The sequence below is a fragment of the Schistocerca gregaria genome, chromosome 2 (assembly GCF_023897955.1).
Source record: "Schistocerca gregaria isolate iqSchGreg1 chromosome 2, iqSchGreg1.2, whole genome shotgun sequence".
Taxonomy (NCBI): domain Eukaryota; kingdom Metazoa; phylum Arthropoda; class Insecta; order Orthoptera; family Acrididae; genus Schistocerca; species Schistocerca gregaria.
The window spans coordinates 177554843-177626931 of NC_064921.1; the positions used below are offsets into that span (position 1 = coordinate 177554843).

The 72089-nt window shown below is 40.6% G+C and overlaps 1 protein-coding gene across 1 annotated transcript; it reads right to left on the reverse strand.

Moving 5' to 3' along the window:
- Positions 1-1483: 1483 nt before the first annotated feature.
- LOC126336635 (N6-adenosine-methyltransferase non-catalytic subunit) lies at positions 1484-58602 on the reverse strand. Its single transcript, XM_050000529.1, has 7 exons — positions 58354-58602; positions 57768-57944; positions 50410-50553; positions 30641-30814; positions 16518-16727; positions 7015-7187; positions 1484-2248 (listed from the first exon to the last, which is right to left on the reverse strand). Exons 1-7 carry the CDS (start codon positions 58417-58419, stop codon positions 1990-1992), a joined length of 1203 nt encoding a protein of 400 aa, XP_049856486.1. The 5' UTR covers positions 58420-58602; the 3' UTR covers positions 1484-1989.
- Positions 58603-72089: the final 13487 nt, after the last annotated feature.

Consider the following 72089-nt stretch of genomic DNA (forward strand, 5'->3'; position numbering starts at 1 on the left):
CTCACACTGATTTGTACTTACATCTTCAAGTTGCCATCACCCATCCAAGACCACAAGTGTACTTAAAACCCTTGTGCACAGGGCACATACAGTGTCAAATGCTGAGAATTTGCCTAAGGAACTTGCACCTTTGAGGATGGTGTTCAGAGACAATGGATACTCGACCCGGGAAATTAACTGGGCCTTCTCAACAAGAGCCAGGAACCGGGAAGTGGATAAAGAGGAGAGCGCACCAGCCAAGTCCCTAGCTTTTCTTCCCTTCATTGGAAATATCTCCTTCAAGATAGGGAGGATTCTTAATAATTTTCACGTGAAAGTGGTTTTTTGGCCGCCTTTTAAGATTTCCAATTTGCTGGGATCGGTGAAGGATGATTTGTTACTGCAGAAGGCAGGAACTTACAAAATACCATGTCAATGTGGTATGGCCTATATAGGACAGACAATGCATACAGTGGAGGAGTGTTGTACAGAACATCAACATTGCACTCGCCTACTGCAACCCAGTAAGTCTGCAGTTGCGGAACATCATATTTCTAACAGACATTCAATGGAGTACGACGAAATTTCAATTTTGGCTACAGCAACAACTTTCGGGGACTCCATTATCAAGGAATCCGTGGAAATATGCATTATGGGAAATCTAATGAACCGTGACAGTGGTTACCAATTGAATAAAGCATGGAATCCCATCATCTCCGAAATTTGCTCGAGGCGAAGACGCCAGAAGACTTCGATAGCTGCGGCCAGTGACAACACCGATGGCACCTGAGTATTGCAATTCCACCAGTGACAGCACTGCCGCTGGGCAGTGTGGCCCTTCTGTCTCCGCAACTGCAATGCATGCACGGCAGTACTATCAGCACGGCAGTACTATCAGCACACTATATAAGACAGAGCGGAGAACGTCTTCGTCAGTCCTCGTTCGGCTCACCTGAAGATGGCTGGCAGTTGTCCAGCAGAAATATTGTGCAATGACCAGCTGCAAGCCCAAAATCTTTTTGAACAAACTTGGTGAGTTTACTGCTCTATTCATGCATCAGTCTAATTTGCATATGTAATACTTTGTAAAACACAGAGCTTTGGAAATAAATGAATCATTTATAGTAGTCCTGTGTGTAGTAATACACTGTATGTGTGCAATGGAAGATATTTATGCTATTTCTATTCTAAGGACTTATGAATTAAGAGACCCTGTTTTGGTTGTCTGAACAGACTGGTAGCACAGTATAGCATCCAGCTGTTCCAGCATTTCCCTGTTCTTTAACTGTTTCCCACAGAGAAAACTGTGGTGATTAAAGCACAGGATTTTTGGATGATTTTTTTCAGTAGTTTGACCCTTACTGAAACAGTTCTCAAAATGTTATTCAGTATCACTACAAATTTACAGAACTCAACCATTTACCACCCCGTAAACCATTATTCTCCATTACTCTTCAACATCTCACAGACACACAAAACACTGATGATAAAATTACCGTCATAGTCTTAATACCAAACAAGAAGTTTAATTACTTATCCTGTCTCTCATGTCACATTCAATGCTAGTTATATTTCAGACAAGAAGTTATACACCAGTTTTATAACACATCATCTTTCATAGAAAGTTAATCATAAAATAATTTACAGTAAAGTCTTTAGGAAGATCATTATAAAATGATGTACTAAAGCAGAAACTGACAAAATTATTAAATTTGTCAAATATCTGCAACACATGAAATCCATGTTAAAATCTCACTTGTATTTACTACAAGTCATGTGGGCAGTTAAATCTTGGTTTAGGACATATACACATTAATAAAGTATTATACATTGCAAATTAATAATTAAAAATTTAGAATCATGTTTGCTTGCTTACTACATGTATAGTCAACACACATCACACATTCTTCTAAGTCACAGTTTTCATTATTTCCTGGTACGTTTCATTTCTGATCTCTGTGTGGCACACACATTGTTATTATATGAGAGAAAGTATAAACACAAATATTATTATCTACCCCTGCCTCGACCCCGTGAGAAACCACCCCTAGATGGCCCTCCTCTGCCTCGTCCACCAGATGATCCTTTGCCTTTTGGTGGAGGGGATTTTGGTCTCAGTGCTTCTATTCTTTCTGTACAGCCTGTTGTTGTCTGTCCATTGGCAAAATAACTAGCATATAACTCAGCATTAAAATTACTGTTAGTCAATTCAGGCCCTATTGTAAGCCAACCTGGTCTGATTGTACTATCTCGTCCAAAGACATGCAACCTGGAACACAAACACAAAAAAGAAGTACATCAGTGATAGCAGTTGATTTAATGTAGTGCAGTCCTATCAACAGTCTAGATGAAACATTAATTTAAGGGAAAATAAAACAATTAAAATACTGTAATTTACCATAAATAAAATAAAATGTGTCTTGCTTTATGATATTTTTACATATGGTTGCTCAGGTGTTCAAAGCTTTGTCACAAGATACCACTTATATCACACTCAGCAAAGATTACTTATAATTTGGGTCATAAGACCTTATCTTCACTTACTAGTCAGCATTTTTATTCTTTCTTTCTTTGTCCATGTACTTAAGTAGTATATTTAAACCTGATACCTAACTTGGTGGTTTTTGCCACTTACTCTTCCAAAATCTTTTCATGAATTTCCTATGTTCTTTCTTACCATTTCTTGCTAGCCTTCTTTTTAAGTTTCTTCATAGTCTTTGCTTCATTACTAGTGTTCCAGAGGCTAGATCATTTATTATAATTTCTTCTGTGATGTCCATGTCTTATAAATCTTCCATAGAGTGTTCTAATCAGCCGATTTTGACTTCTTTTGAATCAAAAATACTGAGTTGTATTTTGATGAAGCTACTGTTGATCATAATACAAAAACAGTCATACACACTGAAGCGAATAAAGTCATAAGATAGTGATATGCATGTATACAGATGGAGTAGTATCATGTACACAAGGTATAACAGGGCAGTGCATTCGCAAAGTTGTCATTTGTAATCAGGTCATTCATGTGAAAAGCTGTCTGGCGTGATTATGGCCCGTGATGAGCATAAGAGACTTTGAATATGGAATGGTAGTTGGTGCTAGATGCATGGAACATTCAGTTTCAGAAATTATTAGGGAATTCAGTATTCCGAGGTCTATAGCGTCAAGAGTGTGCCAAGAATACCAAATTTTGGACATTACCTCTCACCATGGACAACACAGCGGCCAACAGCCTTCACTTAAGGAATGAGAGCAGCAGCATTTGAGTAGAGTTGTCAGTGCTAACAGACAAGCAATTCTCGGTGAAGTAGGAAAAGTTCTGCACAAATCAATGTGAGTCGTGTGACGACTGTATCTGTTAGGACAATGTGGCAAACTTTGGTGTTAATGGGTTACAGTGGCAGATGACCAATACAAGTGCCTTTGCTAATAGCATGATATCACCTGGGCTTGCGACCATATCAGTTGCACCCTATACTACTGGGAAACTCTGACCTGGTCAAGTGAGACCCATTTCAGTTGGTAACAGCCCAGTTTAGGGTCTGAGTGTGGCACTGACCCTATGAAGCTATGGACCCACATTGCCAAGGCACTAAGCACACTGGTGCATGATGGTGTGATCCGTGTTTACAGGGAATGGACTGAGTGCTCTATTCTGACTGAACCCATCATTTATTGTAAATGGAAATGTTCAGCTGCTTGGAAACCATTTGCAGCCGTTCATGGATTTCATGTACCCAAACAATGATGGAATTTGTATGAACAATGTGCCATGTCACTAGACCACAACTGTTTGTGACTGGCTTGAAGGCCACCCATATTGTCAAATGTGAATCCCATCAAACATTTATGGGACATAATCTAGAGGTCACTCATGCACAAAATGCTGCGTGGCATAGAATGACCTTCAACAATGCTCTCTGATGCATAAAGTGCTTCTGATAAAAGAACTTTCTTTTTTGTAGTAATTCAACATTGCAAGATAATACTTTTTCGTTTGGTTCCATGTGATACTAAATGCCTTCTAAAGTTTGATGGCTCCTTCTGAGTTTGCGTTACTGTCCAACTACAAAGGCATTTGGATTTCTCCAAAGTGTTTGCAGGAAGATACCTGTCAGATCATCCCATATTTCATGTTTAATGGCACTGCCTTGCTGTTTTCATGAAGATTTTCTATATAATGGGTTTTCTTGTAAGGTATCTGGAAGACTGCCTTCGTCGCAATCCAGTGTAGTTTTTCCATGGCATATTTAGTTTCTAGCCTGGTCAGAACAAAAACCACCAAGGAAGTGAACACTGACCATGAAATCCTGTGTTCTGTGACATTTAGTTTCTTCTTTGGTCTTAGTGATAATTGATAAACCCTCATCAAAACTTAACCACTTAACATTCATTTTGCATCCTGAATTTCTGATGTTTATACCTACAATATCTTTTCCCCAATCTCTTGCAATTTTGTCTAGAACCAAAGTAAAGAGCAGGTGGGAGACACTGTCTCCCTTTTGAATGCTTCTATTATGTAAAAAGGCTCAGAGATTTCACCAAAAACATATAGGTATAACACTACATTTGTAAGACTGGAGTAAATTAGTTTTCTGGTCGTCCTATCCGCTCTAAGTCTTTCTGGAATGTGAAGAACAGTCTCTCAGTCGATAGAATGCAGGACATTTGGAAGAGGACACACAAAAACATCACTTTCTTTAAACACAAATTTTAATTTAACTACACTGTTAGTCCTGAGTTTAAAAGAAAAAGTTGGCATACACTGCTTAAAGACTCATGACATTCATAGCTTTGATTAATGACTATTATATAATTGAGGGGCCTAGTGCCAGAAAGAGTAATGGCATGCATGGCTAAATTTGAGAAAACATGGATTTACTAGACATTAAGTTTCACTACTAGTTGATTAACCAAAAAAATTTTTATTCCCACTCAATTTTTTGATGTTAATGTGTCTGCCATATAAGCTAACTAGCCACAAAAAACTGAAAACCAATTCTTCACTATTTACATCATCTACCATACATTGTTTTGGATAATTACATTCTTTTACATTTGTCCAGCTAGACATGGTATTTTTGTAGAATGATACTAGGTGTTTTTACCGATGCAGTTATTTGCATTTCTGTCTCTTCTCTTTGTCAGACTGAATGACAGCACACACAATCTGCACAATCAACTGGCACAATATAACTATGTGAAACAACTGATCTGGTATCTGTGCGCATTGTTTCAACAAAACGATTTATGAATAGCAGCAGCACCTGTCAAGTGTCAACCAGGAGAAATGCACATATGTTTTGGAGCACTATGGTCCCAGGATATCACTGAAATTCATATCTTCATGTTCATAGTATGGGTGTTTTTGATCTTCACTTTTATTACAACAGCTTCACATTCTGCCCCTAAGCAGCATATACAACTCTGTAAACTCAAAAAGATACATGCCACCATAAACAGGAATGCTTCCCACCACCTTATCAGCCCCTTTCACTGTTACAGGCACATTGTAACATGCCCTAGTTCTCTCATATAGCACCAAGAAATGCTACACAGAGTAAAATCTGTGATATAGGATAAAGGATATATGTAACAGTGAGTTTCTATTGGACTGTGTACTTTTAAGTAGGAACCTCAAATAACACTGACAAGTCAGTCAAGTTAGGCACAAAAACAGATTTTTTTCCCTTGCATAAACTAGAACTTCTCCCAAAGCCAGAATCTGACTTTTATAATGACCGAGAGGACACACTGTAGTTGGTGGCTGGTCTTGCCCCCTTTTCAGGCTTTCATTGCAATTCCATGGACAAATGCTAATTGCTGGTTTCCCTCACAAATGTGCAACACACATATTCTATAATAAATGCCCAGTAGCTATGAGCAGAATGGCTACATTGCTTTGTATCGAAACATGCACTGAGATACAGCTCTCTTAGATATGGTACACCACAATCAACCACTACTGACAAATCATTAATCATTTTACTTTCAAAACTACATTACTTTTCTTTTTTCATTGTTATACAATGCTCTTTTTCTTTCATTATTTACGGTACAAGATATGAACTGTAAATGAAGCAACAATGAATTTTTATTTTTCCACCTCTCCAGCCTATGTATGTAAGCACATAAATGCATGCACGAATCACTTGGTGCCTGTCTTCCTAACACCCCCCCCCCCCTCCCCGCCCCCGTCTATCTATCTATCTATCTAATAATCATGTGCGTGTTGAGCAGTTCCCTTTACTTCACTGTAAATGAAGGAAAAAGGACGTTGGTACTGGACACAATAAGGACTCAGCTGAAGCCTTGAAATGGAATCATGCACAGATCTGACATAATTGACTTAGACAGAGCACAAAAAATCTAAATGTGAAAAGCCAGATAGTGATAAGGGCCCACTCCAACCACATTTATAAAGTAACAAAAACTTAGAAATGGACTGAGTTTGTTATAATTTGTTGACAACATTGATTATTTTAGTAATAACCAATTATCCTATGTATTGGAGGTACAACATGTTCTTAAAGCAGCATGCTGCATACATGGTCTGCTTTCTATTAGCCATTTATGAAATTACAGGATGAATCAACTTGTCAGATGAAGCTAAAAGCTGCCACATATTTCACTACCTGTTGAATACACATAATCAAGTGTAACAGATGACTAGATGTATGTCAAGTCCTCAAATAACATCTCTTAAAGAGAAACGTAATAAAAAAAACAAGCTATTATTAAAATAACTATTTCCAATTGATCATTTATGAAAGAGAGAGAGAGAGAGAGAGAGAGAGAGAGAGAGAGAGAGAGAGAAACACTTCAAAAATCTTTTATGGACTCTTTCTTATGAAAGAAATTTTAAAATCTGTCATTGGAGGAAGGTTAATTAAATGGGATATATCATAGTGAAGCCAGTAATAATCACTGTCAACATACATAATACCACTATGAAATAAAATTATGCACAAGCTAGTCTTACCTTCAACTAAATTTAATTTCTCCAAATAAGTGGGACATAAAACAGAAATCACATACCTTCTACTTCCCAAACAGAAGTGTTCAATAATATGGAATATTTCAACAGGTTTTTCCAAGGACCCATATTCTGGCTCCTCAGAGATGATTAGATCAATATCCACATTTGCATGAATAAAATCTCCATCGGTGGATCGCCGAACAGTTCCTTTGATTCCCATCAGACAGTGCTCCTGTTAATGAAATTTACTGAAATGAATAACTTACAAAGAGAGAAAAATGTGTTGTGTCACTGTTCTATTGCAATTTGATATCCTCTCCACAGAATGCCATCTGAGAAGGCCATCAGTCGTGAGTCAAGTCTTTTGATCAAAATTTCCACCATCAATAACTTGGTACTCCTTAGTTTTTGCTCTAGTCCCATGTGTCACCCAATCGGTCCACTACTGTGGCCCCCTAGGTACTGCACTGAGGTTGACCCCTCACTCATGATCAAGTGCAAGGTCATTCCAAGGTGTAACAGGCAGGTGAAGACTTTCAAAGAGTCCACTGCCCAGGTCTCCCTGGTTTGTCTGATGGACATATTCAGGTGCTATCAGTGGCTGACAAAGATCCTGAGCCTGATGCAGTTACTTACCCTATCCCAGAGGAAGCTTCTTGGGCCACAAGGTCTGGGCATTCACAGAAAGTTGGATCACTGGTAGTTGGGAGCTCCAAAGTTAGATGCGTAATTGAGCCCCTTAGAGATATAGCTGCCAAGGAGGGAAAGAAACACAGTGCGCACTCTATGTGCGTACCAGGAGGAGTCATTCCAGATGTGAAATGGGTTCTTCCAGATGATATAAAAAGCACATTGTGCAACCCACAGCAGGTGGGGACCCTGTTGGTACCAATGATGTATGTCACTTTGGATCAGAAGAGATTCTCTCTGGTTTCAGGTAGCTTGCTGAAGTGGAAGATTGCCAGTCTTGCCTACAAGATGAAGGTGAAGCTCACTACCTGTAGTGCCACTGGCTTTGGTACAGTGCTGAGTGGAGGGCTTGAATCAGAGGCTCAGATAACTCTGAAAGCACATATGCTGCCGATTCCCCAGCTTGCGCCACAGGATGGTGAGTTTCCAGGTTTCACTTAATATGTCAAGGGGGTCCACTACACACAGAAATTGGCTACACAGTTAGCTGAGGCTGTGTGTAGGGGACTGAGGAAGTTTTAGATTAGAGGTTTTCAGGAAACTACAGAAAGGGCATCAGTCTAAAAGGGCACAGGGCAAACATGGCGAAGGTAGATCTAGGTATCTTAGTCATAAACTGTCATATCTGTGCTGGGAATGAACCAGAGCTTCATGTGCTAATACAAAGCACCAAAGCTCAAATCGTTATATGTACTATAAGCTGGCAAAAGCCAGAGGTAAGTTCAGCTAAAAATTTTACAGAGGAGCTAGTGGTGTTCAGAAAAGATAGATTAAATATGTTGATGGTATGTGTTTCTTGCTGTTTGAAGTAGTTTATCCTGTAGTGAAACTAAAGTAGATAGTTCCTGTGAATTAGTAAAGGTAGATGTTATACTTGACAACAACTAGAATAAAGTAATAACTGGTTCAATTTACTGCCCCCCCCCCCTTTCTGACTTAGATGATATGGTTGCTGAACACTTCAAAGTAAACTTGAATCTCACTTCAAAGAGGTAGCACACGTAGTCAACTGTAGTTGGTGGTGACTTCAATCTACCCTCAATATGTTGGCGAAAATACAGTTTTAAAGTCAATTTGTTAAAAATCACACAGAATGCTTTTCCTGTAAATTATTTTGAGCAATTAATCCAGAAGCCCACTCAAAGAATAAATGATTGTAAAAAAAAAAAAAAAAAAAATACTTGACTTCTTAGCAGAAAATAATCCTGAGAAAATAGGGAGAATCATGACAGATATAGGGATTAATGACCACAGGGTTGTTTTAACGAGACTGAATACCATAACATCTAAACCCACTAAAAATAAGTGCAAAATATGTCTATTTAAAGAATCAGATAAAAATTCAATTGACGCCTTTCTAAGAGACAGTCTCCAATTCTTTCAACATGACTATGTACGCGTAGACCAGATGTGGTTTGAATTCAAAGAAACCGTACCAACAGCAACTGAGAAATATATAACACACAATTTAATATGACATGGTACTGATCCCCCATGGTACACAAAGCAAAACACTGTTGCAGAAGCAACAAAAGAAACATGCCAAATTTTAATGAGCAGAAAATCCCTAAGATTGCTGAAGTTTTACAGAAGCACAAAATTTAGTGCAGACTTCAATGTAAAATACTTTGAATAGTTCCCACAATGAAACTCTGTGTCAAAATCTGGCTGAAAACCCTGAGAGATTCTGGCCTTATGTAAAGTACACCAGCAGCAAGACACAACAGAAACCTTCACTGTACAATAACAATGATGTTACTGATGACAGTGCCACTAAGGCACTTACCAAATACGGTTTTTCAAAATTCCTTCCCCAAAGAAGATGAAGTAAATATTCCAGAATTCGAATCAAGAACAACTGCCAAGATAAGTAACTTAGAAGTAGATATCCTTAGTGTAGTGAAGCAGCTTAAATCACTTAATAAAGGCAAGGCCTCCAGTCCAGACTAAACACCAAACAGATTCCTTTCAGAGTACGCTGATACAACAGCTCCATTCATGCAACCGTACACAACTGCTCACTCGTTGAAAGATCTATACCTAAAGACTGAGATGAGGCACAAGTCACACTAATACCTAAGAAAGGAATTACGAGTAATCCACTGAATTACAGATCCATATCACAAACATCGATTTGTAGTAGGATTTCGATACATATACTGTTTTAAAACATTATGAACTTCCTGAAAGAAAATGATTTTTGTTGTGTCTTGCCGCTGGTGTACTTTACATAAGGCCAGAATCTCTCTGGGCTTTCAGTCAGATTTTGACACAGAATTTCATTGTGGGAACTATTCAAAGTATCTTACATTAAAGTCTGCACTAATTTGAAATAGCCAACGTGGATTCAGAAAATATCATTCTCATGAAACACAACTACTTCTTTATTCTCATGAACTAATGGTTGCTGTCAACAGGAGATGTCAAACTGATGCCATATTTTTAGATTTCCAGAAGGCTTTTAATACCATTCCTTGCAAGCAAGTTCTAATCAAATTGCATGCCTCTAGAGTATCACCTCAATTGTTTGGATTCATGATTTCCTTTCAGAAAAGTCATAGTTCATAATAACTGACGAAAGTCATTAAGTAAAACAGAAGTAGCATTTGTCATTCCCCAAGGAACTGTTATAGGCCACTGGTGTTCCTGATCTACGTAAATGATTTAGGAGACAATCTGAGCAGCCTTCTTAGATTGTTTGGAAATGATGCCATCATTTACCATCCAGTAAAGTCCCTAGACAATCAAACCCAATTACAAAATGATTTAGACATGATATCTATATGGTGCAAAAGATGGTAATTGACTTAAATAATGAAAAGTGTGAAGCTATCTACACGAGTTCAAAAGGAATCCACTAAATTTTGGTTTCACGATAAATCGCTCAAGTCTAAAGGGCGTAAATTTCATTAAATACTTAGCAATTACAATCACAAATAACTTAAATTGGAATGATCACACAGATAATATTGTGGGGAAAGCAAACAAAAGACTGTAGTTTATTGGTAGAACACTTAGACAACACAACAGATCTACTATAGAGAATGCTTACACTACACTTGACCACCCTCTTCTGCAGTACTACTGTGCAGTGTGGGATCCCCATTAGAGTGAATTAATGGAAGACATCAAAAAAAGTTTAAAGAAGGGAAGCTTGTTTTGTATAGTCGCAAAATAGGGCAGAGAGTGCCATGGATATGATACGGAAAATTGGGGTGGCAATCTTTAATACAAAGGCGTTTTTCATTGTGGCAGGATATCACGAAATTTCAATCATAAATTTTTCCTCAGTATGTGGAAATATTTTGTTGGCACCCACCTATATAGGAAGATACATCTCTGTCAGCCTGTTTGAAGTTGGTACAGCAATAGGTTTTCTTCAGAGACATAAGACACTTTGGGAAACTGACTTGGACTTTTTGTATTTCCAGACAGCTGGCAAATGGTGGTATATCATCTGCAAAACAATGCCACATTTTCGTATAACATTAACCTAATTTCAGCTTACATGTTCTACGTTTTGCAAGTATTTGAGCAGAAGTTGTCATGGAAACTTCAGAATCAAAAGGCTTTGTTGTACCAAGTGCAGCAAATAAATCTTTGACCCACATTGGAACTTGTTCTGCTGTTCCGTGCAAGACAACAGACCTAGACTGATGTTACTGAAAATCAGAACTTTGATTATCAACTTTGTTGCAAACCAAGCATTTAACACCATATTGTCAAATATTGATAAAGACAATCAATTATGAACGGGTTCTAATCGAATTTGCATACCATGCAGTTCTTTCAGTAATTTTGGAGTTAAGGTGATGATAAATTCTGATGATGAAATGATTTTTATTTAATGATGAAAAAACATCACATAGCAGACAAAAAGGTGTATAACTTCTGTGGTGCAAGATGGTTGAGTATGTTCATGAATTAAAGTTGATTCATGCAATGTCCTATCCATCTGGTCACTCCCTGAATCCACTATCAGTAGAACATTAGTTTCCTGGGCATCAAGCTTCAGAACATAGTTCAAATATGTCTGGTATACTTCAGAAAGAAACTTTATAGATTTTGAGATAACTTAGACAGCCAAGGCCACAGCTTGTGGTCTCACAGTAGCGTTCTCGCTGCCTGAGCACGGGGTCCCGGGTTCGATTCCCGGCGGAGTGAAGGATTTTTACCTGCCTCGAGATGACTGGGTGTTGTTGTGTCATCTTCATCATCATCATTCATCCCCATTTTGGTCGAAGGAAGGCAATGGCAAATCACATCCATTAGGACCTTGTCTAGTACGCCAATGGGGGTCTCCTGCATCGTTCTCCTACCCTCTATCAAGAAGAATGGGACTTCTTCATTTCCACATCCCCCCCCCCCCCCCCAAAAAAAAAGTCAGCTTGGTCCAGTCCAGTAGTATTGGGGTGTCATTTATTGCACAAACTGTGATGGAGACACATTGGAAGATTGGAGGGAAATTTAAACTCAGCTAGAGATGATTATGTGATTCATCCTTCAGTCATTCACAGAGTGTGGTTACAATGGCTAACACATGCCATATTCGTTGTTATGTATGTAAAGACATGACAACTAGATTTCTCCTTGTTGCAACAACCTGCGGGATGGTACCACTGAATACTGAATGCAGATATACAGAACAAAAGGATAAGATGAAGTAATTGTTAGATCATACTGAAGAAACAGGCATAAATTTGATGCTTCTGTGGCAGGCAGGCTGCCCCACCTACCCCCCCCCCCCCCCCCGCCCCCCATGAACCATGAACCTTGGCGTCGGTGGGGAGGCTTGCATGCCTCAGCGATACAGATAGCCGTACCTTAGGTGCAACCACAACGGAGGGGTATCTGTTGAGAGGCCAGACAAACGTGTGGTTCCTGAAGAGGGGCAGCAGCCTTTTCAGTAGTTGCAGGGGCAACAGTCTGGATGATTGACTGATCTGGCCTTGTAACATTAACCAAAACGGCCTTGCTGTGCTGGTACTGTGAACGGCTGAAAGCAAGGGGAAACTACAGCCGTAATTTTTCCCGAGGGTATGCAGCTTTACTGTATGATTAAATGGTGATGGCATCCTCTTGGGTAAAATATTCCGGAGTTAAAATAGTCCCCCACTCGGATCTCCGGGCGGCGACTACGCAAGAGGATGTCGTTATCAGGAGAAAGAAAACTGGCGATCTACGGATCGGAGCGTGGAATGTCAGATCACTTAATCAGACAGGTAGTTTAGAAAATTTAAAAAGGGAAATGGATAGGTTAAAGTTAGATATTGTGGGAATCAGTGAAGTTCGGTGGCAGGAGGAACAAGACTTCTGGTCAGGTGACTACAGGGTTATAAACACAAAATCAAATAGGGGTAATGCAGGAGTAGGATTAATAATGAATAGAAAAATAGGAATGCGGGTAAGCTACTACAAACAGCTTAGTGGATGCATTATTGTGGCCAAGATAGATACGAAGCCCACACCTACTACAGTAGTACAAGTTTATATGCCAACTAGCTCTGCAGATGACGAAGAAATTGAAGAAATGTATGATCAAGTAAAAGAAATTATTCAGATAGTGAAGGGTGATGATAATTTAATAGTCATCGGTGACTGGAATACAGTAGTAGGAAAAGGCAGAGAAGGAAACGTAGTAGGTGAATATGGATTGGGGAAAAGAAATGAAAGAGGAAGCCGCCTGGTAGAATTTTGCACAGAGCACAACTTAATCATAGCTAACACTTCGTTCAAGGATCATAAAAGAAGGCTGTATACATGGAAGAAGCCTGGAGATACTGACAGGTTTCAGATAGATTATATAATGGTAAGACAGAGATTTAGGAACCAGGTTTTAAATTGTAAGACATTTCCAGGGGCAGATGTGGACTCTGATCACAATCTATTGGTTATGACCTGTAGATTAAAACTGAAGAAACTGCAAAAAGGTGGGAATTTAAGGAGATGGGACCTGGATAAACTGAAAGAACCAGAGGTTGTACAGAGTTTCAGGGAGAGCATAAGGGAACAACTGACAGGAATGGGGGAGAGAAACACAGTAGAAGAAGAATGGGTAGCTTTGAGGGATGAAGTAGTGAAGGCAGCAGAGCATGAAGTAGGTAAAAAGACGAGGGCTAGTAGAAATCCTTGGGTAACAGAAGAAATATTGAATTTAATTGATGTAAGGAGAAAATATAAAAATGCAGTAAATGAAGCAGGCAAAAAGGAATACAAACGTCTCAAAAATGAGATCGACAGGAAGTGCAAAATGGCTAAGCAGGGATGGCTAGAGGACAAATGTAAGGATGTAGAGGCTTATCTCACTAGGGGTAAGATAGATACTGCCTACAGGAAAATTAAAGAGACCTTTGGAGATAAGAGAACCACTTGTATGAACATCAAGAGCTCAGATGGAAACCCAGTTTTAAGCAAAGAAGGGAAAGCAGAAAGGTGGAAGAAGTATATAGAGGGTCTATACAAGGGCGATGTACTTGAGGACAATATTATGGAAATGGAAGAGGATGTAGGTGAAGATGAAATGGGAGATACGATACTGTGTGAAGAGTTTGACAGAGCACTGAAAGACCTGAGTTGAAACAAGGCCCTGGGAGTAGACAACATTCCATTGGAACTACTGACAGCCTTGGGAGAGCCAGTCCTGACAAGACTCTACCATCTGGTGAGCAAGACGTATGAGACAGGCGAAATTCCCTCAGACTTCAAGAAGAATATAATAATTCCAATTCCAAAGAAAACAGGTGTTGACAGATGTGAAAATTACTGAACTATCAGTTTAATAAGTCACAGCTGCAAAATACTAACGCAAATTCTTTACAGATGAATGGAAAAACTAGTAGAAGCCGACCTCGGGGAAGATCAGTTTGGATTCCGTAGAAATGTTGGAACACGTGAGGCAATACTGACCCTACAACTTATCTTAGAAGCTAGATTAAGGAAGGGCAAACTTACGTTTCTAGCATTTGTAGACTTAGAGAAAGCATTTGACAACGTTGACTGGAACTCTCTCTTTCAAATTCTAACTGTGGCAGGGGTAAAATACAGAGAGCGAAAGGCTATTTACAATTTGTACAGAAACCAAATGGCAGTTATAAGAGTCGAGGGACATGAAAGGGAAGCAGTGGTTGGGAAGGGAGTGAGACAGAGTTGTAGTCTCTCCCCGATGTTATTCAATCTGTATATCGAGCAAGCAGTGAAGGAAACAAAAGAAAAATTCGGAGTAGGTATTAAAATCCATGGAGAAGAAATAAAAACTTTGAGGTTTGCCGATGACATCGTAATTCTGTCAGAGACATCAAAGAACTTGGAAGAGCAGTTGAACGAAATGGACAGTGTCTTGAAAGGAGGGTATAAGATGAACATCAACAAAAGCAAAACGAGGATAATGGAATGTAATCGAATTAAGTCGAGTGATGCTGAGGGAATTATATTAGGAAATGAGACACTTAAAGTAGTAAAGGAGTTTTGCTATTTGGGGAGCAAAATAACTGATGATGGTCGAAGAAGAGAGGATATAAAATGTAGACTGGCAATGGGAAGGAAAGCGTTTCTGAAGAAGAGAAATTTGTTAACATCGAGCATAGATTTAAGTGTCAGGAAGTCGTTTCTGTAAGTACTTGTAAGGAGTGTAGCCGTGTATGGAAGTGAAACATGGACGATAAATAGTTTGGACAAGAAGAGAATAGAAGCTTTTGAAATGTGGTGCTACAGAAGAATGCTGAAGATTAGATGGGTGGACCACATAACTAATGAGGAAGTATTGAATAGGATTGGGGAGAAGAGAAGTTTGTGACACAACTTGACCAGAAGAAGGGATCGGTTGGTAGGACATGTTCTGAGGCATCAAGGGATCACCAATTTTGCATTGGAGGGCAGCGTGGAGGGTTAAAATCGTAGAGGGAGACCAAGAGATGAATACACTAAGCAGATTCAGAAGGATGTAGGTTGCAGTAGGTACTGGGAGATGAAGAAGCTTGCACAGGATAGAGTAGCATGGAGAGCCGCATCAGACCAGTCTCAGGACTGAAGACCACAACAACAACGTGGCAGGCTGCATAGTCATATTAGACTCTTAACCATGGTGTTTTCCTACAATTTTTCAGAATCAACCAAAACATCAAGACAGAATAAATAATGCTACAAAAAATAATCAATCCTGGCCCTTTTAGAATCTACAGTATGCTATTCTATCTGCTTCGTAAATATTTCCTGTAGAATGAATTCATCAAACGGCATTCTACATTGCAGATTCAAAAATATTTGGAAACGGGGAACCAGTTTCATTTCAAAGGAATACAGTGTTGTTCCATAAAATGCTTCCCAAAAGTTACAAAAATGAGAATTTCTGACAAGAAATCCATTTTAACTCTTCCCAAATAAGTTATTTCATCAAAGTATGACCTTACACAGTTCAAATCATTACAACATTTAATAACTACTGCTACTGCCAGAATTTTTACTGTTGAAGCTTTAAATACAAAAATAATAATATTGACATTACTTAGCTCCACAGATATCAGAGAAGCTTCTCATCACTTCGGAGAAATAAAACAAGAAAGTAATATACAGTATATTATTGGCAATAGAGATCTGGTGGAAACTTATATGATAGTGTCATATTTGCATTATTGTGAAGCCAAGTAACAAAAACCTTAAATTTTTAATCTGTGTAGCTGAAGAAGGTGAAGAAATTAATCAGAAAAATCTTCTTTTGTGTGAAGTACACTCCAACAAAAGGAAAAATAATGGCCAAACACTCAAAATGGTAAGATATGTCTCTCTGTAAGACCATATAGTGTTGTTGAACAGTAGAAATATTTCTGGTGTTTTCCATTTAAAAATAACATTACACATTAAAAGCTACAACACTTACCTTTGTTCTCTGGAAAACAGCCTTTGGTTCTAAATTTTTTGAGTGTGATGGATTATTAATATTTGTACGGATCCAACAAATGTCCTCACACCGACGAAATCCCCACTTTCGTAGGCAAACTCTGCCCATGTCCAAACCTTCAGAAGATCCACACCAAAGAAAAACAAAACTGCGTGCAGCTGCTACTTCTCCAACATCAAGCTGCATTATCTTGCAAAAGCAAAGAAATCAGAATGTTCAAAGAGCAACACTTCATAATTTAGGAAGTACTACATATTCACTTCACAAAAATCTCTAATAGAAAACAAGCCTAGCAATAACAGAAATTTCTAAATGGAACAATATGTAAAATACGGAAAAGATAATTCACCTATGGCAGACTGATATGTGATGCATAGATACATGTAACAGACAACAGTGTTCACTAGCTTCTGAGCTCTGGTTCTTTTTCGAGTGGTAAGGACACACATTCACACACAACCACACAGACACCCAGACACACATGACCACGGCTGCACTAGCGTGCATTCGGGTATTGTGTGGGTTTGGTTGTGGGTGTGAATGTATGTACTTTCTCCTTGAAAAAGAGCCAGGGCTCAGGAACTGGCAAAGATTGTTTTCTGTTAGGTGTGTATATGAACCACACATCAGTTTGCTGTAAGCGAATGATTGTATTATCCATATGCCATGTAACAGGAAATGAGTAAAAGTATATCCTTTAGAAACAATTAGAAATTTATGCACATTAAAGCACCTTATGTATATTTTTAATTCAATTTTTTAACTAATAAAGAAGAGACAAGAAAGCAGAAATTGTTTTTCAGTCGATAAGAAATGACAACACCAATGCAATCAAAGATTTATTTTCAACAGATATGCCTCTATTTAAAATGAAGCATATCAGAAATTGAGAAAGCTGTAACAACTAAGATGTCAAATAATGCTGAGGAAATCCTTTGTATTCAGTGTTAAAATGAATTATCACAATTTCTGTTAAGAATCGAATCGAACAAAATTTTGATGGACAGTTAACAAAAAAAAGTACTCCATTTGGGTTGAGCAACTTGTACTCAAGACAAGAGGCCCATGGCTTCATTTGCCACATCTGTGTTCTTCAAGAATTTGTGCTTACAATAGTGTCAGATTAATGCGCAGAAAAGCTTTCTTTAATTTAAAATTTCAGTTACCAGAAGAAAGATTACATTCAGCATTGACAAGAGAAACATTAGTTGGTGAGTTTTTCTTAATGTTTGTGAAAGCAGGCAGGAAGTCAACCTGTGGCATTACCTCCAAAGTTTGCTGTATCACAAAGAATAGGAAAACACTTGCTAAAACATAAAGTAAAAATCACTTAGTTTAACTGTGACAGTTTAATTGGTGGCTGGACTGAGGATTTCTTGGTTGGGATGGTGCAAGAATTTATCTTGGACACAGTCATCAACAGATGCAAAAGTAGCTTCTGGCATGCTTCAATGAAGCATTTTGGGATCCTTGCTGTTCATGTTGTATATTATTATCTAACAGACAGTTTTAACAGTAACCTCAGATTTTTTTTGCTTCTATCTATAATGAAGTATTACCTAAAAAAGAAGCATAAATATCACTCAGATCTTGATAAGGTAGCAAGGCACAAGAGTGGTGCATGGATTGGCAACTTGTTTCAAATGCTCAGAAATGTAAAACTGTGCACTTCACAGAATGCAGAAAGATAGTGCCCTATGACTACAATACCAACCAAAAATTATACTTGAACTCAGTCAACTCACATGACTGACTGGGTGGAACAATTTGTGGGCACATGAAGTGAAATGATCACATAGGTTAGTCATATGTAAATCAGGCACAGACTTTGGTTCACTGGTAGGATCTTAGGAAAATGCAGTCAGTATTTAAAGGTGATTAGTTATAAGACCCTTGTGTGAACTACCCTAGAATACTGCTCAAGTGTCTGAGATCTGTTGCACAGCAGAATAGTATTAGGGTGAAGAATAAAATTTTTGAGCCGGCTGGAGAGACATTTAGGCATAGCATGCCTGCCCAGTATGCAATGGTTGCATGAGTGTAAAAGTCAGCGTGGTGACATCATTGCAAAGAAAGAGGAACAATATTTTGTAAGGTGGTAGCATTGAGTAACTACATCTACAGATTATGCAAGAACGTTTTTAAGGCAGAAAACTTGCAAATAAGAAGGCTCTGAAGCTCTGAAACTAAATGTTTCCAGTAGAGAATGCTTAAAAAAAACTGGAGCACATTTGGTCACTCACTTGGGGGAATCACGTTATCAATCACTGTATAATTCTCCCTTTCCTTCCACTCAGTACTCAGAGTCTAGTTTTTCCATCTGCCTCAATGATACTGATGGGAAGCCAGTTCTGTTAGTTGCCAGATGACCTGTTGACATACAACAAAGTGTCGCCAGACTGCTGCCAGTTTTGGACTCTACTTCTATGAGTCTGCAGCTCTCTGGCTGTGGTGGGATAACTTCAGTTCTGTAGGTTGCTATCCCTGCCAGTCACAACGGTGACTGACTGAAAATGAGGGATGGGCAGATTTTATGTGGATGAAGAACTGATCTGTCTGAATGCAAACTATGTAACTTGGGAGCAGGGTGCCTGGTGCCACCACTCTGACAGTGCTTGTACCACATTACCATCTGTATGCGGGATCACCTCTCGAGCTACCTCCGTGTCGCTGTTGAGACTTCTGCCTTCTTGCTAGCACAGCAACCACAAACATGGATATGCAGATTACTGGTTGCAAGCCTAAGCACGACTACAGTCAGTGAGAGCTTCAGTGGACACCCTCAGTCACATTAGGTTGTGGGGACACACTGACTTCTGCTCCACCCTCCACAAGGCTCCGGAACTGCCCAATGGGCAACTCAAGGGGTTATGACAGCAGATTCAATGACAGGCACTGACACACCACTCAGCATGTTCTACTGATGTAGAAGTGGCATGACTACTATCAGTTGAGAAGAACACTGATGGTAAAACTTTCAGAAATAAATGGATGTTAATTTAATGCTGTTCACTGACACCCTGGGCATGACACAGGTCTTCATCACCACCTCTCTGCTCAACCATCCTGAAATCTTGTAGGGGGGATGCATCCTGTGAGCCCCTATAATTTGGAGTCAAAAGTTTTTATGTTGGCTGCCACTGTCATAAAGGAACCATACCTGCACCAGCTGTCATCAAGGTCTGTCATTACACGATGCAGTGAGTGGCCAATTATTATTGGCTTGTGTTCTTTTTCCTTTTTGTTTTGGAGCCATGTTGAGTCGACATGATATTCACATGAACTTTAGAGTGACATTGTTTAGACCACATGAACATGCAAATCTGCTGCAGTTCTGTGGTAACTGCAAAGAGGATCATTTACGGCCGACAGCATGCAAGTATTGTAATTTTTCAGGGCATGAATCAACTTGTACTAGGGCAGTGCCGGTAACTTGTGATATTTGTAGGATGTTTGGCCACGAAGCACAGCAATGTAATGAGCCCTGCTGGAGCATGATATGTAGGAAGGATTAGCATTATAGTTCTGATTACTGATGTAGTGTCAGTGTGCTGGGTACACATTTGTTCTACAGCATAATGGAGAATGGAGGTAACACAATGACCAGAAACACATGCACCATCTTCAATAAGTGAAGCTATTGAAGTTCTGAAGAGTCAGGTAACAATGTTACTCCATGGTGAAATAGAACAAATCTGGGTTAATGAGGAGTCAGAGAAGGAATTAGAAGTGTTACAAATCATGAGTGGCCAGACAATACCACAGAGAGGACACCCAGACCTTAGTAAACATACTTGTTGCGCCCATTGGTCCTACAGCAACCAGTCTCATTACACTTTTTCCTGGGAAGACATCTGACGATGTGTCAGACTTTGTTGGTTATGCGAGGGCAGTAGCTACGTTAGCGATTTGGTCTGTGAAAACATGTCTGTATAATGCCTAATTTATTATTATTGGGTGGCATAAAAAGATATGTCACGTACCATGAAATTTGACTAGATGGCTGAAGGGGTTGTTCAGTGAATCATAAGCAGAACAGTGCCAGATTTTTCAATAGAAAAACTCACTGGATTAATTCAGCAGCACAGCGAATTGCATGAGGCATTCTCTGACAGAATTCATAAAGTGAACTTACATACTTCTGAACTGATCCACAACGCGGATTAAGTCCTCTTGTGGGAGGCAGAGTACAGGGCCTTAGAAATATCAGTAAGAGATATTTTATCAGAAAAGTTCATGAAAGTGTTAAACAAGGTTTGGCAGAACATCAAATGGGTGAATACAAAGGCACTCAAATGTGAGGGACAGATAGGGCAATGTACTGCCACTATATCAAATGGGCCAGTGGGTTTTAATGATAATCCCTTGTACACAGAAGGGAACAACAAAGACATTTTTAACTAAGTGTCAGGGTGTATGCCACGTGATAGAGTTAATATCATCATTAAGTGCAAAGGTACAGTTTCCAACATCAACATTTATTATTCAAGTAAGCCAAATGAAACCATTCAATGGAACAGTAGATGCTTTGTCTCAGGTTCGATCACTGCAGGTGGTACAGAATAAAGTTGATATGATGGCAAAGCAGCAGGTAGTTAAGCATGATCAGTATATATGCAGTATGCACGAAGACTATGTAATAGGTGAACAGTATCTAGTTTCTTTTTGTCACGATATGTATTTCTGTCTTGTTTCTGAACCAGTGGCGTTTGTACTATTGTGTTTAGGGAATTCATTTCTCGTTTTCTACTGGGCAGATTAGGAGTTAATACTTTTACATTGTCTGGTAGTGTTTTTCTCATCTACTTGGGTTTTTGAGTGGGGAACCGATGAGAAATTGCTTTCTTTCAGGTGACATATCAGCACAGGCAGCTAGAAAGAATGAATTTGGTAATCTTGCTGATCCTACACCTCATCCAGAGGGAAGTAGTGGGTGGACTGCAGAACCAGCCTCTTGAATCCGGAGTGGTGTTCTCAAGACAATCAAATGTCTTGTTAACAAATCATCGATGGGCAGCTGAACTGACTTTCAATGTGTGGAAAATGGGAAATGAGGTATGCAGATTGAGAGGCATGTTTATGGAACTGCAAGGTGAAGCACAGAAAAGGGGAATTCTGGAGGAAGTTCAGGAAGAATACTACAGATTACAGCTCTCATATGGATAAACTGAACTGAGGGGGCAGTTGAAGGAAGTGACTGACCTGGTATCGACGACACTAGTTGAAAAATAGAGGATGTGTAAATGCAGCAGAAAACTATTGAAAACAGTGTCCAATAAGGATATTTAAAATCTGAACAACAGAGTGGGGCAGGTGCAAGCAGTATCAGGCACTACTAGAGCCAAGATAGAGTAGCATACCACCCAATTGGTTAACATGGAGCAGGCTGTACTGAATTATACAGAGCAGTACGGGAGTTACCAAGAGTTGATGTAACATGCACAACGCACCAAGTAGACCATAAAAGTGATCTTCAGAGGGTACAGAACCAACTATATACACTGGATGGGCAAATAGCTGTAGCCAAACTGTTACAGGTTTTGATGGGCTGTACAAATGATGCAAGGTTAAAGGCAACTCTATTGCAGTTCACTGTCTACCATGCCAGACACAGGCAACTGAGTTCCACAGTACTACTGCCACATTAATTCCTAGCTAGACTGCAGAGAGCACAAAAGTACTTTATTGCAGAGTTACAGCACATAATGTAAACAACTAGAGGTAATTTGGTGTTGTTTTATCATATGTCAGTAGTCAAAGCCAACATAGGTGGTGCAAGTTTGAATGTGTTGGTACATTCTCCAGTGGTAAGCTTGAATGCTAATATCAGAGTTTTATTGTACACCCTTACCTTACAAAATGAGGTGCAGTAGGAAAGTGGACAGGGGTATAAACCAGTGAAGAAGTCTAACAGTTTTGGAAAACAGCAAAATGTCCTTGGAAGATCTACAGGGTTGCCAGGTAGACAGTATCACAGTCTGTCCAACCAGGGTGGTTCAGACTTACACACAGTTGTGCAGTTCTTCCTGGGGAAATCTGAAGTAACAGGATGTCAGAGGAAAATGCTAACCCCTATCTGAATTTTCATAGAATGGGCACACAACGGATTTATTCAGTATTCATTCCAGAGGTTACAATTCCAAAGTGTTACAAGAAGAGGAAGCTGCAGGGTATAACAAAGATCGTACTAGGGGACAGTGGCATCCTAATAAATGGTACAGTTTGCGACATAGCTAGAACAGCCTTTTGACTTCCATCCATGATTACAGGTATGACAATGATCGAACTCACACACCCTTGGCTGTTTTAGCCAGAGAATTAATCGGAGATATTGTCAGTTCAAAACATGAACTTTTTGAAAGAAACATTAAACCCGGATATCCTTCACTTGTTAGATAATTTTATAGCTTCACAGAAAGGGTGGATTTCCACAACAGATATTGCAAATATATCCAGCAATACCAGGAGAAACAGCATAACTATGTTATCAATATAAGTATTTCAGCTACTAGTATTGTAGAGATTCTGGTCCCCGTTTGTATGATTTGTGTTTTTTGCAACCTAAATAACAAACAACACCTGAACTAGCTGTGCACCTGTTGTCTGGGTTAGTAATGTGACTAGAAGTAATATGGAATAGTTAAGTTGACTCATAGATATATATATATTACAAAATAAAGGGTTCGCAGTCAATTGGGGATAAGAGTAATGGATTAAGGAATTACATGTAAGGGATTATGCTTTCTGGAATTAGATTCAATTAGAGCAAAAAGGAATCAAACAATGAGTGAATTAATTATGAAGATGTGAATATGTATATTAATTAGTAACAGGGATGATCTAAGAGCAAAAATTCGAGATGAATTTTATAAAGGATAGCAGAATGTTTCACAGCAAAGTAGCGTCAAATAAAGAAAAAAATTTCTGTGTCATATGGAACAATGTCAAGGCATAATGCACCTGACCAGTATGCAATGGTTGCTTAATGAGTATGAACACTCGTGGATGCCAAAATACAAACAAACAAGGAGCACATTCCCACAGACTGTGCGAGGGAGAGTGTCAGGTATACCTCACTCAGAATCATGAAATCATTGCAAAGGAGTCATAACAATATTCTGTTATTGAGGTAGCATGGGGTAACTACACCTAAAGAATGCAAGAACACCTTTCAGGCTGCAAATCTTGCATAAAAGAATGCTCTGAAACTAAACATCAGTCCAGCAGAGAATGCCTGCAGGCTTGAAAATATGGAGCACATCTGGTAACCCTCATGGAGGAATCATGTCATCATCCACTATATAACCTTCCACTTACTGGCATTTACTGCTCAGAATCTGGTAATTCCATCCACATCACTGATACTGACAGAAGGACAGCTCCATATGCTGCAGGATAACCTGCTGACATATGACAAAGAACTGCCAGCCACTGCCCATTTGGGGTCTACTTCCATGAGTCTGCAAGGCATCCGGTTGTGCAAGGGGTGGGGGGTGGGGGTTCCACACTTCAACTCTGTGAGCTGCCAAGCTGCCATTCTTAGCAGTCACAATGGTGACTGACTGAAGATGAGGTCCAAGCAGATCTTCCGTTGATGAAGAACTAATCTGTCTGACTGCAAGATGTTCAACTTGGGAGCAGGGCACCCAGTGTCAACACTAATTGCAATTGCAGTGTACTGGCTTACCGGCAGTACTCTGAGAGGCCCTACAAGCTCTCCTCCACATAGCTGTTAGAACTTCTGCATTTTCACTATCAAGACAAACATCAACAGGCCAAGCAGATTACTGGGGGAAGCCAACATGCAACTACATTCAACAAGAGCACTGTGGCTTCAGTTGACACCCACAGTAACATTAGGGTGTGGAGACATGCTGACCATCACTCTGCTCTCTGCAAGAGCACAGAAGTGGCCACAGGCAACACCAGGGGCTATGGCCAGAAGTTCCATGACAGGCATTGACACACCACTCAGTGTGTTTCTGTGAAGCAGGTGCAGCATGGCTGCTACCAGGCTGCACCAAAGAGCAGACTGAATTACTGTAAAACTCTCAGCAATAAATGAATGTTAATTTAAAGATGTTTCATTGGCACCTTGGGCGTGACACAGGTCCTCACCACCACCTCGCAGTTTGACCATCCTGTCCTCATAGTGAGTTACATCCAGTGAACCACTCCAGATCCAAACCAATGAGGACTAATAGAGAATATTGAAGGCTAGTCTGAATGGTCGCTCATTTTTTTTACTCATAGAAGAGAATCACAGAAGCACTGAAAAATCTGCACTGATAGAGACTTAAAGAGAGAGGATAAAAAATCCTGCAAAAACTTATTTACAAAGTTCAGAGGACCAAAATTAAGTGAGAAATTTGGCAATGTGTTACAAACCCCTATATATTGTTCCTGAACAGGGGCAGGAGCATTTTCAGTAGTTTTAGTAGCAACAGTCTGGGTGATTGATCTGGTCCTGCAACATAAGCCAAAAAGGCCTTGCAATGCTGATAGCATGAACGGCTGAAAGCAAGGAGAAACAACAGCTGTTATTTCTTCCAATGACATGCAATTCTACAGTATGAAGCCACCCACTTGGTAAAAATATTCCAAAGGTTAAACAGTTCCCCATTTGAATCTCTGGGTGGGGATAACTCAGGAGGATGATGTCATCAGGAAAAACAAAACTAGCATTTTACAAGTTGGAGTGTGGGATGTAAGAACCCGTAATTGGATAGATAGGCTAGAGAATTTAAAAAGGGAAGCAGATAGGTTGAAGTCAGTTGTAGTGGGAATTAATGAAGTGTGGGGGCAGGGAGAACAGGATTTCTGGTCATGCCCTGGGATAAGGGATATCCTATCCCCCATTACCCAAAGTTGGTTGTCACCTACTCAACTTACAGAATGTACTTGTCCATCACAATTCCAATTGTGCTCCCAACCCTGCAGCCCATGAGTCATTCCCTCCAGGTCGACTCCTCAACAAGACCTGTCCTGGAACGAGATTTTTACTCTGCAGTGGAGTGTGTGCTGATATGAAACTTCCTGGCAAATTAAAACTGTGTGCCGGACTGAGACTCGAACTCGGGACCTTTGCCTTTCGCGGGCAAGTGCTCTACTGTCTGAGCTACCCAAGCACGACTCACGCCCTGTCCTACGCCCCGTCCTAACAGCTTTACTTCCGCCAGTATCTCGTCTCCTTCTGTATAGATTGGAAGGTAAGAGACGAGATACTGGCAGAAGTAAAGCTGTGAGGATGGGGAATGAGCTGTGATTGGGTAGCTCAGATGGTAGAGCACTTGCCCGCGAAGGGCAAAGGTCCCGAGTTCGAGTCTTAGTCCGGCACACAGTTTTAATATGCGAGGAAGTTTCAAGACCTGTCCTGTTACACCTATCCACCACCTCCTCCCGAAATCCAGTCACAAGCATTTCCTACAGTATAAAAGGCAAGGCCAAATATCAAAGCAGCCATGTTATGTATCAGCTATGCAGCAATTAAACTGTACAGCATTCTATGTGGACATGACAAGTAGCCAACTGTCTACTCACATGAGTGGCCACTGACAAAGTGGCAATCCACAAACTTGGCCATCCAGTTGCTGAACATGTTGCAGATGACTACAACCACTGCTTCACTAACCCCGTCATTTGGACACTCTCATCCTGCACTAGTTTCTCTGAACTACGCAGGTTGGAATTGTGTCCTCAGTATACCCTGCACTCTCGCAATTATTATGTCATAAACCTCCACTAAACTACTTCCGTCAGTCTCGGTTCACCTTTTCCCTTCTCTCTCGTCAATATCACTTCCTCCCAATCTAGATCATGTACTGCCTCCTCCCACCACTCTTCCCCTCTCCTCCTCTCATGTGGGCATATTTTCTCTCTCTTCCCCCCTTCCTCTACCCCCATCCTTCCCCTCTCTCTTCCATCCTAGTACCTTTCTCTCTTCTCTCTCTTCTTCCCTCCTCATCTCCACCTCCCTCTCCTCATCTCCCCTCCTTTCCCTCCTCTCCCTTCCCTATCTCTTAAACGCTCAACCCTCCGAAGTCCTTTTTCGTTGTGCTTTTATGAAAAGAGCTGTGTCACATCACCCCACTACTTCTTTCTCTCCTTGTGCAATCTTACCTTTTCCCTCCCCAACTCCATTTGCCCTGTCAGCTACTATTGATAATCAGCAGTCAGTCTCACTGTGGCCACAGACGTTTACATTCGGGTTTCAGTGTTTATATGCATGAATGTGTGTGTGTGTGTACTTCAACTAAAGAAAGAGCAAAAACTTGGAAGCTAGTATTAAACACTGTTTTCTGGTGTGTGTTTCTATAGACCACACATCAGTCAGTCATTTGTGAACAGTTGCCATTATTTTATGTACGAGGACTGTCCAAAAATTCTGGAATATTCGTAATTTCGTGCCCATGGTGTGTTGGAGCAAAATGAGGTTGGCATCCCTACACACGCCTGTGTGTAATGTGTAACTGCCAGAAGTTTCATTGTTGTATGTCTGTTAGTTATTGTTCAGTGCTGTATTGAGTAGAACATTTTGTCACACAGTTTTCGAATTTCAAGACGGCAGAGTTAGAGCAGTAATGCCTCTGGATTAAATTTTGCATGAAACTCAAGAAAAACTTCACAGAGACACACCAAATGATGCCGGTTCCTACAGTGATGAGTGCTTAAGCTGTACTCAGTTTTCAAATAGTTTACATGGTTTAAAAATGGTCCAATGGAAGGTAATGATGACTCTCATTCGGGATGTCCTTCGAGTCTACTGAAGACGCTCAGGAATGTCAATGACTAACTGTCCAAGAGATGGCAGAAGAATGTAATACTTCTGGTGGGTCATGTTATGAAGGCCTCACAAAGCATCTTGGAATACACTGTGTTGTTGCCAAGTTCATCCTATGGCTCAGGAGTCATGACCAGAAAGACCTTCGCCTCACAATCTGTGAAGAGCTTTTGAATCATGCAAATGAAAATAATATGTTCCTTAAGAGAATCATAACTTGTTGATGAAACATTAGACTACAGTTATGATGTTGAGACCACGGTTCAATCTTCACAGTGGGTCAGGAAAGGTTCTCCAAGACCAAGATTGCACAGATGGATGTAGCTGCAGATGAAAATGAGTACAGAAGACTGTCAATAATGAAAAAAAAGGAGCAGAACTGCATAACTTCTCAGCTTTTGGATTATTTCTTTCATTTCATTAACCAGGCTATGTGCATTACCTTTGCAGCTATAGAATAACAGCTGTATTATAAAATATTTTATTGCGACAGCTATCTGAAACTGACAGGTAAATGAAACAACGAAAAGTCCAGGTTGGAATATCAATAATTATGAAAAGGATTGATTGCTGTATACTGTAAAGATGGCATGCTGAGTTGCAAGCAGACACAAAGCCTTCTTCCTGAAATAAAGGGGAAAACAAGACGTATTCACACAAACAGGCACATCTCTCTCTCTCTCTCTCTCTCTCTCTCTCTCTCTCTCTCTGTCTCGTGCGCACGCGCACGCACACTCAATGGCTATCTCCAGCCATTCTGGCCAGACTGCACTGTTGTGCTGAACAAACGTGATGACTACAATGACTACCTGGTCTCTGCCAATTGTATGACGACTCCACCTATGAACTCTGAAAGAGTGATCCCACCCCAGAAGTCCAACATAACTTCCAATCCCTGTTTAAAATCTTAGGCCCTTCCCAGAAACTCTCCCCTGAATCCATTTCCCTCCTCACCCTCTTTGACACCCTACACCCACCTTCTACATGCTCCCCAAAATGTACAAACTCAACAATCCTGGATGCCCCATTGTAGCAGGTTATTGTGAGCCCAATGAAAGAATTTCAGCCCTCAGTGACATCCCTCATGCACGTGGTCTTGGCACTACTGAACACTTCCCATTATCAACATCCCTCAGACTCCAATCTCGCACACCCATTCCTCATACCCCTTAGCAACTTTATTCTAACACACTACTACTTCTCCCATGAAGGGAACATACGGAAACAAATCTACAGCAGAGCCCTGAGCACTACTGTGGTACCCCCCTATGCCATTCTGTTTATGGGCCATCTAGAGGAATCCTTCCTGCCCTCCCAAATCCCTGGTCTGGTTCAGGTTCACTGATGATGTTTTTATGGTCTGGATTCAGGGCCATGACACCCTATCCTCATTCCTTCAAACCACAACAACTTCTCTCCCATCCACTTCACCTGGTCCTCCTCAACCTCATGTGCTACCTACCTGGATTTGACCTCCTCCTCTCTGATGGTTCCATCCACATCTCTGACCACGTTAAACCCCCAAAACACCAGCAGTACCTGCATTTTAATAGCTTCCATCCCTTCCAGACTAAAAAGTCCCTCCCATACAACCCTGCCACCTGGGGACAGTGTATTTGTCGTGACAAGAACTCCCTTGCCCAGTATGCTGAAGGTCTTATGAAGGTCTTCACAGATGGGCACTATCCCCCAGACCTAGTCCAACAAACAGATTTCCTGTGCCATATCCCCACACACTCCCAATCCTCCCACCAAGTAGCTACAAAGAAGTACCCCCTTCGTCACCCGACACCACCCCAGACTGGAACAACTGAACCACATCCTTCATCAGGGTTTTGATTATTTATCATCATCCCTGTAATGAGAAACATCTAAACTACAATCCTTCCCACCCCCCTAAAGTGGCGTTCCATCAAAAACGTCCTAGCCCTTCCCTATGTCATGTCTAGTTCTGTCTCCTAGCCCAGGGATCATATCCCTCAGGAAGCCACAGACTACAAAACTCTGTCTTTTCAACATAATCTCCCTTCCATGCAATGGCCTTATGCCACCTTATTAGGAGGGCCTGTATGCCTGCACAGTAACACTCTACTGGTCAACAACGTCAGTGCCAATGTCTTGCTGCATCAATAACCTTCCCACCATAAATGTACGGCTTCCTACAGAGTGCATCCTTCATTGGGTCAAACAGATGGAAGTCAGAAGGTGTGAGACCAGGGCTGCAGGGTGCATTACAAAGAACAGTCCAATGAAGTTTTGTGAGCTTCTCTCAGGAGCACAGATTTGTGTGAGGCCTTGCACTGTCATAGAAAAGGAGATGCTCCTTTGCATTTTTGTGGCAATAAACACCCTGAAATAATTTCTTCAGTTCCCTGAGGATAGCACAATACGCTTTTAGAGTTGATTGTTGTGCTATGAGGGAGGACACAAACAGAACAACCCTCCAGAGTTCCGGAAGACCATTGCCATGACTTTATCATGCTTCATGTCCTGTGAAGATGTTTCACAAAAAATTGTCACGATCAGCCTAATAACATGCAAACAATTCTGCACAGATGGTCCTTTGTTGCTCTTTATGGTCTACTGTGAGGCTGTGATGGACCCAGCAGGCACACATCTTTGATTGTACCCTAAATGTGGAGAGAGAGGGGGGGGGGGGGGGGAAGAGAGCTGAAGGGTTTGAAATTGAATTCTCTTCATATTTTCTAGTAATCTATCCCACACAAAAATTGTCTGCCACTGACTACTACTTGGATATAATTTTTGCACGAGTTTGCTGTGACCAACATAGTGGTGCAGCTCCAAGTTCATGGAACAATATAATAAATGGGCATATTTAAATAAGAAAAAAACCTAAGCAAACATCAAACAATGGGAAATCCAGGCTGGAATGTAGCAATACTGTGGAAAGGAAAGTTGCTACTCATTATAAAGTGGAGATGTTGAATCAAAGGCCTTAGTGGCTGAAAGCTATATTTGTGACAGTCTTTTTGTTGCACCTATCTGCAACTCAGGATCTCCACTATATGGTGAGTATCAGCTTTCCTTTTCACAATACAGGGTGTCCCACTCAAACACCTCTGATTTCAAGGACCCAGAAGAGAAAAACCACAGTAGATACAACAATGAAAAATGCACCACACTGTAGAGAATCTCAAAGAATTTATATTCTTCTTTTCTGCAGCATGCTGCTTTCCTCACCAATCTCTCTCTCTCTCTCTCTCTCTCTCTCTCTCTCTCTCTCTCACACACACACACACACACACACACACACACACACACACACACACACACACACAATCATACTATAAATAGATTTTACCTGATCCCATCCCCAGAACTGCATATTGGTAACACCCATGGTCCGCTGATATTCTTCCAGTGGTGGCTCTACAAGAATCACATCAAATTTGCTGTTCAGTTCCTTCATATCAAATGTCTGGAGATCTGTTTTCAGATACATTGGCGGAGATGCTGTCTTTGCTATCAAATCATCCTGTAGATCAAATAAATTAATCATATTTTAGATAATCATAATGGTAAAACAAACACCCTCAACTATCTTGCGAGAGATGTTAGAAATATAAATAAAAAATTGTACATTTCTAAGAAGCATGATTTTATAGTACAAGGTGATTCAAAATGAATGAGACAAAAAGAAGTATTCCTGTGGCTACAGTAATAACTTTATTTCAGACATACACATATAGACTAACGGATTAACTCCTGCAGTATAGAATGGTGACAATGAAACAAACAACAGACAGCCGTAACTGTTGTACAACGCTGGTGCTAGGATTCAAAATGGTCGCATCAATGACTGAAAAGGTGTGTTGTGTTGCAGAACACGCAATAATATGTGATCTGAGGCTTTCCCAGCATTAGGGTTGCCAACTTTCTATGGAGGAAATAAGGATCGAGGAGAAAGCCTACAAAATAAACAATTCCAATAGCGTTTTTTACAAAGAAATATATTTCAAATGTGCATACATGTTTTATTTTACATTATTGATTGTATTTATTTACAGACGTCACTTCTTTTTGCAAAGATTCATTCGATTTTACATATGCAAAGAGTTCTCAGCAGTTAAAATTCACTGCTACTTGCACTTCTGCTTTTATAAGCTCGGTGGTACATTTGTGGCACACCTCTGTCCATTTATGGTTCATTGGGGAAAAAATTCTTTCTGCCTCAGTATTTGAAACAGGAAAGCTTAATTCAAACCCACCTAGTTTCAGCAAATTGGGAACCTGAACATTTTTCGCTCTCAAGGTACAGAAAACGTTAACCCACCTGTTTGCAGTGCCTTCCATAGATATGCTTTGCTCCAAATATTCTTTACATCATAAAATTTCTTATACAAACAATCTTCATCTACATCATCTATCTGCAAAGACTCCATTATTCCTCCAAGATGTTTAAATATTAGTTCAGAACTTAGACAAAGAGGTGTACAAAACTCATCTGACATTGGCAGTTGACATTCGAAGTTGAAATTCTTGACCACATATGTTTTCAATGACACATAAAATTCCATAAGATTATCTGCAATGTATTTTCTGGTTATGGAACAAGTTAACTTACTTAAAACTTTATAGTGCCACTAACAAAATATCTATCACTCAGTCTTTGCTCAGTTTTACTGATCAAAGTTTTGACTGCCTCAAAATTTTCCATTATAATAACATCAGAGCATCCTGAAATCTTAGTACAATCTATTAAAAAAAAGAGAAGAAGAAGAAGAAGAAGAAGAAGAAGATAGCTGCACCAACATGGGGGCCAATCATCAGTACTTTTCATATAACTTTTTATGGGTTCCCAATTTCTAATGATTCTGTCATCTGCTTGTGTTAAAGAAAGCCACCTAGTACATATATGTTGGAGAATTTCACTACATTCTACATCTACAAATTCAAAAAAGGAGTTTAGAACTTCCCTTCACTTGGCAGAAATGGAGGAGTGACCATATAATTTCAGCACCAAATTTTCAAGATCAACATCTAGAATATCACAGGCACGTTTCATTGCATTGTGCAAAATATGATTCGAACAGTTTGCCTTGAACACTTGTTTGTTATCGTCATTTAACAGTTCAAATACTGAATTATGCTTTTCAAAATTAATGTTTTGTGGAATTCCAATGAATGTTTTAACAAATTGTAAATAGACATTGCTGTTACACTGCTCTCTTCTGTAAAATCCAGAAGTTTATTTTGAATTCCAATTTTGGGATCAAAATATCTCAAAACAATCAGAAACATCTTCCTATTTTTAATTTTTTTAAAGCATCAGTTGCTATAGAGCGAAATTTACTCAACTTATTGGGATCGTTTAAAACTGTAACCATACCTGAAACTCTTTTTGGAGCCAAAACTTCTTTCACTATTGGTTAAGTTTTGGTGTATCCACAACACATTTTCTTTAACAGTAGGATCACTGAATGCATCCTTCATGATTTGCAGTCCAAGCTACTATAACAGTTTATGTTTCACTGTGTGATACACACGTCAGTTCTGCTGCAACAGTTTTGTGTAATCCACTTGTGGTTGAGATGCCCCTAGCAGGAAAGAAGCTGGAAATCTTGGAAGACTCCTTTATGTCTTTCTCCTTGTTTGTATAGCCTAAAGATATTTATTACTACATTAAATTCATATTTACATAATTTTAAATTGCACCAAACAAAGTAACACAAAACTGACTAATAGTTTACCGGTAGTTTTTGCATGCTGAGGACAGTCGGTATTGCCTCCATGTGCCACACTAAATTCCTGTTTGCAGATACAACAGAAGGCTTTCTCAGGATGAATGTAGGAATATGTTTCTTCCCAACATGAATGGTAAACACACGTTTTTAGTTCTCTTCCTTGTGGGTAATTTCATGCTATCTTCTTCACTACTCATCTTAAATCAAGAAATCACAAACTCCGAATCTGACCACAACAATGTCACGTCCTCTACTAATGTGTTTTGAGCTTACACAAACCCAGCTATGTGCACAACTGAAGTGACCAGTTAAATACTTGGTGCCTTGGTGGCATTGGAATTGATATCCCTATTAGCACTTACGTGTTAAATAGCTTTCCAAAAGTATGTATTGGTTACCAAAATAACTGCGATATTAGAAACAGATATAAGTGGAAAAGTTGATGACAATGCTGACGACAATGCAGACAACACCAGCTTATAGTCTGCTGTAACGTTGGTAATGAACATATGTAAATTGCTAAGACATGAAATCCCCCAACAGCTACGGAGAGCCACCAATCAGAAACTAAAGAGTCCACGTGCCAAGTTACAGTTCCTCATAAGCGTACGGCCAGACGAGCGTTTATTTTATGCGCGGCACCGCCAGTGCTGGTCACACAGGTGCCTCTCTCATGCAGGGTGAATACCCTCTGCTGTGGCCACATGATCGTTTCTTTCACATAAATTCATACAGCATTATATATATATATATATATATATATATATATATATATATATATATATATATATATATATATATATATATATTAAAAAACAAAGATTCCAAGACTTACCAAGCGGGAAAGCGCCGGCAGACAGGCACATGAACAAAACACACAAACACACACACAGAATTACGAGCTTTCGCAACTGGCAGTTGCTTCGTCAGGAAAGAGGGAAGGAGAGGGAAAAATGAAAGGATGTGGGTTTTAAGGGAGAGGGTAAGGAGTCATTCCAATCCCGGGAGCGGAAAGACTTCCCTTAGGGGAAAAAAAAGGACAGGTGTACACTCGCGCACACACACACACATATCCATCCGCACATACACAGACACAAGCAGACATATATATATATAGGGTGATTCAAAAAGAATACCACAACTTTAAAAATTTGTATTTAATGAAAGAAGCATAATATAACCTTCCGTTATACAACATTACAAAAAGTATTTAAAAAGGTTTTTTTTTTCACTCAAAAACAAGTTCAGTGATGTTCAATATGGCCCCCTCCAGACACTCGAGCAATATCAACCCGATACTCCAACTCGTTCCACACTCTCTGTAGCACATCAGGCGTAACAGTTTGGATAGCTGCTGTTATTTCTTGTTTCAAATCATCAATGGTGGCTGGGAGAGGTGGCCGAAACACCATATCCTTAACATACCCCCATAAGAAAAAATCGCGGGGGGTAAGATCAGGGCTTCTTGGAGGCCAGTGATGAAGTGCTCTGTCACGGGCTGCCTGGCGGACGATCCATCGCCTCGGGTAGTTGACGTTCAGGTAGTTACGGACAGAAAAGTGCCAATGTGGTGGCGCTCCATCCTGCTGAAATATGAATTGTTGTGCTTCTTGTTCGAGCTGAGGGGCTGCGAACAAATGCTTCCTGGATGCGTGCTACATTTTCATCACTCATTCTTGGCCATCCAGAACTTTTCCCTTTGCACAAACACCCATTCTCTGTAAACTGTTTATACCAACGTTTAATACACCACCTATCAGGAGGTTTAACACCATACTTCATTCGAAATGCACGCTGAACAACTGTTGTCGATTCACTTCTGCAGTACTCAATAACACAAAAAGCTTTCTGTTGAGCGGTCGCCATCTTAGCATCAACTGACGCTGACGCTGCCTCAAGCGAACAAATGTACAACTAAATGAAACTTTATAGCTCCCTTAATTCGCCGACAGATAGTGCTTAGCTCTGCCTTTTGTCGTTGCAGAGTTTTAAATTCCTAAAGTTGTTTTTGAGTGAAAAAAAACACCTTTTTAAATACTCTTTGTAGTGATGTATAACAGAAGGTTATATTATGCTTCTTTCATTAAATACAAATTTTTAAAGTTGTGGTATTCTTTTTGAATGTGCTTGTGTCTGTGTATGTGAGCGAGTGTACACCTGTCCTTTTTTCCCCCTAAGGGAAGTCTTTCCGCTCCCGGGATTGGAATCACTCCTTACCCTCTCCCTTAAAACCCACATCCTTTCGTCTTTCCCTCTCCTTCCCTCTTTCCTGAAGAAGCAACCATCGGTTGCGAAAGCTAGTAATTCTATGTGTGTGTTTGTGTGTTTTGTTCATTGTGCCTATCTGCCGGCGCTTTCCCATAGAAAGAAACTTCCACATGGGAAAAATATATTAAAAACAAAGATTCCAAAACTTACCAAGCGGGAAAGCGCCAGCAGACAGGCACATGAACAAAACACACAAACACACACACACAGAATTACTAGCTTTCGCAACCGATGGTTGCTTCTTCAGGAAGGAGAGGGAAAGACAAAAGGATGTGGGTTTTAAGGGAGAGGGTAAGGAGTCATTCCAATCCCGCGAGCGGAAAGACTTCCCTTAGGGGGAAAAAAAGGACAGGTGTACACACACACACACACACACACACACACACACACACACACACACACACACACATCCATCCGCACATACACAGACATAAGCAGATATATTTAAAAGCAAAGAGTATGGGCAGAGATATAAGTCAAGGCGGAAGTGTGGAGGCAAAGATGATGTTGAATGACAGGTGAGGTATGAGTGGCGGCAACTTGAAATTAGCGGAGATTGAGGCCTGGTGGATAACGAGAAGAGAGGATATGTTGAAGAGCAAGTTCCCATCTCCGGAGTTCGGATAGGTTGGTGTTGGTGGGAAGTATCCAGATAACTCGGACGGTGTAACACTGTGCCAAGATGTGCTGGCCGTGCATCAAGGCATGTTTTGCCACAGGGTGATCCTCATTACCAACAAACACTGTCTGCCTGTGTCCATTCATGCGAATGGACAGTTTGTTGCTGGTCATTCCCACATAGAAAGCGTCACAGTGCAGGCAGGTCAGTTGGTAAATCACGTGGGTGCTTTCACACGTGGCTCTCCCTTTGATCGTGTACACCTTCCGGGTTACAGGACTGGAGTAGGTGGTGGTGGGAGGGTGCATAGGACAGGTTTTACACCGGGGGCGGTTGCAAGGGTAGCAGCCAGAGGGTAGGGAAGGTGGTTTGGGGATTTCATAGGGATGAACCAAGAGGTTACGAAGGTTAGGTGGACGGCGGAAAGACACTCTTGGTGGAGTGGGGAGGATTTCATGAAGGATGGATCTCATTTCGGGGCAGGATTTTAGGAAGTCGTATCCCTGCTGGAGGCCACATTCAAGGTCTGATCCAGTCCCGGGAAGTATTCTGTCACAAGTGTGGCACTTTTGGGGTTCTTCTGTGAGAGGTTCTGGGTTTGAGGGGATGAGGAAGTGGCTCTGGTTATCTGCTTCTGTACCAGGTTGGGAGGGTAGTTGCGGGACGCGAAAGCTGTTTTCAGGTTGTTGGTGTAATAGTCGAGGGATTCAGGACTGGAGCAGATTCGTTTGCCACGAAGGCCTAGGCTGTAGGGAAGGGACCGTTTGATATGGAATGGGTGGCAGCTGTCATAATGGAGGTACTGTTGCTTGTTGGTGGGTTTGATGTGGACGGATGTGTGAAGCTGGCCATTGGACAGATGGAGGTCAACGTCTAGGAAAGTGGCATGGGATTTGGAGTAGGACCAGGTGAATCTGATGGAACCTAAGGAGTTGAGGTTGGAGAGGAAATTCTGGAGTTGTTCTTCACTGTGAGTCCAGATCATGAAGATGTCATCAATAAATCTGTACCAAACTTTGGGTTGGCAGGCTTGGGTAACCAAGAAGGCTTCCTCTAAGCGACCCATAAATAGGTTGGCATACGAGGGGGCCATCCTGGTACCCATGGCTGTTCCCTTTAATTGTTGGTATGTCTGGCCTTCAAAAGTGAAGAAGTTGTGGGTCAGGATGAAGCTGGCTAAGGTGACGAGGAAAGAGGTTTTAGGTAGGGTGGCAGGTGATCAGCGTGAAAGGAAGTGCTCCATTGCAGCGAGGCCCTGGACGTGAGGGATATTCTTGTATAGGGAAGTGGCATCAATGGTTACAAGGATGGTTTCCGGGGGTAACAGACTGGGTAAGGATTCCAGGCGTTCGAGAAAGTGGTTGGTGTCTTTGATGAAGGATGGGAGACTGCATGTAATGGGTTGAAGGTGTTGATCTACGTAGGCAGAGATACGTTTTGTGGGGGCTTGGTAACCAGCTACAATGGGGCGGCCAGGATGTTTGGGTTTGTGAATTTTAGGAAGTAGGTAGAAGGTAGGAGTGCGAGGTGTCGGTGGGGTCAGGAGTTTGATGGAGTCAGGTGAAAGGTTTTGTAGGGGGCCTAAGGTTCTGAGGATTCCTTGAAGCTCCGCCTGGACATCAGGAATGGGATTACCTTGGCATATGTAGAGTTGTCTGAAAGCTGACACAGTCCCTCAGCCACATACTCTCGACGATCAAGCACCACGGTCGTGGAACCCTTGTCAGCCGGAAGAATGATGATGGATCGGTCAGCTTTCAGATCACGGACAGCCTGGGCTTCGGCTGTGGTGATGTTGGGAGTAGGATTAAGGTTTTTCAAGAAAGATTGACAGGCAAGGCTGGAAGTGAGAAATTCCTGGAAGGTTTGGAGAGGGTGATTTTGAGGAAGAGGAGGTGGGTCCCGCTGTGATGGAGGACGGAACTGTTGCAGGCAGGGTTCAATTTGGATAGTGTCTTGGGGAGTTGGAACATTAGGAGTGGGATCAGGATTATTTTTCTTCGTGGAAAAGTGATATTTCCAGCTGAGACTACGAGTGTAGGACAATAAATCTTTGACAAGGGCAGTTTGGTTGACCCTGGGAGTGGGGCTGAAGGTGAGGCCTTTGGATAGGACAGAGGTTTTGGATTGGGAGAGGGGTTTGGAGGAAAGGTTAACTACTGAATTGGGGTGTTGTGGTAAAGTAGAGTTGTCTGAAAGCTGACACAGTCCCTCAGCCACATACACATTGCCAAGGTAATCCCATTCCTGATGTCCAGGCGGAGCTTCAAGGAATCCTCAGAACCTTAGGCCCCCTACAAAACTTTTCACCTGACTCCATCAAACTCCTGACCCCACCGACACCTCGCACTCCTACCTTCTACCTACTTCCTAAAATTCACAAACCCAAACATCCTTGCCGCACCATTGTAGCTGGTTACCAAGCCCCCACAGAACGTATCTCTGCCTACGTAGATCAACACCTTCAACCCATTACATGCAGTCTCCCATCCTTCATCAAAGACACCAACCACTTTCTCGAACGCCTGGAATCCTTACCCAGTCTGTTACCCCCGGAAACCATCCTTGTAACCATTGATGCCACTTCCCTATACAAGAATATCCCTCACGTCCAGGGCCTCGCTGCAATGGAGCACTTCCTTTCACGCTGATCACCTGCCACCCTACCTAAAACCTCTTTCCTCGTCACCTTAGCCAGCTTCATCCTGACCCACAACTTCTTCACTTTTGAAGGCCAGACATACCAACAATTAAAGGGAACAGCCATGGGTACCAGGATGGCCCCCTCGTATGCCAACCTATTTATGGGTCGCTTAGAGGAAGCCTTCTTGGTTACCCAAGCCTGCCAACCCAAAGTTTGGTACAGATTTATTGATGACATCTTCATGATCTGGACTCACAGTGAAGAACAACTCCAGAATTTCCTCTCCAACCTCAACTCCTTAGGTTCCATCAGATTCACCTGGTCCTACTCCAAATCCCATGCCACTTTCCTAGACGTTGACCTCCATCTGTCCAATGGCCAGCTTCACACATCCGTCCACATCAAACCCACCAACAAGCAACAGTACCTCCATTATGACAGCTGCCACCCATTCCATATCAAACGGTCCCTTCCCTACAGCCTAGGCCTTCGTGGCAAACGAATCTGCTCCAGTCCTGAATCCCTCGACTATTACACCAACAACCTGAAAACAGCTTTCGCGTCCCGCAACTACCCTCCCAACCTGGTACAGAAGCAGATAACCAGAGCCACTTCCTCATCCCCTCAAACCCAGAACCTCTCACAGAAGAACCCCAAAAGTGCCCCACTTGTGACAGAATACTTCCCGGGACTGGATCAGACCTTGAATGTGGCTCTCCAGCAGGGATACGACTTCCTAAAATCCTGCCCCGAAATGAGATCCATCCTTCATGAAATCCTCCCCACTCCACCAAGAGTGTCTTTCCGCCGTCCACCTAACCTTCGTAACCTCTTGGTTCATCCCTATGAAATCCCCAAACCACCTTCCCTACCCTCTGGCTCCTACCCTTGCAACCGCCCCCGGTGTAAAACCTGTCCTATGCACCCTCCCACCACCACCTACTCCAGTCCTGTAACCCGGAAGGTGTACACGATCAAAGGGAGAGCCACGTGTGAAAGCACCCACGTGATTTACCAACTGACCTGCCTGCACTGTGACGCTTTCTATGTGGGAATGACCAGCAACAAACTGTCCATTCGCATGAATGGACACAGGCAGACAGTGTTTGTTGGTAATGAGGATCACCCTGGCTAAACATGCCTTGATGCACGGCCAGCACATCTTGGCACAGTGTTACACCGTCCGAGTTATCTGGATACTTCCCACCAACACCAACCTATCCGAACTCCGGAGATAGGAACTCGCCCTTCAGTATATCCTCTCTTCTCGATATATGCCAGGCCTCAACCTCCGCTAATTTCAAGTTGCCGCCGCTCATACCTCACCTGTCTTTCAACAACTTCTTTGCCTCTGTACTTCCGCCTCGACTGACATCTCTGCCATTACTCTTTGCCTTTAAATATGTCTGCTTGTGTCTGTGTATGTGCGGATGGATGTGTGTGTGTGTGTGTGTGTGTGTGTGTGTGTGTGTGTGTGTGTGTGTGTGTGTGTGTGTACACCTGTCCATTTTTTCCCCTAAGGGAAGTCTTTCCGCTCCCGGGATTGGAATGACTCCTTACCCTCTCCCTTAAAACCCACATCCTTTCGTCTTTCCCTCTCCTTCCTGAAGAAGCAACCATCGGTTGCGAAAGCTAGTAATTCTGTGTGTGTGTTTGTGTGTTTTGTTCATGTGCCTGTCTGCCAGCGCTTTCCCGCTTGTTAAGTCTTGGAATCTTTGTTTTTAATATATATATATATATATATAGAAAGAAACTTCCACATGGGAAAAATATATTAAAAACAAAGATTCCAAGACTTACCAAGCGGGAAAGCGCCGGTAGATAGGCACAATAAATAAAACACACACACAGATTTTTGAGCTTTCGCAACCGGCGTCTGCTTCATCAGAAAAGAGGGAAGGAAAAGGAAAGATGAAAGGATGTGGGTTTTAAGGGAGTGGGTAAGGAGTCATTCCAATCCCGGGAGAGGAAAGACTTACCTTAGGGGGGAAAAAAGGATAGGTATATACTCGCGCACACACACACACACACACACACACACACATACACACACACACACACACACACACACACACACACACACACACACACACATATCCATCCATACATATACACACATAAGCAGACATATTTAAAGGCAAAAAGTTTGGGCAGAAATGTCAGTCGAGGCGGAAGTGCAGAGGTAAAGATGATGTTGAATGACAGGTGAGGTATGAGTGGCGGCAACTTGAAATTAGCGGAGATTTAGGCCTGGTGGATAACGAGAAGAGAGGATATGTTGAAGGGCAAGTTCCCATCTCCGGAGTTCGGATAGGTTGGTGGTGGTGGGAAGTATCCAGATAACCCGGACGGTGTAACACTGTGCCAAGATGTGCTGGCCGTGCACCAAGGCATGTTTAGCCACAGGGTGATCCTCATTACCAACAAACACTGTCTGCCTGTGTCCATTCATGCAAATGGACACTTTGTTGCTGGTCATTCCCACAAAGAAAGTGTCAGAGTGTAGGCAGGTCAGTTGGTAAATCACATGGGTGCTTTCACACGTGGCTCTCCCTTTGATCGTGTACACCTTCCGGGTTACAGGACTGGAGTAGGTGGTGGTGAGAGGGTGCATAGGACAGGTTTTACACCGGGGGCAGTTGCAAGGGTAGGAGCCAGAGGGTAGGGAAGGTGGTTTGGGGATTTCATAGGGATGAACCAAGAGGTTACGAAGGTTAGGTGGACGGCGGAAAGACACTCTTGGTGGAGTGGGGAGGATTTCATGAAGGATGGATCTCATATCGGGGCAGGATTTAAGGAAGTCGTATCCCTGCTGGAGAGCCACATTTAGAGTCTGACCCAGTCCCGGGAAGTATCCTGTCACAAGTGGGGCACTTTTAGGGTTCTTCTGTGAGAGGTTCTGGGTTTGAGGGGATGAGGAAGTGGCTCTGGTTATTTGCTTCTGTACCAGGTCGGGAGGGTAGTTGCGGGACGCGAAAGCTGTTTTCAGGTTGTTGGTGTAATGGTCGAGGGATTCAGGACTGGAGCAGATTCGTTTGCCACGAAGGCCTAGGCTGTAGGGAAGGGACCGTTTGATATGGAATGGGTGGTAGCTGTCATAATGGAGGTACTGTTGCTTGTTGGTGGGTTTGATGTGGACGGATGTGTGAAGCTGGCCATTTAACAGATGGAGGTCAACGTCAAGGACAGTGGCATGGGATTTGGAGTAGGACCAGGTGAATCTGATGGAACCTAAGGAGTTGAGGTTGGAGAGGAAATTCTGGAGTTGTTCTTCACTGTGAGTCCAGATCATGAAGATGTCGTCAATAAATCTGTACCAAACTTTGGGTTGGCAGGCTTGGGTAACCAAGATGGCTTCCTCTAAGCGACCCATAAATAGGTTGGCATACGAGGGGGCCATCCTGGTACCCATGGCTGTTCCCTTTAATTGTTGGTACGTCTGGCCTTCAAAAGTGAAGAAGTTGTGGGTCAGGATGAAGCTGGCTAAGGTGACGAGGAAAGAGGTTTTAGGTAGGGTGGCAGGTGATCGGCGTGAAAGGAAGTGCTCCATTGCAGCGAGGCCCTGGACGTCCAGGATATTCGTGTATAGTGAAGTGGCATCAATGGTTACAAGGATGGTTTCCGGGGGTAACAGAGTGGTTGGTGTCTTTGATGAAGGATGGGAGACTGCATGTAATGGGTTGAAGGTGTTGATCTACGTAGGCAGAGATACGTTTTGTGGGGGCTTGGTAACCAGCTACAATGGTGCGGCAAGGATGTTTGGGTTTGTGAATTTTAGGAAGTAGGTAGAAGGTAGGAGTGCGAGGTGTCGGTGGGGCCAGGAGTTTGATGGAGTCAGGTGAAAGGTTTTGTAGGGGCCCTAAGGTTCTGAGGATTCCTTGAAGCTCCGCCTGGACATCAGGAATGGGATTACCTTGGCAAACTTTGTATGTAGAGTTGTCTGAAAGCTGACGCAGTCCCTCAGCCACATACTCCCGACGATCAAGTACCATGGTCGTGGAACCCTTGTCAGCCGGAAGAATGATGATGGGTCGGTCAGCTTTCAGATCACGGATAGCCTGGGCTTCGGCTGTGGTGATGTTGGGAGTAGGATTAAGGTTTTTCGAGAAAGACTGAGAGGCAAGGCTGGAAGTGAGAAATTCCTGGAAGGTTTGGAGAGGGTGATTTTGAGGAAGAGGAGGTGGGTCCCCCTGTGATGGAGGACGGAACTGTTCCAGGCAGGGTTCAATTTGAATAGTGTCTTGGGGAGTTGGATCATTAGGAGTGGGATAAGGATTATTTTTCTTCGTGGCAAAGTGATATTTCCAGCAGATATTACGAGTGTAGTACAGTAAATCTTTGACAAGGGCAGTTTGGTTGAACCTGGGAATGGGGCTGAAGGTGAGGCCTTTGGATAGGACAGAGGTTTCGGATTGGGAGAGGGGTTTGGAGGAAAGGTTAACTACTGAATTGGGGTGTTGTGGTTCCAGATTGTGTTGACTAGAATTTTGAGTTGTTGGGGGGAGTGGAGCTGGAAGTGGGAGATTGAGTAGATGGGAGAGACTGGGTCTGTGTGCAATGAGAGGAGGTTGAGGTTATTTGGAAAAGTTGTGGAGGGTGAGTGAGTTGCCTTTCCGGAGGTGGGAAAGCAGGAGATTGGATAGTTTTTTGCGGTGGAGGGTGGCATGCTGCTCTAGTTTGCGGTTGGCCTGTAGGAGGATGCTATGAACAGCCAGTGTGGATGTGGGAGAGGAAAGATTGAGAACTTTGATTTGGGATAGGAGTTGACGGGGGTGTTCATTGTCCGAGTCGATGTATAGGTGAAGGATTAGGCGGGTGAGGGCTGTGGATTGTGCAGTTTGGAACTGGTATAAGGACTGATGGAAAGAAGGATTGCAGCCAGAGATGGGAACTTTAAGTGTGAGGCCTTTGGGGGTAATGCCAAATGTCATACAAGCGTGAGTAAATAAAATATGGGAGCGTAATCTGGCTAGGGTGAAGGCATGTTTGCGGAGGGAATGTAAATAAAATTTAATGGGGTCGTTGTAGGGATGTTGTGAGGTTGACATGGTATTAGAAGGTGGAAAGGGTAATATGAGGTTAAAGTGAAAATAAATAGAAATATATATAGGGAGAGATAAAACTGTGAAAAAAGTCGAAGAAGTGTTGGTTTGAGATCCTGTGCTGAATTTAGGTTGGTGAACAACAATGGGTGCAAAGGTTAGGTAGTTGTGTTGTCTCCAAAACACGTTAAAGGGTGGGGAAATTCAGAAAAATTTCGAAAAAGTTTACAAAAAAAAGAAAGAAAATTTCGAAAAAATTTTCGAAAAAAAAAAATTGGGAAAAATGCATGTAAATGTATTCAGAGTACTGGTTATGTACTGGCAGGTTATGAAAATGGGGCTAACAATTGTTTGATGAAGAAATAATAGCCTGTCATTCAACATAATCTTTACCTCTGCACTTCCGCCTCGACTGACATCTCTGCCCAAACTCTTTGCCTTTAAATATGTCTGCTTGTGTCTGTATATGTATGTATGGATGGATGTGTGTGTTTGTGTGTGTGTGTGTGTGTGTGTGTGTGTGTGTGTGTTCCGCTCCCGGGATTGGTATGACTCCTTACCCTCTCCCTTAAAACCCACATCCTTTCATCTTTCCTCTTCCTTCCCTCTTTCCTGACGAAGCAGCCACCGGTTGCGAAAGCTCGAAATTCTGTGTGTGTGTTTGTGTGTTTTATTCATTGTGCCTACATACCGGTGCTTTCCCGCTTGGTAAGTCTTGGAATCTTTGTTTTTAATATATTTTTCCCATGTGGAAGTTTCTTTCTATTTTATTTACATTATATATATATATATATATATATATATATATATATATATATATATATATATATATATATATATATACACACACACAATGCATCAGCACCACCTGATGATTGCGGCACAGCTATTCACCAAAATATCATGGCATTTGATGATTGTGTCCAGTTTGACACCTGAGAACCATTCAAACATCATCAATAATTATTGTTCACACATTTTCAGACCAAATTTGGTCAAGTGACACCACACCGTCACCCAGTTCCACAGGACCTACAGAAGCTATGGCACCAAATAGTCACTGTGGTCAACTTCATTCAATGGACTGCAGTGGAACAGCTGTGGCAGAAAATGCAGAAGCAGAAAGATGCCTGTCATGTCACACAGGGAGTTCACATCGGATTTCCATAGCAACAGCAGAAGTTAACCTTTCTGTCTATATGTGTATGTCTGAAATTAAGTCATTACTGTAGATAAAGGACTAGTTTCTTTTCATCTCATTCATGTTGAATCACCCTGTACACAGAGCAACATAGTTTCCACACTCAATGATTTCGCTCGACAGACAATAATTGAGTTGTCAATAAATGTACTTCAATGATATCCTAAGATGAATATACCAGAATTTACCATTAGAACCATTTAATTATAGAAACTTGTTTGTTTACTTGAAGACTGGTTTTTGTTATATGGTAGGGATGTCCTGCAGTAATCATTTTGATAGGCGTATGTACAGTAACAATATTGTAAACATGCCAAAGTGAGCCTAGTGCATAAAAAACTCGATGAAGACTGGGCTGTAGAGTGAGAGATAACATTAACACAAAGTAACAGATCATTACATAACTTCAGTAAAAAAGAATCAGAATGTAATGTGAGAGAGAAGGCAGAAATGAAGTGGGGCAATCTACAAACTGGTTTATCTACGAGATGATAAGTCTGCCTATAATTTACATGCACACATGGAAATAATTAGACATAGCTACTTATTTGAAATCTTTGAATATAACTGAAAATAGAAACCAATCCATTATATACTCATTTAAATTGATGTAGTCTCACTTATTTCAAATTTCTTACACACGGACAGCAACAACAAGTAAAATATGGCACTACTGAAACCTGTAGTTAATTGTTCTGTAATATGAGAAGATGCAAAGGAAACGAAATATGGCTGGCAATACGAAAGAAACCATGAATTATTTGCCTCTCTGATTTAAAGTTCTGAAAATTAATAATGTGCTAAAAAAAAAAAAAAAAAAAAAAAAAAAGGGAAAGGAGTTAACTAACAAATCATAGAGCAGATTCACAAAGGAGACGTGTGACTCCAGCAAAAGCAATATAAGAGCAGTGTGAAAATGAAGTGACATTTACAACTCTATAAGAAAGTTTAAATTCTAATGGAATAAGACAAAAATATATAGCAACAGCAGTTATACAGAGATGTCCTCATATTTAGAATTTTCTTTCTTCTCACACACTATTTCATTGTTAGATAACTTTGTTGAATTTTTCTTTTTCTCTGACCTATTATATCTCAAAATAAAAGTTTTTAAAGAATATTCGTTACACACTTTTGGCAATATGGATCAAGTGAGATTGGAGTCTGCACCAACATAAGAACTGACTCATTCTTTTTTTGCAAGTGTTATCATCCTCTGTTCATACTCTACCAGTCCATATCTTTACAGTGAGTCCATCAGATGGCACTATCTCAAGATAATTACTCAAGCTGGCACATCTGGGTAAGCAACATGACACATCTAATAGCAGAGCACTTTGTGTGGCCCAGTATAAACAAAGATTGTAAAATATGGGCATGGACATGGGAATGTTTGGCCTGCCAAAGGAATAAAGTGGGACACCACATCCATCCCTCTCTGAAGACACTTCCAGGCAGTTGTGGAAGATTTGCATATGTACATATTGATTTGGTGGGGCTGCTACCACCATCAGAAAGAGTCTGCTACTTGTTTACAATTGTTGATCAATTTATGCATTGGGCAGAGACAATGGCAAAGACCTTTTTGGGCAACCAGGTAGCATGTTTTGATTGCCCAATACATAAAGCAAATGATAGAGAGTTAACAATTTGAGCCAATTCTATTCCAACAGTTACTGAAGCGGTATGGGATGAAGTACCATAAAATTACCAGCTACCACCAACAAAACATGGAAAACATGGAATGGCAGAAAAATGTCAAAGGACTTCAATGCCTCAGTTATAATGTGACATGAGGACAAATTGACACACATCCTACTATTGGTTTTACTGGACATACACACTGCTTACAGGTTTGATGGCGGCATGTCTATTGTGGAAAGGGTATACAGCAAGAATATTTGCATCCAGCCAATTTCATTGAACGTGTGATGTCCACCACAACAGGGACTGACACAATGGCAATGTTCATTGCTCAGTTACAACAGGTGTCTCAACTGGGCGCATTTCCTCTGAAACCAGACATGAAACCCGACCAACTTTTGTGCACATGGATTTAGAACATGTACCCTTGTTCAGCCATGCTGCCTCTATAGCCATTCATAATTGTAAAAGTGTTGGCAGTGCAAGATTTTTTGCACAAACTGACCTCTCAGTTATGTCCCACAAATGTTTGATAGGATGCACGTCATTCCTCGAACTGTCCAGGATGTTCTCCAAACCAGTCATGAACAACCAGGGCCTGGTGACAGCACACATAGGCATCCATAAAAATTCAATCATCTTTTGTGAACATGAAGTCCATGAATGACTGCAAATGGCCTCCAAGTAGCCGAACATAATCATTTCCAATCAATGATTGGTTCAGTTGGACCAGAGGATCCAGTTCATTACATGCAAAAACAGCCCACACCGTTAAGGAGCCATCAACAGTTCACACAGTGCCTTGTTGACAACTTGGGTCCATGGCTTTGTGGGGTCTGCACCACATTTAAACCTTAGCATCAGCTCTTACCAACTGAAATCAGGACTCATCTGACAAGGCTATGGTCTTCCAATCACCCAAGGTCCAACCGACATTGTCATGAGCCCAAGAGAGGCGCCACAAGCAATGCCGTGCTGTTAGCAAAGGCACTCACTTCAGTAGTCTGCTGCCATAGACCATTAATGCCAAAAGTCACCACACAACAGATAAGTTCGTCATACATGCCACATTGATTTCTGCAGTTATTTCACACAGTGTCGCTTGTCTTTTAGCAATAACAACTCTATGCAAATGCCCTCAGTCATTGAGTGAACGCCACTGGCCACTACATTGTCTATGGTGAGAGGTAATGGCTGAAATTTGATTCTCTCAACACTTTCTCGACACTGTGGATCTCCAAATATTGAATTTCCTTACAATTTCCAAAATGGAATGCCCCATGCATCTAGCTCCAACTACCATTCCACATTCAGTCTGTTAATTCATGTTGTGCAGCCAAAATCATGCAGGAAACATTTTCGTGTGAATAATTTGAGTACAAATGACTGCTCTGCCCTTTTGTACCTTGTGTATGCAAAACTACCACCATCTGTATATATGCATGCTATCCCATGACTTTTGTCAACCCATTGTATTCTATTAAGGAAAACACATATGAGAGTGAAGTTAACATACATGCTGTCTGATGATTTTCAAGCCCCTCAAGCGATAACATAAGCACCAATTACTCCAGAAGAACTAACGCCAAGCCTACTTCCACTGATCCTCAACAAACAACTATACAAGAGTAAACACTTGAAAGGGAACTTGAGCTGTACACCAAGTGTGCTTTAAGTATCCATATCATCCCTGGCACTCCATACTTTAGGTAGTGAGACTGTGTGGTGGATACAGTCGATTGATGTGGCAGCACTGAAAGTAGAGAGGTGCCAATGCAGCAAAGCGCATTTGTGTTTCTGACAACACTGATTGTTTACTCTTAGTTTTCGTTTTTTCTGAATATAAATTCTTTCATTTGCATTCTTGTTTTCTCATTATAGTGATGAACACTAATAATTAATAAAGTAATTTAGCATACTGCAAGGATTTTTTTGATGTGCATTGACTGCAGCATTTAAATAGTAGCTTTGCTTCATAGTTATTAAAAATATTTCATTTATATCAGTGGATAGTTCAAACATTTTCCTAAAGCAGGAGTGGTAAACTACATCAAGCAGGCTTTTGGACTATTGTCAAACTGTGGAATGTACATGTTTCTACAATTTCATAATTTAATCTAGATTAGAAGTCTCACTAGCAGTCATCAACGGTATCAAGGTTGTTCTAATGCAGTTCCATAAATGGTTTTTATTTAAATGAACAATTTTTTTACAATGGTTTGCTATCACTGCACAACATTCTAATGAAGATAAACTAAATAAGAAATAAAAAATGTGACTAATGCTTTGATGTAGTGAAAACTGTCTTCAAAGTCTGTCAATGTTTCAACAGTTTTTTTTTTTTTTTTTTTTTTTTTTTTTTTTTTTTTTTTTTCCAGCTTCTGCTTGTGTGGAAGTTGGCAGTTTCTTGGAATGAACTGTTCTTACTGGGTTGACAATCAAATTTTTTCCACACTGGAAAGCATTTTTCTGGAACTTGTCGGACAACTTATAATTCCCAATAGTTGTGTTGTCATTCCAGGTTTACCAGAGGAAAAGTATTCTTAAGCTTCAGTCATTTGTTAATTATTAGTTTGCAACAACACATTTTATCAATCTGATCAAGTATGCCTGGTATGAAACAAAATAGAATAATGGCCAAGACAAATTCTTACTCCATACCAGTTCTGTCCGAATAAAATAGTAATTACAGTGAAGTGCCTGAATGCATTAATTTTTTGTCTGGCATGCCTGATGAAAGGAAACTGTTTGTTTTTGAATATGACAAATGTACACACCAAATGTTCTGTGGTTAAGCTCAGGAAGAGTTGCTAGGTAACTGTGGGAAGATATAGTTCTGTTTTTGTGAAAAAAACACACTTTCTCCTATTTTTCTAATCTCCTCCCATGTTTGGATCTTGCCTTTCTTGTTCGCATCATGGACTATTTAAATAAGTTATATGAGGCTCTGCAAGGTAGAAACATTCTTATCCTTGAATTATGTTACACTGTAGAAGCACTTATAAGGAAATCTGATCTCTTTTCCAAACAAATCAAGGAAAGAAAATCTCCACTTCCTATTCCCAAAATCAATAACATTTGCTGCCTATGAAGTAGCTAAGTGCACAAAAAGTTGACTAATCTACAAACTGATTTTTTATAAAAATTTCAGAGAATTTGAAAGTGAGTTCAAAATGTTATGTCCATTTGCCACAAACACAGGATGAGTGCCAGACACTCTGCAACTTGACTTAATCAATTTACAGTGCAATACTGTCTTGAAGGACTCTTAATTAAAAAAACACTATTTGCTTCTCCAAATTGCAGCATATGGACACAGCTTCAAACAATGAAGTTTGCTACAAAATGGTGGTGATGTTGCACCTACATATATGTGTAAACAGATTTTCTTGATTATAGAACAGAGGAAGTATGACCTGTGTATGACTTGCAAGCACATAGCTGCAAGTGGAAACAGATTTTTACAAGCTAGTGAGCAAACTCCGAACTCTACCATACATACTACATCCAGTAGGTGAACATCATTATTTATAATATCATCTGCTTTCAGCTTTGTTTATTCGGCTTTCACTTGATGTGGCATTTTGGTACAGTACTAACATGTGCGTATGAAGTGAGATGTGGTGGGAGGGGTGGGGAGGGGGAGGAGGAGAGAAGAGTAAGCCCCTTTTCCACATAATCAGCTACCCTTCCACAGAAATCGAACTGTTGATCTTTTCTGAGCATATTTAATAACAAACATGTTGTCAACCTCAGCTGCTTTCTGTTTCCCAACCCCCATGGTTCCCCTAGATCCAGCTGCCAGTATAGAAGCCATCTGGCATCTGCTGCCCCTTTGTAGCACAGGTCCTGGGTATGGTTTGGCTACAAATCCACCTCAAAGCTACGAATTCTGAAATGGTCCCATAAAAAGAAAAGTTTGCAAACCCTTGCCCAAAAAGTATCAGATGGTCAAGAATTACACTTACTTTCAATTTGATGAGCTCTCTCAGCTTGGGATATTCTTCAAACCTATCAGCCAGTCCTACATCTCTGATGAAGTTCTGTGGTCTCTGACCTGTGTCCACAAAATGCTGGCAGTAATCATTATGTGGATTAGATGACTGAGTACCCTGAAATCAAATGTTTGTGTGATACATAAAGGACATCAGAGGTTACATTTAATAATGAAGAAGCAATACAATAATCCAAGAATCATGCTGGTCATAGAGGTATTTCTATAACCTAAAAATATTCTATAATCTTCTTGTTTCAGTGTCATACAAAAGAGAAAATAATATCAGCAATGTTTGAGGCTTGGTGGACACAGTTGCAGGTCAATAAATTAATTCAACACAATAATTATAACTAAAGTTCCAGTTTCAGTATACTGTAAAAATGAACCATTGGTCAGAATGACATCACATTTGAACATAATGTTATTAAAGAAAGGGGAAAAGTTATGGAAAGAAAAAAATTAACAAAACTTTTACAACTAGATGGTGCTGTAGCCACCAGAATATGTAAAAGGAAAGATGTGGGGTACATGGCCGTTTCTCATTGTAAGAGGACTACCTGTGACACTGATTTCAAGTTCTGCAGCATGCTGTATCTGATTTTGTCACTGGCAGTGGAAGTAATCATAACAAAATCATCTGCCATTGTCTAGCCAATGTCTCCAGACTTTGTTTGGAGAAACCCCTGCTTCAGCACTGCTGCTATAGATAACTGACTCCATTTACCAGACATCCTCCTGAGGGCTTCCTATAGTTTCATAGAACAAGCAGAGTGGTTTAGAGAGCCTGGGAACACTTGCCATGACATTGTCTTGCTCTCCTTGATTATTTGCCAATCCTTCACTCGCTTTATTTGAAAGGCTGCAAGGTTGGCCACCATTGGGGGCCACTTACACCACTGCAGAGCAGCACTCATCAGTCCACAAAAAGGTACAGATTGCCTCCGAAGGTAACCTGAGGACTTTGGGATGAATAAATCAGCAACATGACGGATCACTTATGTGATATGTTCCACCCATTCCTGAACACTGCCTCAGAGTTTAAACACAGCGAGCTGCCCAAACAGTGCTCATTTGCTCTGCTGACCATCCATTTGGATTTCTTCCTTTCAGGGAGTGCTGCATCCAGTAGGTGAATCCTGAGAGGAAAGTGGTCACTGGAATGAAGGTATTCAGTAACTTCCCACTAACCCAAATCTACATCTACATGGATATTCTGCAAATCACACTTAAGTGCCTGGCAGAGGGTTCATCGAACCACCTGTGATGGCTGGGAAGCAGAGCGAGTGGTTGATGGCTGAGGACGACGCACAAGCAGTGTAGAAATGAGAAGGATTGCCTGTGTTTAGGATGCACAGCTTATGCGAAATCATGAGGCTCTCTAAAACTCAACCCCTAGGGCAAGTAATGTGGAAGCCACATAATACATTATGGGCACTGAAGTCTACCAGTAGGAGAAATGAATGGGGGTGTTGTTCTACTAGACCCTTGACAGCCTTACAGTTTATTGCTGCCTGTGGTGGTAAACACGGAGGGCAGACAGTAATCCAGTGAATGAACTTTTAACAGTAATAGCCTGCAGGTCAGAAATCAGGGATAAAGCAGGGGAGTGGCAAGTGTTATTGATAATGACAGCAACCTTTCCTTGGCTCTTTCCCCCACTAGGTCATCCTTGTGACAGAGTGTCTAGCCCCATAGCACAGGGGCATCAACAATTTAAACGTGTTTCCTGCAAACACAAGCACAGGGGGCATTCAGTTCCTCCACATGCATCCTGCACCCACTAATGTGCCACTGCAGTATGGGAGTCATTTATCACATGGGTTGGGCTTTCACCCTGTCTCTTCACAAGGATGGGAAACCTGCAATGGATTGAGACACAGTCTTCGAGCAAGAGGTTGCTGCAGGTAGACTTCAGATTCTGTAGGCTCTGCAAACGAATCTTGAGAAGCGCCAGATAGAATGATGTTGATATGGTCTGATGGTTTATTAACTTTCTTTGCCTGTGGTTGGAGCCTCCCATTTACTTTTTTAGGCAGGGGAGGCTTTATAGCAATGACCACTGCAGTGGTAGTTGCAGTGCCACACTGTTTACCAGACTCTCGCTTTGGTGGTGCCAGGAGCTGTGCAATGTTGTCAACTGTGACTTTCTCGAAGGAGTGGGGGGGGGGGGGGGGGGGGGGGGGGGGGGGGGTTGGGGGCAAGAGTGCTTACATTAGCAATCTCCATTGTGTAGCAACATCAAATTTTGGAATAGGATTTTTGAGAACTGCAGTGACAAGAAGTTGTGAATATGGGAGGCTTCATGACTATAGATTTTTTTGACCTCACCATATGGGATATGCTTCATTGTTTTCAGCTCCTGTACCTTCCTTTCCTCAAGATAGATGCTGCAGTCCGTACTTCAGACAGTGCGAGCCCCAATGCAATTAACACCCTTCGGAGGAGATGGACAGACAACCGACTCCTTCGTAGGTGGTCCTACCATATTTGCCCCATGGTGGCTTCTCACTTACACCTGAGAGTAGTGTGCCCACAGTGCTGGAATTTAAAACAACATACTGTGTTGGGGACATAACACTGCACATTTAAGTGAAAGAAACCTGCTGTGACATATTCCGGAAGCTTCATGCTACTGAAAGCAAGGGCAAATGACAGTGAGTTGACTAGATTGCTATCCACCCTTTGCATTATGTACTGCATATCCACAATGCCTCACTCAGATTTCAGTTCCTCTTTGCAAATATCTACAAGATACCTGAATGACACACTTTTGCTATAGTTCATGGTGCTGTGCAGTTCTGTTTCAATGGCATATTCCCCACGGCATCTAGTTTCTTGGAGATTCATTGCTTGTTGCGAACTAGACGTTTCGAGCACTGGTGTACCATTGCGCAATGGCTTTGTAGATTTTAAATTGCCAACAATGCTCTTTAAGCCCTTTTGGATGCAGAAAGGTGAAACTTTCTCAAAGCTACCATCTTTACTTTTGACTGTTAAAAACACTTTCTGCCAGCAGCATGCATTATGTTACTAAAAATGGAAGCACTCTGAATAATTCCAGAATCAGGAGAACTGGCCACATGAGCTTGCTTGTTAGGGAGTGTGTTGATACTCACCAGTAGAACCACCCATTCCACTGGGTGGTGTTACGTTTAAGTTTGAGGGTCCCCATCTAGGTCCCACAAGCAGCTACAGAACTAAGAGTGTACACAGGCAGAGCCCCACTTACCTGAGTAAACCTTATACATCTGAGGTGTGGCATTTTCCACAGGGGCTGCCCACTAACGAATGCTCCACCTCAAAAACCATACATCCTGTCAGCACTTTGTTTTTATACAGACTTTGAGCATCCTTATTAACTTGGTGGCTAAGCCAAGATTACAAGTCTCTGACAAACATAATATTTCACCTCTAGGCCATACAGTGGTCACTGAAGTACACCCAGAGTTTCGATTACAGAGATTTGGCACTGGTTACCAATCCCCGGCTCAGGAAACCCATGTTCACCAAGCCCATACCCAGCAAACAAATGCTGTGCTCTCTGAGGTACTCGTCATTTAACTTGACCCAGGGGTGCATGTGACTTATCGAATGCTACAGACATGGCAAGTGCTACTGCTTGCTACAGGACAGTACTGAGTAAACATATACTTCAGACAAAATAAGAGATTTTTAAGTGCAATAAGATAGAACTAAACTTTTAGCTTAAGTTATTCATATGCTGAATGGAAAAACTGATAGAAGCCAACACTCCGAAAGACCAGCTTAGGATCTGGAGAAATGTACGAATATGCAAAGCAATACTGGCCATATGACTTTTCTTAAAAGTCAGGTTAACAAAAAGCAAAACTAAATCTATAGCATTTTTAGATTTAGAGAAAACTTGACAATGTTGACTGGAACACATGATATGAAATTCTGAAGGTAGCAGGAGTAAAATAACATTTGCTGCCTATGAAGTAGCTAAGTGCACAAAAAGTTGACTAATCTACAAACTGATTTTTTATAAAAATTTCAGATAATTTGAAAGTGAGTTCAAAATGTTACAAAGCAGCCACTGGTAATTGTGATACATCCTGTAAAGAAAGCTTACAAGTAAGCCTGCCACTGCAAGCTGTGGCTTGCTTCTCTTGGGGTTTAAATCATTCCCGGGCCAGTACTTACCTTGAGAAATGTTAATACTGTTGATTAACACACATTAAAGTACATACACAATCCTACCTTTTGAAACTAGTAGTTCCTTCCGTGGGGAGGAAAGAGGGAGATGAAAGAGAGAGAGATTGGAGAAGGTTAAAACAGGATGTTGGGCTACTCTGATGTGAGGATGAGAGGAATCTACTGGTAGTATAGTTGAGCAACCACACAAACATAACTGATGGATATTTAATTTTCTTTCAGAATATCTTATAAATTATCATCTAACTATATACACACCATAAGAATGGGTATGACCAAGTGAAACAAGAAGCACATGATTAAATGAACATAACAGATGCCAGATACAAAGGTGCTGTGTAACCAACTGTGTGTGAAGAATGAGAAAGACTGCTGAGTAAAGTGAATCTGACAAGTTCAGACTGTGATGGGCTGATAACTATAAAAGACAACACCTAGTTTTATTGTATACTTAGAACTAATTGACTGCATCTCGGATGGCTTCCAAAAAGGATTTACATCATAGAAAGCAATAAAAGAGCTCATAGATGAAGTTCTGGCAGAACTAAATGAGAAACACTGTCCTATTGGTACATTTTGTGACTTCGCTAAACCATCTGATTGTGTGTACCACTTCACAACCAAAGTGTTTTGGCATTAAGAGCATTCCTGGTGAATGGATGAAGCTTTACCTTGATAACAGAAAGTAGAGGATCACTTTGACACACTGGGCCACAGGCATGAAACTAACTTCAGATTGATGGAACACACTGTGTGATTCTACAAGGATTGACAAAGATCTTATGAAAGGCTGGAGTCTGTATTTTTCCTCTCGACTGAGAAAAGTATTGAACTTGAAATGCTAGTAGGTATATGAAGATGAAAGCAGACTGACATGTTCACACCTTATGATACGAGATCCTTGTCAAAAATAGGCATAATTTTAACAGGAGTACATTATCTCTTCCAGCCAAGGTTACAGCTATAAATAAATCTGGGCCTATGGAAGCCCAATGTATACTAAAGTGAGTTTCGCTATGGAAAAAGTTACACCAACCAAACTATTTACTTCATCAATGACAGGTGAGAGAAACACTGTCATCATGATCAAGAAATCTAAAGGGCACATCACCACCCAAGCAACAGACACAGTATAAACTAGGATGAGGATCAGAGAGCAGCTGCTGTTGTTGGTATTGTACTCTCACAGGATCAATTGAAATTACTTTGGTGGATAATATTATTAACAAAGACAAGGGTTTCACTTTAAGCAGAGCAAGGAACCCCATTTTAACCTGCATAAACACGGTGTTGTTTATGTGTTTGACATTTTTGTTAAGTGTTATTGGTTTGTTGTTTGTAGTGTGGTAAGATGTTCAATTTGTGGGTGGGGGGGGGGGGGGGGGGGGGCGGAGGAGAGCGAAGGGGGGCTGGCTGACCTAGTTTGCAGTGCCAGAATTTGTTGGCGGTAAGTAATAGGATTTTTTTTCCCCACACTATTCTTCTCAAGTTGTGATGTTTTGTGTATTTATACTTTATTGAATGTGTTTTAATCTATGTAGGGATGTTTAATTTGTGGATTTTTGAAGTTGCGGTTTTGGTTTTATTTTTCATAGTTGTAGGTGTTGGTTTCTTGGTATCAATAGTCGTGGTTGACCTATATAGGTCATCGGAAATGACTGATTCTTATTTTCGTAGTTGAAGGTGTTGGTATCATCATCTGTAGTACACCTATGTGTAATTCCAATTTTCATAGATTTAGTTGTAGGTATCGTTATTTTGGTATCGTCACCTGTGGATGACCTATATAGGTCAATTGAAATGTCCAATTCCAATTTTCGTAGTTTTAGGTGTAGGTATTGTTATTTTGGTATTGTCTCCTGTGGTTGACCTAGGGAAGTGCCAAATTCCTGCAGATTTTTGATGGTGTATCGAGATTATGTAAAAATTTTTTTTGTTCATAATTTTGTGTTTTGGGATCATGGTGTTTTTTTTTCTTTTCTTTTTTTCTATTATGTTTAGTTTGTCCTCACCTTAACACCCCCCTCCCCCCCCCCCCAGTTTCCAGCGGTTGCCCCATTAGTTCAATTGTATTTTTTGAGGGAGATGTTATTGTCTTATTTACATGTTTGTTACTGCGTAGATGTAGTGACGTCATAGGTGCCATATTGGAGATATTTAGAATAGTCATTTCCGCCATACTGATGATGTCATGGGTCAAAGAAGACGGGTGGAATCGGTCACTTCTCTAATCCCATTTATTTATTTATTTTTTACTACAAATATACTGCTCTTGCCATCATTCACCACATATATTACTCACGTATGTCCTCCATTAGGGGAAACAGTGAGAGCTTTCACCACATGCCCCCATGTCTTTTGGCTACACTGAGACTTTGCACAAGTTTAGTGAGATTCATCATCATTGCCTTATCTGAAGGTGGTGGCTATATGATGTACTTGATTATTATGTAATGTTTATTTTAGGATGAGGTGGGTAAATTGACAACAATGGAACTAATCATTATGTTGGGCAGTACCATGATCTTCAAGTCAGTTATCACATCCACTAGAACTACATCGGTTTAGTATAAAACATGATTCAAACCACTGTGCTTCTCTCCTTAATGTCTCACTACCTCCACTATATCTAAACAGGTCAACATTCAAGTGATCACCCACAAGAACTATACACTACAGTGTAAAGAAAATACACTAACAAAATATACACCTGGAACATAGAAACATAAACATCCCAAACACCACCTACATATAAAATCATTCTTCAAAGAATTATCAATGGCTCCCCTTGTTCACTAGTCCGATAGAAATGTTATCAAGTTGGGCACTGGCATACGGTATGCATCATCTTAAGTCTGATAAACTGCTTATGACTGAACCTGCCTCTAACCCATCACTGTATCTTATACTAGATCATATGCAAGCCAGAATAGTGTCTACTAATGTGTATGAAGAAAACTGATGTTCCAGAGTTCCTGCAGGTGAATACCTGTCACTCTACAAAAATTTAAGAAGTTGTGGTACACAACAAGCTCACTCAAAACAATAAAGCACAGTATGACAACCACAAAATGCGTGTTGTGTAACAAACTTGTGATCAGTATGAAATTGAAACCACATACTTGAATCCATTTTCTAGCTGGTTTTACCTACCTTCAGGAATGTTGAAGAATCAGTGTATACCAGTTCATCTGTTGTTGAGTCTTCTGTAACTACTTTTTCCTGAACGTTTTCCTCAACTTGCTTTTCCTCCTTAGGAACTTTCTTTGGTTTAGGTTCAATTGAAGTACCAAGGGCTTGTCGGAGTTCGTCTACATTCGAGACACCAAACTAAGGAGACAATAAAAACACTTTTCAAAAATGATTAGCCTCAATTTCTCAGTTACAAACTAGAAAGTATTAGCGTTCTTGAGTGTTACAAATATATTTCCCACCAGCTAGCCACGTTAAGTAACTAATTACAAGGGAAAATACAGCAGTACTCTATACACATTGAACTACGCAAATGACACCACACCGTCACACAAACCTACTTTTACAGAAGGAACACAATTGATATTTTTCTTCTTGTTACTTATCACATATACTTCAAAGAATTAAAGGCAATATCGTAAATACAGTAATTTCTCGATGTTCTTCTAGTACTATACTCGCAAGCCGAGAGATTTTGCGTTCCGCTTATAATAAAATATTCTGTTCTGTACAGCACACAATAACGTAAAATTCTCATATTACATACTGTCTGCGCCAGCAACTGTTTCCGTTTTTGGGACCGTTCTCTCCTTTCTCTCAACACATCAGTCATTTTTCTGCTTGTTGTTACTGCTGGCACTCAAATGTAAACAAAACATAGTCTACGATAATACTGTATCTAGCGTCATAGCAAAGTGTATGCAATTCACATTTAAGGATCGACTCTGGTAGCGACATGTATACAAAGATGACTTCCCGCGTTTCGTCGCTCTTGATAGTCTCTCGCGACAGTAATACGCCTGGCTGCGTTGACGTTTGGGAATCGTGCGTCATGTGACTAGCTCCTGTACATGTTTGGCTGCAACGACCGATAAACGGCTGACTCAGAACTCTAAATTTGAGTGCAATAGGATTGCATATTCGTGCACTTTCACTCATTATGATCCCGCAGTTATCTATATGGACTAAACAAATCAGGGAGTTTACTAAAATGGCTCACTGCTACTGAGGGGAAAAGTAGGGTGCGAATTTCATTTCAGATGTGCTTAAGACCTTTCATTGGACACAAAGTAACCGTGTGATAGACACTTTTGTAACACTTTGAATAAGGAGAAAAAAGGACATTCTACTAATAACTATATTTGCACATTCAAGAACCAAAAAATTTACAGCGAACACAACAGAATAATTGTTGTTGTTGTTGTTGTTGTGGTCTTCAGTCCTGAGACTGGTTTGATGCAGCTCTCCATGCTACTCTGCCCTGTGCAAGCTTCTTCAGCTCCCAGTACCTACTGCAACCTACATCCATCTAAATCTGCGTAGTGTATTCATCTCTTGGTCTCCCTCTACGATTTTTACCCTCCACACTGCCCCCCAATGCCAAATTTGTGATCCCGTGATGCCTCAAAACATGTCCTACCAACCGATCCCTTCTTATAGTCACGTTGTGCCACATGCTCCTCTTCTCCCCAATTCTATTCAATACTTCCTCATTAGTTATGTGGTATACTCATCTAATCTACAGCATACTTCTGTAGCACCAAATTTCGAAAGCTTCTATTCTCTTCTTGTCTAAACTATTTATCGTCCATGTTTCACTTCCATACATGGCTACACTCCATACAACTACTTACAGAAACGACTACCTGACACTTAAATCTATGCTCGATGTTAACAAATTTCTCTTCTTCAGAAACGCTTTCCTTGCCATTGCCAGTCTACATTTTATATCCTCTCTACTTCGACCGTCATCAATTATTTTGCTCCCCATTTCGTCTTCATCTACATCCTCTTCCCTTTCAATAATATTGTCCTCAAGTACATCGCCCTTGTATAAACCCTCTATATACTTCTTCCACCTTTCTGCTTTCCCTTCTTTGCTTAGAACTGGTTTGCCATCTGAGCTCTTGATATTCATACTAGTGGTTCTCTTCTCTCCAAAGGTCTCTTTACTTTTCCTCTAGGCAGTATCTATCTTACCCCTAGTGAGATAAGCCTCTACATCCTTACATTTGTCCCCTAGCCATCCCTGCTTAGCCATTTTGCACTTCCTGTCGATCTCATTTTTGAGACGTTTGTATTCCTTTTTGCCTGCTTCATTTAATGGATTTTTATATTTTCTCCTTACATCAATTAAATTCAATATTTCTTCTGTTACCCAAGGATTTCTAGCAGCCCTCGTCTTTTTACCTACTTTATCCTCTACTGCCTTCACTACTTCATCCCTCAGAGCTACCGATTCTTCTTCTACTGTGTTTCTTTCCCCCATTCCTGTCAATTGTTCCCTTATGCTCTCCTTGAAACTCTGTACAACCCCTGGTTCTTTCAGCTTGTCCAGATCCCATCTCCTTAAATTCCCACCTTTTTGCAGTTTCTTCAGTTTTAATCTACAGGTCATAACCAATAGATTGTGGTCAGAGTCCACATCTGCCCCTGGAACTGTCCTACAATTTAAAACCTGATTCCTAAATCTGTCTTACCATTATGTAATCTATCTGATACCTTTTAGTATCTCCAGGATTCTTCCATATATACAACCTTCTTTTATGATTCTTGAACCAAGTGTTAGTTATGATTAAGTTATGCTCTGTTCAAAATTCTACCAGATGGCTTCCTCTTTCATTTCTTAGCCCCAATCCATATTCACCCACTATGTTTCCTTCGCTCCCTTTTCCTACTGACGAATTCCAGTCACCCACGACTTTTAAATTTTCGTCTCCCTTCACTACCTGAATAATTTCTTTTATCTCATCATACATTTCATCAATTTCTTCATCATCTGCAGAGCTAGTTGGCATATAAACGTGTACTACTGTAGTAGGCATGGGCTTTGTGTCTATCTTGGCCACAATAATGTGTTCACTATGCTGTTTGTAGTAGCTTACCCGCACTCCTATTTTTCATTCATTATTAAACCCACTCCTGCATTACCCCTATTTGATTTTGTATTTATAACCCTGTAGTCACCTGACCAAAGGTCTTGTTCCTCCTGCCATCGAACTTCACTAACTCCCACTATATCTAACTGTAACCTATCCATTTCCCTTTTTAAATTTTCTAACCTACCTGCCCATTAAGGGATCTGACATTCCACGCTCCAATCCGCAGAAGGCCAGTTTTCTTTCTCCTTATAACGACATCCTCCTGAGTAGTCCCCGCCCGGACATCCGAATGGGGGACTATTTTATCTCCGGAATATTTTACCCAAGAGGACGCCATCATCATTTAATCATACAGTAAAGCTGCATGTCCTCAGGAAAAAATACGGCTGTAGTTTCCCCTTGCTTTTAGCCATTCGCAGTACCAGCACAGCAAGGCCGTTTTGGTTAATGTTGCAGGGCCAGATCAGTCAACCATCCAGACTGTTTCCCCTGCAACAACTGAAAAGGCTGCTGCCCCTCTTCAGGAACCACATGTTTGTCTGGCCTCTCAACAGATACCCCTCCGTTGTGGTTGCACCTACGGTATGGCCATCTGTATCGCTGAGGAACGCAAGCCTCCCCACCAACGGCAAGGTCCATGGTTCATGGGGGAGGACAGAATAATTAGCGCACACAAAGAGTGTTAGACAATGCCAAAGAGGTCTATTTTACACAGTGCACTTTGCGCCGTCACACTCGAAATATATTGTTCACACAATTTCAACACCCATCCTTGAACTTATATTTTGCGTGTTGCTTCCAAACCAAATAGTCCCACAATCTTCTCAAACTTCTCCCTTTCCAAGGGTTTGGTCAGAAGGTGAGCCAACATGTCTTCTGTGCACAGATAGTCCACGGTAATGTTCTGTCGCTCTATGTGGTCCGAACGAAATGGTGTCGTATATTAATATGCTTTGTCCTAGCACTAGTAACATCATTTTTAGCTAGGTTTATGGCTCCCTTATTGTCACAGAAGATGGTTGTAGGTTCCTCAATTAAATTGGGTTCTATTTCACTTACTAATGTTCGTAGCCATAATGCTTCCTGTGTGGTGTAAGATAGTGCCATAACTCGGCCTCTATGGTGCTCAGTGCAACAGTTTTTTTGCTTTTGACAGGATGATGATGTGAGCCCCCCCCCCATTAATTTAAAACAGTAGCCAGTGGTGGAGTATCTGTCTCACAATTCACTCCTTCAGTCCGCATCGCTATATCCCTCTAGTTTTGCGTTACCATCTCTATGGTGTTTTAACTCATAGTTTGAGGTTCCTCTTAGGTATCGGAATATCCTCTTTACAGCTTTCCAGTGCTTTTCCTTTCGGTCTCTGCAATATCTGCTCACTGCATTGGTGGCAAAAGCAATGTCGGGTTGTGACGTTTGAAACAAATATAACAGACTCCCTACTGTTTCTAAATAAAGAACATTCTTGTCACATTCCACATCAGTCTCATTTACGCTTAACTTCACTCCTACTTCCATTGGAGTACTTATGGGTTTGCAATCACCCATGCCAAATTTCTTTAATATTTTTTCCATGTATGATGATTGACTTACGCTCAGTTCTTGTCTTTCTTCATGCTTAGTAATCTGCATACCTAAATAACGCTTGACTTCTCCCAAATCATGCACCTTAAACTTGGTTTGCAGCTGTTTCTTGAAAATTCTCATTTGGCCTTCACTTTCAGTCAGGATAAAGAAATCGTCTACCCATATCGCCATTATTATTATTTCTTCTTTTCTCCCTTTATAGTAAATGCTGGGATCTACCTTGGATTGCTTCATATTCATATTTATTAGAGTTTCATGTAGACATCGATTCCAGCAACGTCCACTTTGTTTAAGTCCATTAATACTTTTTCTCAAATGGCAAATCTTTTTACTTTCTGATCTGGTTTTTATGGCTTCCCTTGGTGGAATGACATATATCTCCTCCTCCAATTTCCCATTTAAATATGCCGTTTTAACATCCATATGATGAATTATTACTTTCGTTTTACTGCCAAGGCTAAAAGATATGTCAATGATGCATACTTGACTACAGGTGAAAAAGTTTCTTCGTATCTACCCCTTGTTTTTGTGAATATCCTTTTACCACAAGTCTTGCTTTGTATTTTGGTGATGAGCTTTCAGGGTTCTTCAAATTGAATACCGATGTTGCCTGCAGTGGTTTCTTATCTCCTGGCATATCTACCCATTCGAATGTTTTATTCTCATATAAAGATTCTAATTCTCTCTTCATCGCTTCTTTCCATTCTTGAGAGTTTGGGCCACTCATTGCTTCTTCTGCTGTTTTTGGCTCATCATTAAAAGACTATGCTGTATACATCTCAAAATACGGGCATTCCTTCGGTTTTGGTACACGAGAAGAATGCCTTACATTGTTGTATTCCTTTTTTTCATCCTCTAACTCATTGTCATTATAAAGTGTATCCATTTGTCCCTGGCTGTCGTCTTCCTCTTCTTCACTTTCTATTTCCTCACACAAGGTTTCACCCTCTGAACTAGGTGCAGTTGACTTAGTGGTTTTGCTCTCTTTAGAGTCCTTTCTATTTTCAAAGAATATTACATCTCTACTTGTGACAATTTTTTAGCCAATGGATCCATTAATCGGCAGCCCTTTGAATTTTCACAATAGCCTACAAAAAAATACTTTTTAGCTTTCGGATCCCATTTTCCTCTTAGCTGTTTTGGAATATGTGCCATTGCATCACACCCAAAAACCCTTTTATTGCTTAGATCAGGTTTCTTTCCTATCCATATCTAATAAGTGGGTCTATTCTTTAATGCTTTTGTAGGTGATCTATTGTTCAAATTTACAGCTGTTGAGACTGCCTCTGCCCAAAAATCTTTGGATAATTCAGCGTCAGTCACCATACTCCTTGCTTTCTCAACAATGGTCATATTAGCCCTCTCAGCAACCCCAATTTGAGATGGGCTGTACCTTATGGCAGTTTGATGCCTGATTCCCTTTTCTGCCAGAAGTTTCTTCAATTTCTAGTTAATATATTCTCTCCCATTATCAGACCTGATGATCTTGATCTTCTTTCCCGTCCACCTTTCAACCATATTGCAATATTCCTCAAAGATATCACTCACTTGGTCTTTAGAACTAAGAAAATAAACATGAGTATATCGTGAGTAATCATCAATAAACATCAGAAAATAATTACTCCCACCTATGGATTCACACTCCATCTGTGTGGATTAACTGTAAGACATCTGTGGATTTACTCTTACTAGTCTTGAAGGGTAACCTTGCTTGTTTTCCTTTTATACATGTCTCACAAGGATCCTTGGACACACTAAAATTCTGTATTCCCTTTACCATATCCTTTATTATAGACATACTCTTTCTATTTAGATGTCCAAGCCTCTGGTGCCATAAAAAACCTTCTGCTGAATATACTGAATCACTAACATTTTTATGTTTACTGTCCAATGGTATCCAACTTAAAAATACCGCTTTCGTTTCTTGCTGTAGCTATAACTTCACCACTTTCACTGATTACTCTTGCACCCTGCATGTCAAAAGTGACTGTATTTCCTTTTTTGACAATTTCACCTACAGACAGCAGGTTAGTTGCCACATTTTTCACATAATGAATATTGTGTGCTGTAGCCATATCTGATTCACCATTTACACTTACATGTAGATCTAGTTTCCCAGCCAGGTGACACTGGAGCTTGTTGCCATCAACAGTAGATATTCCCATATGAGTCTTATCTTTGATGTCATAAAGAAGTGATTTATCTTTAGCAATATGCACAGATGCACCTGAGTCTGAAATCCATTCCATATCACGATTACTCATCCCACCAAAAGAATAAAAACATGAGAGTGCCTTACCTTTGTTATTGGTCCATCTCTCTGGCTATCAGTAACATACCTCTTTTGCTGAGTGTCTGATCTTGGGCTTACTTTTTCTTTGCAGTGAGACGCAATATGTCCCATCTTGTGATATTTATAGCACCTCACCGATTTCTTCTTTTTGTTTTTTGAGTAGAGAGCAGACGCACCTTCCTTCTCCAATCTACAACAGCTCAGAGCACTCTTTACGTCCTGTATGATTTTCACCTTAACACTGTCGCCTGTGATTGGTATACCCAAGCTTTCAAGTCCCATAATCATAGGTTGATACCTTTCAGGCAGTCCTGCCAACAGCAATGTTCCTATCCATTCGTCAGCGATCTCGAATCTGATGTTTCTCAGTCGGTTCGACGTGGTTATTATTTTGTTAGCGTATTCGTCTACGCTCTTACATTTGTCCAGACGAGTGGTAAATAACTCACGTAATAATCCTACTTTTCTTGTAAGACCACCATTCTCGAATGCACTTCGTAAATTGTCCCAGACTTCTTTCGCTGTAGCAGCTTTTTCAACGTGAACATATTTCACCGAATCAATCAGTAATATCAATTTTGATTTTGCTTTCCTATCATTGCTTGAATAATTCTGATCTGTGGATTTCATTGTCCCATCTAACACGTCCCATAGGTCGTCTAAACGTAAATACGCTTGTACTGCGAACTTCCAGGTTGCATAGTTTTCGCGACCTATAAGTCTTTCAATCTGTGGAATTTGTGCCGCACTCATTCTTAACGGTAACTTGCTTTTTATTGCCGTAAAGAACACCGAAAAATAATGCGGAAAAAAATGCGATCGTCTTGTAAAGGTAACTCGCACTTCACGTAAATTGGGACTTTTTCAGCACTTTCTCCCTACTATTTTATTGATATACTTATTCCAAATGCAGTCTGGGCCCATAACCTATTGGAATTTGCGCAGCTGAATAAGTATTAAGCAGAAGAAGGACAGTTTACTAATAACTATATTTGCACATTCAAGAACAAAAAAATTTACAGCGAACACAACAGAACAATTAGCGCATACAAAGAGTGTTAGACAGTGCCAAAGAGGTCTCTTTTACACAGTACACTTTGCGCCATCACACACAAAATGTATTGTTCACACAATTCCAACAGTATTGCAGCTCAAGTCACCAAATTAATGCAAGACCATACTATATGCTATTGGCACGTTGGGATTTATAAAGATATTTTAAATTCAGTTATTACTCTATACCCAGAAATTACTTTACTTTTGTATAATTGTTTGTCTAAACCAAGAAAAAACCTTCGAATACCATAAATCCTCTGTCAGCGGTTGGCGTATGAAACAAAACTCTCGTAGTTTTCTAGGCGTCTATATTACTGGTAAAGGTTCATTGACATCTTTATCCCAGTCTAAAAGCGAAATATACATTACTGCTCTATGTAGAGACATATCTGTATACGTCACGTCTTTGTGATAATTGTTTGCTTTTGGAATAAGATAATTTGAGCGTACAGTGGTAATATATTTAATATTATAAATCACTGATGAGGGTGGCCTGTATTATTCAGTCCCATATTTGATATTCCTTTGATAGTTTTGCTTGTTTTCTTTTGCCACTGGAATACCATTAGTATACAGTGTAGTTTCAACAGAGACAATTACAAAGAAGAAAATTTCATTATTTTCATCAAGGCAGCAACACCAGCAACCATTATGAAATTGTTTCGAATGAGAAAGAGCCCACAGTTGTGCTGATAATGTTTATACTAAATTTTGACCATGGTTTCAACTATAATTATATAGCCTTCTTCAGAAGTCCTAAAAAGTGACCAAAATAACATTTAGACCACTAATACAATCTATACATGAACTTCTAAAATTATGTATGTGATAACATATTACTTACATAAGCTATTAAAAATGAAAAATGTCTTAGCCCAGCGGCTGCGTCACGATCAATAAAATAAAATAACTTCAAGAGACGTAATCCTATTTCATCATAAGTAAAACTACATATGGCACCATATGTCCTCCGCCACTACATCTGTTATACTAGGCGCACGGTCATCAAATATGCTACATCCCATGAGCAATAGGTGGCGCTCCACACATTGAGCTACAACGCACCGTTTATCAGGAACCTAGTCGATATCTACAGTAAAATATTAATCACAAGCCTACAATTGCTACTGAAGGACCATATACTTATTAATACGACTGTCCAACAGTTAAGAAGCTGTTGCATACGATCATTGAGGTGGTCAAACAATAACAAATTCATATAACAAAGTTTGAATCACTATTTGAAGCATCATTCAAAAACGGGGCTATTATATACAAATAAAACTCAGCTTACATCATATCCTCTAGTAGCTTATAGGGCTAATTCTACCAGCTGACCTTAATCGTTGTACATAGACACACTACTAATGAATGACGATAGTTCAACGAATAGCAGTCTAGTGCATAAGTGCGGTAACATGGCCCAAGACAATGAAAGGCACACTAACATAACTGTCTTAACAAAAACTACTACTGTTAACATAATAACAGCTCATGCCTCTTTACGACAATTTCCTACTGGAGCATTGTCCTAAAACAGTAGTTTATCTCAAATAATCATACAACACTATGGCACAATCGAGTCGTCACTAGCTCCTATCTGCTATGCCCAATATGGGCTGAAAACCTTGAAGGAAGCTGGAACTTTTCAAATAACACTGATCATTCAGTCAATTCCTGTTGTCACACATTTTGTGCTTATATATCTGCACCTCTTCCAGTATATCTAATTTCATACCCTTGGTTTCTTTACATAACAGCTCAGTGTCATTAACTGGTCATTAACAGGTTGGGGTGTATGTCCTTCTTCAATTATGTGTTTGGCAAATGTTGAGCCACTATTATTTGTACCCATCCTCGACAGCATATGTTCTTTATATCTTATGGCTATAGATCTACCCGTCCGCCTTATGTAATATGCCAAAAAAAATCATTACGTTTCAATTTATAAATTCCCAGTTGCAGTAGCTTATTATAATTGTTGTTGCCAAAACATACAAAATTTCGTTTTAAGCTATTGTTGGTGGAAAATGCTACTCTACAGTCGTGTTTTCTGGAGCATGATACATTACCTAGAAACAGAATAGCTACAAATCTCTTACGTTCATCCCTGTTGCTCATGGACCGCATCAATGTGGAAACTGCCTTTCTCGGCTTGCATTTAATTACTTCATCTACTATGTTGGGGCTATAACCTTTATTAGCAGCAGTCTCTTTTAGGGTACACACTTCTTTTTGAAAGTCAGCCTGAGAAAGAGGCAAATTTACTGGCCAGTGTATACTCGAATTGAAAAAAGCCATTTTCTGTGTCCACAGATGCAACGACCCATTGGGAATCACACAATCCGTAAGAGTAGGCTTTGGATAAATATTAAACTCTATCCCATCGTTGACAACCGATTAAGTCAAATCCAAGCAATTAATCTCTCTATTATTATTCTCTAGTTCCATTGTGAATTTCATTGTTTCATGCATCGAATTAAAATGAGCACGTAACGGCTCCAGCTCCTTATGGGACCCATCTACCACAAACAACAAATCATCAACATATCGTGCATAAAAACTAATGTTATCTTTAACGTCCATAACGCTGTTGAAAAAACAGGTTTCTTTTGAATTGATAAAAAAAGTCTGATATAAGCCCAGCGAGCGAGCAGGTCATGGCCAGGCATACAATTGTTCATAGATCTTCCCATTAAATTCAAAATAATTGTACTTCAGCATTATACGTAGAAGCGTCGTCATCTCAGTGGTTTCCTGAGCTGTTATTTTCTTTTTTTTACGATACCGTAGGTTTCGTTCTATGATATCAAGTGTGATTTCAACTGGGACATTGGAATATAAATTAACTAGTCGAACGACACTAACTTTGTCATAGAACAGCATGAGATAGTTTTAAGCCTCTCTACTAACTTCCAGGAATTTTTTATCAAGTAAACATGTTCGAACACATACTTTTCCTTTAACTTATTTTGCAGAAAACCAGCTAATTTATGATGAGCACTATGGTAATGGTCGACAATCAGACGAATTGGATGGTCCTTTTTATGAACCTTAAATTGGCTATGTAACTTAGGTGGCTTCAGATTCATGTTAATTAATGTCTTCTTTTTGTATTCGCATTTTGTGTTACTAAGAGCATACCTGATGCCTTTTTGCAAGCTATTTGTGGGGTCTATCTCGAGCTGTACAATGTTATTCGCATTGAAAAATTACATGGCCTTATACTCGCTAACATATGTACAATAACTAAGATTCCCTTGTTAGCTTTGGTGATAATAGCCTCATGTCGCTTCAACTACATATTAATATCCCTTATAATCCTATATTCTTCATTATTTTTGCTTTCCTTCTTATATTCTTTTCCTATTAATTTTGAACATTCATGTGCAATATGCACCTGCTTACTTTTCTCAACTTCCCCACAATATAGTCCGACCTTCGAATCGACCACTAAATTTTCTATCGTCCAATGGACATCAAGCTTAGGTATAACATTATATTTAAGCCCATTGTTTAACAAGTTATTTTCTGTGGTAGAAAATGTGATTTCTGTTTTATTAACAACCCTTTCGTAGAACTTTTTCTCACCCCTCCGTACATTACATGGCATCCTAGATTCCTTTCTACTAACCAACTGAGCTAGTTTTCTCTAATGCCTAATCGCGATTTCCTCCTTACGATTCCACAACCATTCATTAACAAAAAGCCAGAAATTATCAATTTGAAAATTATACACTGCCTTGAAAGCTCTTGTTAGTGACAAATACAAACTGCATGAAACTTCATTCAAACGATACTTAACGATGCATAACTCGGTTATTCTACTCTCTAGAACCAAATTTTCCATTTTAGTTCTTATGTTAGACACCCTGTAAGACCGTTTGTAGTAGAAGAAAATGTGGACAGAAGAAAGTGTAGCATGTAAGCAACTGTTTTTCACTTAAAATGGCTCCGAATTCTGAAGGATGAAACCACTTTTAATAGCTTGCTTTATACCAGTTGAATGTGTGACTACCAAGTCCATTTGAGACTTAGGTCTACCTCAGCTGCCGACAGGTGTTGGTGATATACCTCGATGTGGACAGCTGAAAATGTGTGCCCCGACCTGGACTCGAACACTCTATCCATATGAGCCACCAAGGACACAGATGAATAGCGCGACTGCAGGGACTTATCCCTTGCACACTTCCCGTGAGACTCACATTCCCAACTGTCCACAATTCTACATATGTATTGTATCTTATAGACATTTGCCCACCCTTCTCATTACTCGTGCACGCTTTGGCGATTCCCATAAGAGTTTGGGCAACCTGTGCGCATTCGCACAGACGAAGGTCAATGGCTGGGTAGCCTTTAATTGTATATACGAGGACAGTAACTTGTTCTTGAAAGAACAGCTACTGTTGATGACCGTGCAGCTTTTCCCTGGAATAAATGATGACTAACTGACAACCTCAGCTGCCAACAAGTGTTGTTGATATACCTCGATGTGGACAGCTGAAAATGGGTGTCCCGACCAGGAATCGCCAAAGTGTGCACGAGTAATGAGTGGGTGGGCAAATGTCTATAAGGTACAATACATATGTAGAATTGTGGACAGTTGAGAATGTGAGTGTCATGGGAAGCTTGCAAGGGATAAGTCCCTGCAGTCGCGCTATTCATCTGTGTCCTTGATGGCTCAGATGGATAGAGCGTCTGCCATGTAAGCAGGAGATCCCGGGTTTGAGTCCTGGTTGGGGCACACATTTTCAGCTGTCCACATCGAGGTATATCAACAACACCTGTCGGCAGCTGAGGTTGTCAGTTAGTCATCATTTACTCCAGGGAAAAGCTGCACAGTCATCAACAGTAACTGTTCTTTCGAGAAAAAGTTTCTGTCTTCATATATACTTAGGTCTACGACTAGACATCTGACAGCGTACTTACTAACTCCACCAGTGAGTTTGTGATGGGAAATGTAAACAGCATCACCTTCAATATCATTTAAAATATGAATTTCATGTGAAAAAACAATTTTATCTATTGTGCCTACTGCTTTCCCACCTTAAATGTGGATCCATGTTATGGGGTCATTTGACAGCAGCTAAATGTGGAGTTTTCAGAATAAAAAAGGCCAATAAGATCATAAAGTATGTAAACGTAGATACTCCTGTAAGCCTCTGTTTAAGAGTTTAGATATTCTACCTTTACTGAATATTTACATTACGGGGACTCTCGTACTTTTAAACTAATGTAATCAACAAGGAATAACAGACTACTTAAACAATGACAATCATAACCTTAACAGTGTTGTTGTTGGTGGTGTTGTCCAAAGACTGGTTTGATGCACCTCTCCACACTATTCTATACTACATATGCTTCTTTAGCTCTGAATAACTGGTGCAACCTACATTTTTTCAGTCTGCTTAGTATATTCGTCTCTTCAATAGCATAAACTATATAAAAGATACATAAATTCCAGCAGCAAAAATGAAACAACAGAAACAAAAAATAACAAAGAAAGCAAGCAAAATGAGAATAAGCAAACGAAGTAGGAGTAAGCAAGCGTTGCTCACGCCTAGCAGCTACTTTCAGAATGGTAGAACATGAGCAGCGAGGAGTTCTCTGAAGCCAGGTGAGTATGCTCAAGTGATGTCAATTTCCAATCCTAAACGTCAGCACGTCCTGACGTTTTACTGGCGTGAGACAGTATCCATCTCTATTGCTCTTTCTTCCTTTCTTATGCTTACCTGGAGTCACATAAAACATATTAGAACAGATTTCGATTTTTTAAAAAGTTGTCAGTATATGAAACCTTTTACAAGAAAGACAAAATAGTAAAAAGGCTAATTCACATTGGCCATCACGTCGCATCACGTCCCATCAAAACAAGCTACAATGCATTTCCAATGGTGGCATTCCCAAGGCCATCACGTCACGTCACATCATGTCACAGCACTGTCAAGGTTTCTTGGGAAGAAAGATCTAACGGCTGATGTCATGCATCCTTTGTTGATCACACAACCCCAGGCTCATTTCTTCCCAATACACAGCCATGCTCATATATCCCTATTTCATTTCATCGTGGTTTCTGTGGTTCATAACAGTTGTTTGTTGTTTGTTATTTCTTTATTTATCATAAATTCTTTTGTTTCAGCATTTATTTCGTTAAAATTTATAATTTTATGATGAATCATGAAAGATTAACTGCATTGTATGGCATGAGCACACTAAAATACTTGCCTCTACTGCATTTTTAAAGTGGATTTTTATACATACCACTACTGTATTTAATATTTCAAAATGAAATGGATTGTATTATGGCTGCAACTTGAAGTGAAAAAAGTACTGTGGGCAGAATCAGATCAGTTAGTAAGTGGAATTTATTTGTATGTTTTCAGATATTTGTAATGTTTCATTAAGAAATAGAGTGAAAACACTGCAAAATGGCAAAATGCTTTGTTGCGAAGTAATCATCAAATA

Coding starts and splice junctions, on each gene's coding strand:
- LOC126336635 (XM_050000529.1), bottom strand. CDS start 58,419: ATGACTGATGTGTTGAGAGAAAGGAGAGAACGGTCCCAAAAACGGAAA. Junction 57,945..58,353: donor AACAGTTGCTGGCGCAGACA/GTATGTAATATG, acceptor TTGTCTCCTTAG/TTTGGTGTCTCGAATGTAGA. Junction 50,554..57,767: donor ATTCTTCAACATTCCTGAAG/GTAGGTAAAACC, acceptor ATTTGATTTCAG/GGTACTCAGTCATCTAATCC.